We start from the raw sequence: 72,089 nt of genomic DNA, 5'->3' as shown, positions 1-72,089 counted from the left end.
CATTCTGTTTTTAAAATGGACACGTGTCGCACCAAATTTGGTCTAACATGGTACCACTCAAACGGGGTTTTATTATCTTCTTCCGTTCGTGCGATCTTGTCGTGATTCGTGACTCGTGAGTGCGTCAGGTGCTTTTCTGTAGAGTCGAGTCTCTCTGTTCACAGTAGACTCTTAGAAGATTATTATTATGGTCTCTCTTCCTCTCACAGGATACCCTCATTGTTGTTAGGGTTTCGGTTTTCACTCTGTAGTGACTTTGCGTGAATCTCTCCTCAGTCCTCACAAATGCCGGATTCAGCCGTAAGATTGCGGAGATTGGGGAAGCAATTCAACCGTAAGGTTGCGGAGATTGTATTTGTTCTGCTCAATCACAAGGTACAGATCTGTCTCTTTGTTTATGTAAAATTATTGTTCATAATTTACTATGAGGTACTAACTCACCTGTTTTTCTGTATTCTGAATTCAAAATTCTGAAATTTGAAGAGAATGATACTACCATCTTTCACTTTGGTCTTAATAATTCGTATGGTATGAATTAGTTCTGTAGAAGTACTTTTTGATACGATTCCACAGTGAGGACGTTTTTATCTTTTTTTTAATCTTGTCATTCTCATGGTGTATTTTTATAATTTGGCGAGGTTGTCTTGTTGGGAGTTGGGGTTTTGCATGTTGGAGTGTAACAATCCTAAGAGACATGACTAGAATTGTAGCTTGATAAAGCAAAATAGAAACGTTTTACTAATTTGCTAAAGCGTATCTGTAGAGGAGTATTCTCTTGTGCATTGTTGATGCCATATGAATTACAATATGGTATATAACAAAGCTCACTCCCAATCTCTATTGAAGAACTACATGGTTCTGTTTGTATATAAAAATTAGATAATTAATTGGCATGACGTTAGTAATAAAAATTGGAAACTTCTTGATTTGTGAGAATTGACAGTTCAACTCTTTGTTTTGTCAGTTTCAGAAAATATGGAGTTTGAGGTAATCTGAGTAGACCTGAGATGGTTTGCAAACAATGGAGGGTGAGTTGAAATGTTCAAACACATATTGCTTTTGGGTCATGCAAGGTCAATGGATGTCAAACACAAGTTCAAGTCTTAGGAATTTAGATGCACAATATTAGATAGGTCTGCCCCCCTGTGTTTGATACAAAATTTGAGTTAGATCTGCCCTATGTTTGAAATCCTGGTATGTTTCTGTTGTTTTAAGCAGACTCATTTGCATAGGCTCGTAATTGGATAAGATATTGAATACAATGAAGTAAAAGATATCAAGAAGAACAGTCATAATACTTAACTTGAGGCCTCTCTGTATGATGGGACACTTGTATTTTATATGCAGATGGAATATGTATATGTAATATCTCTCTTTGAAAGAGATTCTGCGTGATTTTGTAGTTGTCTTGCAGATGGCTCCTCCTTCATGTATCAGAAAAAATAAGGACAAAATACATTATAGGCTCTTTAAGAATCTTTTTCTTATAATTTTTTTGGGAAGTAGTTTTCTGTCCGGGAGTGTGGCCTACGCCAGCACTCCCATGAATCTACCTCTCTCTTCCCCCTATGAAAAGACACCTCAGCCCCCTTATTTTACGGAGGAGAGAGATAGACTCATGGGAGTGCTGGCGTAGGCCACACTCCTGGACAGAGTTTCTTTTCCCAATTTTTTTCTTCAGTTTTCTACTATGTTTAACCTAGTTTTATTTCCTTTCTAGCTTATGTTTTATGTTTACAAATTGTATTTTAATAGAGGTTCACTTTTGACTTATGAGATGTAACAGGATTAGACTTTCCTAATAAAAAATTGGATTTCTAATCTTCCCTCTAAAAAAGTTGTAAGTTCTCTTTGGATCCCAAAATTTTATTATTCAAGCAGTGAAGCTCCGTTTTCTGTTATCCATGCGGAGTGACTGCAAGCATGTACTCATGTGTATGCTTGGATGGATTTCCAGCAGCTAAGGTGGATTCCCAATCAATTCTTCTCTTCTTCTTTTCAATTCTCTCAGTTCTGGCCTTCTTATTTGAGTTTTTAGAAACAACTTATGCCTTCAAGAGCACTTTATGTATCAGATTAGAGGTTAGGTTTATTTCTAAATTCGAATATTTCAATATATATTATATTATCTATTATTCTAGCATACAGGGCATTCTGAATCTGCTGTTTCTTTTCAAATTCTGAGTTGTTTCTTCCATGGCTCAAAATTTGGACAGGATGGTATTCTGTTAAGTGGATCTGAATTAGAACTCTATGCTTGGATGATTAATTCATCCCAAGCACCTTCTTATTTATAAGAATAATAGAATAGTAAAATATGTACATGAGCAATGTGGGACTAAACCACATAATACAAAACTAATAAAATAACAAAGAAAAGGTCCAGAATACCCCCCACGGTATTCTGGCCATATATCTAACACTCCCCCTCAAGTTGGAGCATATATATCATGCATGCCCAACTTGACTAAGATAAGATGAAACAGCTTGCTACTCAGTCCCTTAGTGAACACATCAGCCAGTTGATCAGTAGACTTCACAAAAGGAACACAAATGAGGCCGGCCTCAAGCTTCTCCTTGATGAAATGTCGGTCAACCTCCACGTGTTTAGTACGATCATGCTGGACAGGGTTATGAGCAATGCTAATGGCTGCTTTATTGTCACTTGACAATAAAGCATCATGGGAAGATGGATAGCAACACCGATATCCTGTAATAATCCTCTAAGCCACAGAAATTCACAAATTCCTTGGGCCATCGCACGAAACTCGGCCAGACTGGACTGCCACAACATTACGCTTCTTGCTACGCCATGTGACAAGGTTCCCACCAACAAAGGAACAATAACCGAGATAGATTTCTGTCAGGAGAACCAGCCCAATCGGCATCGATAGGCTTCAATCTTAAGGTGACCCGTGGGAGATAGAAGGATTCCCTTTCCTGGAGCGGACTTCAAATACCTCAAAATACGACTGATTGCATCCATATGAGAGGAATAGGGATCATGCATGAACGCTCACCAAACTCACAAAGAATCGCAATGTCGGTCGTGTGTGAGAAAGGTAGATTAACTTGCCCACTAACGCGATAAATACCCTTGTCAACTGGCTCACCCTCTTTCTCCCTAAGTTTTGTAGTAGCTTCCATAGGAGTATCTGAAGGATGACAGCCTAGCAGCCCTATGTCAGTCAATAGATCCAGGACATATTTTCTTTGAGAAAGAAAGATGCCCTTTGAAGAGCGAGCAACTTCTATCCCTAGAAAATATTTCAGAGGACCAAGGTCTTTGACCTCAAACTCACGGCCAAGGAGGAGCTTCAAATCCCTAATAGCATCACCATCATTACCAGTGACCACAATATCATCCACATAGACTATGAGAAGAGTTACCTTGTCACCAACTCGTCTGATAAACAAAGTGTGATCAGCATTACTCTGCCTATAACCTGCTGAAATCATAGCCTTGTGAAATCTGTCAAACCATGCCCTAGGTGACTGTTTCAGCCCATAAAGTGCACGCTTCAGTCTACAGACCTTGCCCTTGGCCCTATCATCAGAGAAGCCTGGTGGAATGTCCATATATACCTCCTCCTCAAGCTCCCCATGGAGGAAGGCATTCTTGACATCTAACTGTTGAAGATCCCACCCAAGATTTATAGCACAAGATAATAGCACCCGGACAGTGTTGAGCTTCGCCACTAGTGCAAAGGTCTCCTGATAATCAACTCCATAAGTTTGAGTGAATCCCTTTGCAACCAAACGTGCCTTATATCGATCCACAGAACCATCAGCCTTTTGTTTGACCACGAAGACCCATCTACATCCATCTGGTTTCTTTCCCGGAGGAAGAGTCACAAGCTCCCATGTATTATTTTTATGTAGTGCTCTCATTTCTTCCAACATTGCTGCCTTCAACTTTCCATCTGTAGATGCTTCCTGCCAAGTTTTAGGAATCGAAACAGAAGAAAGAGAAGATACAAAAGCACAAAAAGATGGAGAAAGAGAGCTATAAGAAACAACACGAGATATGGGATGTAAAGTACAAGTCCTAGTACCTTTGCGGTGAGCAATAGGTAGGTCGGAAGAAGAGGGATTACCAGTAGATGGAGGATCTGGATCTGGAGCCGGCAATTGGATGGGTATTGGTGCCAAAGTGGATTGCAAATGCCCTCTGTTGGTTCTGCCCCTTGTGTAGGTGAGTATGTTGGAATTGTCAATTCTCTTCTGAAATTCACCAATAGTTCTCTGGACTGGAGTCAGCTCCCCCCTGAATAGGAACATTAACAACACTATTTTCTATGGTCTCCCCCTGTAAAGGATTCCCATTAGGTGAGGGAGGAACAGCCGGAGGAGGTTGGACATCATCAAAAGGAGGTTGGGCATCAGTCAAAGGAGGCTGGGCAGCAGCCGTGGGTGCCGTCAAAGGAGGCTGGACAGCAGCCAGAGGAACCTCTAGTGGAAGAATCTCAAAGGGCACATCTTCACTAGAACTCTCCCCTTGAAGAGGTGGTGAAGAATAATAAGAAAGGGTCTCATGGAAAACAACATCCATACTCACCAAGGTACGACGGGAAGGGGGATGGTAACACTTATAACCTTTATGGGTTGGAGAATAACCCAAGAAAATACAACGGAGCCCACGAGGCTCAAGCTTGCCTGGAGATCTGGTATCCCTAGCATAACACACACACCCAAATACTTTGGGAGGGACAATAAAGGAGGAATGACCCGAAAAATATCGAGGGGGTATGGGAATTAAGAACCCGAGAAGGGAGCCTATTGATGAGATAGGCGGCAGTGAGAACCGCATCCCCCCAATATTGAGAAGGAACATTCCTCCCAAACATCAAAGCCCGGGCCATTTCCAACAAATGGCGGTTTTTTCTTTCTCGCCACACCATTCCGGGCGGGGTATCAACACAACTAGTTTGGTGAATAATGCCATGATCACCAAATATTTTTGAAATTGTGATTCAGAACTTCGGTTCCATTATCACTTCTCAATATTTGGAGAGTAGCACTGGCTGAGTTTGAATCATCTTATGAAAATGCTGAAAACATGAGAAAACCTGATTTTTAGTGTGCAAAAGATATACCCAAGTGTTCGAGAATGACAATCAATAAAAGAGACAAACCGATGACCAGAAATAGAGGGCTTGCGACTAGGGCCCCAAACATCAGAATGTACCAAATTAAAACAAGAAGAACTCCTTTTATTTGAAATAGGATAATTTGAACGTGTCTGTTTGGCCAGAACACAAGCCTCACAAAAAAAGTCATCCTTAGTATGTAGGGTGACCAAACTAGGAAATAAATGAGCTAAAATTCCGAAAGGGGGGTGACCTAACCGAGAGTGCCACTGGTAAAGTTCAGAAGAGACCAAGGAGTTCTGATGTAGCGGAGAAGGCAATGGTGGTGGAGAGAAGCGACCGTCATCAAGCAGGTACAAGCCACCATGCACTTTACCCAATCCAATCGTCTTCCCAGAGGCCAGATCCTGAAACACACAATGAGATGGAAAAAAAGTGACTTTGCAGTTAAGATCACGAGTAATACTACTAATGGAAAGAAGGTTAGTAGTAAAATTAGGAATATGTAAAACAGAAGACAAGGGAAGAGAGGAAGTGCAGTTGATGAGTCCTTTTCCAGATATTGAAGAAAGGGACCCATCAGCTACTTTGACCTTATCTTTCCCAGAAGTGGGAGAATATCTGTGAAACAGACTGGAGGAACCGGTCATATGATCTGTAGCTCCAGAATCTATGATCCAAGGATGGGAAGCCACAGAAGCACAATGACCTACAAATGGACTACCTGACCGGGCAAAGTGTGAACCTGAAGGAGCTGAGGAATTGGCAGTAGCTAATGTAGTAGAGGCAGCAGCAGCGGAAGTCCTGAGCATACGTAGGAGGGCCTGTAGATCATCCTGGGATAGACCAGTGTCAGTAGCAGGAGTTGCAGTAACAGTCTCAGTCTGATGGGCCTTGGTCTTTGTCTTTATCTTTGTCTTGGCAGCCCTTTTAGCTTCAAAATCAGCCGGTTTCCCATGAAGTTTCCAGCACTTCTCCTTGGTGTGGTAAGGTTTGTGACAGTACTCACAAACAACAGACCCTGTAGTAGAATCACCAAGAGAAGCAATGCCACTAGGTGCAGGAGTGGCAGGGGCAGCAGCCTGGAGAGCTGATCTGTCAGTAATAGGAGGGTGCAACATGGCAGCCCTACGGTTTTCTTCAGAGGAGACTAGGGCATATGACTGTTCAAGTGTGGGAAAAGGCTTGTGACCCAACACTTGAACCCGAATCTGATCATACTCCACATTTAATCCTGCCAAGAAATCATAAACCCTGATCTTGTCCATGTGTTGCTTATAAGAAGTAATATCTGCAGCTGTACTTGGGTGAAAATCAGAAAAATGGTCCAATTGCTGCCAAAGGCTGCGCAAGGTAGCATAGTATTTGGAGACTGTCAATTCTCCCTGAGTAGTGTGAAGGACTTTCTTCTTGATTTCATATACCTGGGCATCATTGCCAAGCTGTCCATAAGTCTCCTTGCAAGCAGCCCAAATTTCTGAGGCTGTATCAAGGAGAAGAAAATTGTGTTGTAGATCTGTAACCATAGAACCAATCAAGTAGGACATAAGAACTCCATTGTTGGCAAGCCACTTGTCTTGAGCAGCCCCAACCTTAGTAGGCATAGCAGTGGATCCCCTAATATGACCAGTAAGGCCACGGCCAGCAATGGCAAAGGAGGCAGACCTAGACCAAAGTAGGTAATTGGTGCCATCCAACTTGATTGGATTTGGAGAGAAAGTATGATACTCTGGTTTGCTGTTTCCATCACCAACATAAGTAGCAGTCGAATCCACAGAGTCACCCATGGAGACAGTGAAGAATCCCAAATCGGAGAAGAGGGCTGTTGTGAAGAGAAAAACCAAGAACACCTCCAAGTTAAGGGCTGAAACAAGGATGAAAGCCCTCTAATAATGAAGGAATAAGTGTCTCCAAGAATCAGCAACAGCAGCCAGAGAAAACCTTGAGATCGATATTTTCAGGGTTTTGAAAAAAACCCTGAAATTGCTGAAATCGATAAGATGATGTGAGGCCTGAAAAGTGACTGTATGAGGCTGAAATTGCAGTCGAAGGACACTTGAACAGATGTGAAGCACTCCTCAAAAAATCAGAATTAACTGATAAGTGGAACCCCAAGATCGACAATTGTCAGGCTTTTGAAAAAAACCCTGACAGTGTGAAGAGATATCGATCTTGAGGGCTGGAACTTGATGTAGCTTGATGTAGGTGCTGGAATACTGATCTGCCGCAGGTTTGAAGCTCCAATATAGTGAACAAAATCCTTGTAATATAGTGTGAATCTGTCCAATGAAGGCTGAAGTCTTCAATATTCGCAGCAAAGGAGGGCAGCACCTTATCGATCAATTCTTCATATCATGAAGTGAGGTAACAAGGGAGGGCAGCAGCTGGATCAATAGATCACCTCATCAGTGCTGCCCTATGGGACAAAGAAGAACAATGCAAAACAGAGGAAAGAAGAGGAGAGAAGAGAACAGGAGAGAGATCGAGAATTAGAGAAGGGGAGGGAATCGTGGATGGTTCTAATTCATAACCAGCTCTGATACCATGTTAAGTGGATCTGAATTAGAACTCTATGCTTGGATGATTAATTCATCCCAAGCACCTTCTTATTTATAAGAATAATAGAATAGTAAAATATGTACATGAGCAATGTGGGACTAAACCACATAATACAAAACTAATAAAATAACAAAGAAAAGGTCCAGAATACCCCCCATGGTATTCTGGCCATATATCTAACATATTCACACTCTGTTGAAACAGGACTATCTCATTGAAAGAAATTGGGTTTTAGATTTGATAAAATTCATTGAAAGTGGGGAAATCATCTAAATTTGATATAAAACTTCAGGAGATTATTCTTTGAGGATAACTACACGTCCAGCAGTATAACACCCTTAATAACAGAATTAACAGTGGTCGCATCAGACCTAAAATTTGGTCAGCAGCAAGGGTATGGACCTGAGACTGAATGTGTTTAATGGATTTTTCCAGTAGCTGAAAAATGAATCGTTGTAGCATGCAAAGGAACAAACTCATTATCATTTCCTTATTGGGGATTTCTTTACAGTAGAAACAAAAATGAAATCTCACACAGTCATCATTTTCCCTTGGTAATCACTTAAACATTGAGAATTCATCTTTGCACTTGCTGCATGATAACTGTGTTTCTTATTTATTCATATTGCTCTGACAGAAAGCTGAGGAGAATGTGAAAGAGCAGTTTGTGAATGCAATTGTTCTCAAGAGAATGTAAAAAAGGTCAAAGTCATAGTTCTCATCCTCTGTTTCCATGTGATTTGCTTATCTTCACAAACTCCTTTCCTCTCTTGTAATCACATCTAATACTCTGATCAGGAATTGTTCGTTCAGTTTTCAGGAGATGACTAGATGAGGCATCAAGCTATCCTCCAAAAAGGTACTTACTTCATATGGAAGTCTGGAGGATTATTTTCCTTCCAAAATATTCATTGCATATGCAGAAGTGGCAGTCTAAAATGATTCTATTAGTCAATGTCTTTTCCATGGGCATTGCCCTTCCACCTGGGTAACTAAAAAATCTTCAATATTTTTTATTATTCTTATATAGAAATAGGGGGTTTTGGACTCTAAACACAAAAAAATATATTACTTTAATTTGAAATTTCCATATTGCTTGGGTAGTTGGTTCCAAGAGGAAAACTGGTTGGTTATCCTGTCCAATCACGATTTATGTCAATCCAATTCCTTAGCTAGCCAATAGATAAGGGAACAAATACTGACCTGCTAACACAAGTCCAGGGTCTTGGTTATCCTGTATCATTCCATTATTTATTCGTATTTACTCAGCAATTGCTTTGGTGTGCATGGAGGGTCTCTTGGCTTAATCCTACGCCAGCCATATGGAATCCACACTCCCTGCGCATGGAGGAGTGAATTCCATATGGGCGGCATCCAGCGTAAGAAAACACATTCTCGTACGAGAATGTGATCCATGCTCCAGATTGATGGAGGATTGACTTAATTGAAAAGCAATCAAATAAAAATAAGAAATTTAACAAGGACAAATAGAGTCGATGATGTAGGAAAGGTGGCAGTGCCTGCGTATGTTCATATGTTGGCCTTAGGAGTCTTGGTCGAGTTTATTAGAACTTCGATGCAGGACAACCAGGGTCCAAATTAGAGTTCACTATTCACCTCATTTCAACATGGGCCTCCTCATTCCCCTTGGAAACCTAATGCTAACAACACCTTTGCTTAAAATTTTTTAAACAAATAATTAGAACTCATTAAATCCACATGGCTTCACTCTCTTCCCCATCACCCCTAGTCTTTAGGAATGCCTTCATAAGCAAGGCACATTGCCTGTTAGATCATTCTTTAGAGGCCAATTGGAAGATTGGATGGAATATCTGGGGTCTTAATAAAGCCAAAGGCAAACGGCAATAGGGTTTTATCAAAGATCAGATACTTGGTAGTTTTGGTGCCAATGATACTCCTGGTTATTTAATCTTCTGTTTAGTTGTCAATTTATGCAGTTCAGTTTTCACCATGCTCTTTTGAATCTAATTGAAAAATTGCACTTATTTTTAACTAGATTGAAAAGGCTATGCCAGATTCCCGTTTGCATCCTAATTTGGTTCAGAATTGCAGATTTATCATTGGATGATTATTTTTCTATGTAACACAATGGTGTGAGCCTTGTGCACTGGGTATGCCTTTTTTATTGTTTTTCTATGTAACTATGTAATGCAAACTAATCCCAAACCTGAAAAATCCAGCCAATGACTAGTACAAACTTGATTGCAGAAAAAAGAATATTAAGATATGTAACTAACAGAACAGAAATATGAAACTGCTGAAAATGGAAGAAATAAAGTAGAAAATAGAAGAATTGATAGAGCAAGCCAAGAATGCACCAAACCCATGAAGTGAATCCTCTATTCCACTAAGGAATCTACCTTAGCCTTCACTTGAAATCCACTCACGAAACTACTGAATATAGCAAATACTGAATCCATAGTAGCAAAATTTCAGAAGAACTATATTGATGTATTACTTCAAATCAATGAAGAGGCCATAGACCCTTACATGCATTTATAGTGTTCGTTAACCCAAGTTGGATGGTATAAGGACTGTTTACAGACCCAAAAAAATATAAAAAACAACTACATATTTTACTAAAAGACTGCCACTAGAAATTTGAGATAAGCTAAGGATCTAATATCTCACATAATCCAGCTCGTGTATTGTAGCACCACATCATTATGTAGATGGTAAAAGAATCTGGTTACAAACAGACGAATATATATGTTGTCACCAAGGTGGTGAAGTTAGAAGTTGTAACCTTCTTTTTATTGACCCTTGTCTTATTCCCAAAAGTTATTTAAGTGGGTTAAAAAGTATTTTCAAAAAAAGTTGAAAGTGACTTATCATTATGTCATTTTCAGTAGTTGCCATTGTCCATGTGAAATGAAAAGATTTATCCTCATGGAAAAAAATAGTGTGTTATACTAAGGGCAAAAAAATTACGGTTACAACTTTTTCACCAACCCATGGCTTACTTCCCTAAACTAAACCCATTTTTGTGATTTGTCTGCATCACTACGTAAGTGTTCTATCAAACTGCTCTACTAGATTTTGGTTAGGCCTTGGCTTTTGAGCTTTTCAGGACTTGTATTGTGACACAGGATTCTCATCCCTTATTTCTTCTTTCCTTATAATAGAATTTGTTCTCAAAAAGATTATTATCTGACCCGTCGTGTTTGGGACAAGGCTTAACCAATGTGAAATAACTTTAGTTAATGGAAACACTTCCTCATTTGGCTATGCATGGCCACAAAAAATACACAGAATTTGCTGGTAACAAAATCCAAGCTTAGAATTGAGGGTGATGCAGTGTGTATCTTAAATAGTTTCCTTGTTGTTTGGGTTCTTTTTGCACTGTTTATTTGTCATAGATAATCTGTTTCCTTTTTCAGAGTAGCTCATCACTTAGCTCACTAAGACATATTTCAACTACTAGAAAGTGGCTAAGAGAGAGAGGGTCATCCCATTTGTAAATAATGTATCTCATTTCCTATAAAAGGATATACTTAAAAGGGGAAAGAAAAGATTAAGTGTGCTGATTGTGCTAGAGAGCACTTCAAAGAAATTCTTATGGAAGTCCCTTGAATCTAAATATTATCAACAGATCTAATTGGAGATTATAGCTTTTTAACGAATGATAATACTTAGAAGGAAAATGACTTTGCAGTCTTTATTCGGACCCACATACATCAGTTTGGACTGTTTGAAAGCAGCCAAATCAGTGTATTTTTATGGGGTTGATAGTAGTTTTGCTTATATTTACAGGAACTTTTAGATTTACTGGCTTACTGTATTAAGTTACATATGGAACTGGAGGGAATTTCAAGACAACAATTAATTATAGTTCCTCCATAAATTGAAGCTAGTTGTTCTTTTTTTTTGTTCCGTGTGTGTGTGTTTTTTTAATGAAAAGAAAATTTTAATTAAACTAAGAAAAGCAAAGATTAACAACATCGTCTTTCACAACGCCCTGGATATGATCTCGCTTAGCCTTATAAGCTAAATTACGAGCAATAGAAATGTATTGTTAATCCATCTTTTTAATACAAAACGAGCTAAAAGTATTCAAGAGAGACTGGACATTGTAAAGCAAGGAAAAGATCTCCTATGGCCACAGGTGGACTTCAGGTTCGAACATCCATTGCACCAATTCAGTCAAGTCTGTCCAAACTTCTACCTTTTTGCATCCCAATGATAGAGCTCCAAGGATGCCTTGGTTGACTCCTTGTGCTTCTGCCTCTTGTGCTGACCCTGAAATTCCAGAATTCTGGTTCTTTTTCGTTTGTGATTGTATTGATTATAGTGTATTTGAGCATGCTATTAGATGGCCTTGAAATGTCTTAGGAACATGCATATCCCTGTTTTCTCTCCTCTTAATCCTCCACAAAAAATTCAATTTCGAAAAGAAAAGAAAAGAAAAGAAAAGGGGGGGGGGGGGAGATGAGCATTTGGGTATATACATGGTAGAAACATTGCTAAAAAAACCAAAAAATCCCATTGACTCAAAAGCCCATGAGTTGAGTAGACTCAATGAGGTGGAACTGCTCAGAAAGAAGAAAATGACAGTTTCAATCCTTAATTCTGCCATCCAAACCCTTAGTCGTCACTCTTCAGATGGTTAGAATCTGATCAGTTAGGCCAGTAAATCTTCCCAAAGAAAATGTATCAATCATTTTCTAGAAATTTTAACTTGTTTGGGGATGCAGTAAGTAGTTATTTTGTAACACCATACTTCCGATACCAGCGAATCCCAACAGAGTGTGCCTGTCCTTGCAAATCCAAGTTATTCATATGTGACCCAAGCAAAAAAATTTACAAAAAGAATAGAGAAATTTAGTGTTTGCTCAGGTTCACAAATTTCTATTATCATCCTTTTATTATTTATACTTTTCTTGATCATCTTCCTCAACTTCACCAACCACTCATTATATATTGATGGTCGTTGTTATTCCCCCTGCATCAGGGTTAACTGAACATTACAGAATACAGAGTAATTACTCCCAAGTTATTTCCAACATAATATTATTCCATTATCTGTAGTGTCTTAGCAAGCCCCTTCCAAAATTAGCCTCAGCAAATGTGATTTTCTTATAGGAGAGAGTTTGAATTTTTTCTAAAATTTGAAGATGAGAAAAATTGGCATTGTTGATAAGGTCCATGACATTTTGGCAGGTTGGAGTTTATCCAAGGACAGTAAGAAAGCATGAGTTATTTTCTCAAAGGTGGCAATTCAAGGTTTTCCTATACTTGGTATGCAAGCATTCTCTTGACTACAATCTGTTGTTTCGGATCTGGAAAGACTCAGCATGAAATTTCGTGTAGACCCCAAAAAGAGGTTTTCATGTCATTGGGTAGGCCTTGTCAAGGTCAAATGGCACTTTATTACTAAACCAGACTAGTTTTTTGATTGTTACCCAAAAAAAAAAAAAGACTAGTTTTTTGTTTGCATCTTGAAAGCTATATCCTGCTGCTTCTTTTCTTCATCCACATTAAATTGTTTCTATGCTCCACTTACCATTCTTTTTGGTTAGAGAGCTAATGGGTCATTGATACTGGGATTACTGTGATCTTTTGCACAGACCAATGGGAGTCGGTGATTGAGAGCCTTTCCCTGTGAATTTCTGTGGCTCCATTGATATGTCAAGACAAGTCCCAAATTTCATCTTTTTAGAAATCAGTACAGGGATGTGCAGCCTCTTCTTAATTTTCTCAGAGCTTCAATTAAAGATATTGAGCTCAGCCAGTACCAATTGCTGATCAGAGAATATGTGTATGGCTTCCAAGTGTCAGGCAGATGTAATGCGGCTAAATCTCATCGGTTCCTCTGTGCAAAGAATTCTGTTGGCTTTCCAGCTGCCTTGGTGGTTGGGTGTGTTTTTTTCCCTCTTAACAGTTGCTTCTTGATAGCCTTCCTGTGAGCTAGCTACTGATGCATTAAGGTTTTAATGTAACAGGGGTCTGCCCTTTAAGTCAATATGCATTGGAAGATGTTAGCCATCTCTTTATATGATGTAGTAATGCTCAAGTTTTGTGGAAGCCCTTTAATTCTCTTTGTAGTTACTTGCATGCAACTCTTGTTCATGGGTTCTCTTAGCAGCTTCTTCAGTTAATATGTGATTCAACATTACCTTCTCTCTACCCTTTTTCCTCTTTGGGGAGAAGTTTATAGGAAAGCAATATTTACAGTTCTTTTCCTTCGACAAGGATACTCAGTGAACCATGTGTTCTCTCCCTTTGGTGATAATGGACTTATCAGTACCCCGAAGCTCATGAATCTAATGTGCAGCATTCCTTCTGTAGACTTCTTAAGATTAAATGGATTCCCATCTGATCAACTGTTTTGTTGACAGTTGTTTGCTTACTGCAATCTAGTGAATAATTTTATAATCGAATGGTTTTGGGTGGCTTTAGGGTTTCTTGATAACCAAGTCAGCTTTTTCACTTGGAGGGATATACATATTTGTTATGTGGGATGGCTGTATGTCTTGTGTGTATTGCGGTTTTGCAAGAGTGTGAGGGATTGCGGTTTTACTCACTTTATGATGTAGTTCAAAGAAAGAAGAAGAAAAGAGGGGCCAGCAAGCCTAGCCCAAGTTTGGCCCCCTGTGTTGGGTTTGGTCCACTTAATGGGCCTGGCTTAAGCCCATTATTTATCTTTAAAGTAGTCCAAGCGTGGGGGACAGTCCAACTTCCAAGTTTAATAGTTTTTTATTGGGCTCATGTTCTCTGTGCCGCAGCGCAGGCTGTGTCCAGACACATGGGCCTACCTCTCAGGGCGGCAGGTTGGTCATTGCGTCAACCCCCATGTGTCTGAGCGCAGCCTGTGCCCCCGGCACAGAGAACATTTGCCCTTTTTATTTTATTGTTTGCTACGTTATTACGTAGTGGTTAGTACCATATGTAGTTTTAGCGTCAAGTCTGCCTACCACCTCATTTGCAACCATGCAAATGCATCTACGCCTGCAGCACACAACATGGCTCTCAGAATCTGGTATTGCCCAACCTTTCCAAAGATTTGAAATTTTATGTGGAGATAATGTATTAATGGTGTAGTTACTGGGAAAAATTTACTTCACAGGCGAGTCCCAGTGGTCCCAATCTGCCAGAGGTGTGATAAGGAGGAGGAATCAATTGATCACATACTATTCTCATGTGATTTTGCATGGGCAGTTTGGTTTGGATGATTCCCACCACGGAGAACCCATTTGTGAAACAATGGCTTTTGAGTTGGGAGGTGTTAACAAAGCAAATCAAAACACAAGAGGATTACAATAGGACTCTTTGTAGCTTCCTTCTTTGGGGCATATGGCTGGCTCGAAATGAGATGACCTTTTCAGGTAACTCCAAAGAAGTCATTCAACAGGCGGTTAAAGCAGCGATAGAGTTCTCAAATATTATGTTCCCAGTTGGCCACGCTCACAAGGAAACCAACAATCAACAGAAGACCGCATCACAGTTGTCATGGACTCCTCTTACAGCCAGTTATAATATTAAACTCAATTGTGATGCCTCTCTGAGTCTAGACCAGACTAAAGGGGGTCTTGGTTATGCTATTCGAGATCACCAAAGGAAGCTTCTATCAGCAGTTCATGAGCCAGTCTCCTTTGCAAATACTCTGGTTGGAGAAGGACTAGCCATTCGAAGTGGAATTCTGCATGCAAGGAAAGGAGGTTTCGAGAAGGTAGAGGTGGAATTATATAATTTCAACTTGATCTCATATCTCTCTACAGCAAGACACCAAACTCCTTTCCTCCTTCAACCAATTGTGAAGGATATCCTCCATTTAGCAGAAATGTTTCAGTCCTGCACCTTTGTTTGTATTCCTAGAGTATGTAACAGCCTAGCAGACACTCTAGCACGGAAGGCCATATCTGAAACGTGTAGGATATCTTGTCCAGATTCATCTCTGTGGATTCAGGATGTTTTGTTACTCTGATTTCACTAGTTTTTCAGGTTTAAATGAATGAATCTCGGTTTACCAAAAAAAAAGTACTATATGTAGTTTGTTTCTATTTTTGTTAAGTTGTTACAATAAGATTTTATATTTTGGGAGAAACAACGCTACCTGGACGTGTGCGGTATGCTGCCCCTACACTCAAATACAGGGACGGGTGAAACTGCGCTCCCATAGAAAGGTGAAATTTTCTGGGGGTGTGGCAGTTATTTCGCCTTCCCACTCGATGGCTGAAGGAAAACTATTGCCTAAAAAGAAGGGTTGCATAACACCCTACAAGTTGAGATTGAAAAGAAAAACAGTCTGGTTTTGTTTGACTGTGTTGTGAAAGAAAAGTGGGGGTAGGGGACATGAGAGACTAACCATGGCCATAGGTAAGAGGTCTTGATCATATCCCTTCTTCTACTACTACTTGTTTTTCTTTTTCTTTTTTGCTTCAGTCCCACAGAATCGGAAGTGGTCAATATCGATTTCGATCCAAATCAGATTGGAATTGACTTGTATCGGTCTAAAAAAAACCCAAAATCGGTAGATCTGATCAGGATCTACTCATTATTTTTTTATCGGTTTCATTCGGTTATGTTTTCGGTTTGTTATCGGTCGATTTGATGAGGTCCGGTTTTCATTCGGTTATATCATACCCCAGTCCAAAACCAATCCAATAAGGATCGGTTCGGTTCGGTTCGGTCTCGGGTTTTTTCAGTCGGTCTTAATGGCTCGGTCTAAGATTTGACACCCTTAATCATACGTATATAATACGCGGATTTACTAACTATGGAAATAACTAGAGTCATCCATTTAACTCAAGATGTCAACTATGGTTGAAAAATAATGTACGGAGAATGCTAATCGCAAAGTGCTAATTAGGACGATCATATAAGCCTATTAATATTATATCACACATAACAAAAATAAATTAATTAATTAATCCAATTAATTATAATTCGGGTTTAATGAACATATGATTCCAATAGTTTAATTGTCTAACCCAAAAATTTAAGTTATTAAATAAGATCCTTAACTAATACATTAAGTCATCCAATGTCCCAAAGTTAATAGAAGTGGGAATATTATTCTCAACACCATTTGATAAATAAAAATTCCTCAATCGTTTACAACAAGCAATGTTGAAGCAACCTCCTCCACCCCTTCGGCCAAGCTATGGATTATAACATTTCCAAGCTCCCTTTGGACTCCCTTCCAAAACAACATTTTGTTGGGCATAAATGTTTTCAATCACATTCAAAAGAATGATTTTCCTTCAATTTTTTATCATTCACTCTTAAGCCTATCTCTTGAACTTAATATGCATGGTTTGTGTCTAATTGCTCTTTGTAGACACTGAATTTTATCACCCCCCAGGCGATGATGATAACAGGATACGGACAGACATCGGTATCTCTCTCAAGAAGAACTCTTGTCCCTACATCTAAGTCAAATCACCTTAACATCCCTAAAATGACTTATAAGGCCCTTTTACCAAATGTTGAAGGAGGTACTGCTCACCTTCCCCAACCACGACGGTCCCACTAGCCGGTTAGTGGGCCGTGGGGGTCTAGGGGGGCAGCCAGCCCCCTGCGGGGGGTGTAGGGGGGCGGAGCCCCCTGACAGAAAATTTTCTGAAGAGTCAAAAGGGAGAAAAAAAAAATCAAAAAGACCAAACCCATGAGCCCAGACATACTCCAAACACCAAAAAAACCCATTTTGGCCCAAAAAGTGAAAAAAGGAGGAACCTCACTGACCACGGCATTGTGGACAGTGCCCCACGGCCCTGTGGAGGCCCCCACGGCAACTAAGTACAAAATCACGCCGCCGAGGGGACTTTCGACGTCAGCTTGCTGATGTTAGCCACGACAAGTGGTGGACCCCTCCAGGCCCATGAAGGGGTCCCCCCCCCCCTATAAATAGGAGGGTCCCCCTCCCCTCATTTTAGGGAATTTCAGGGTAGGGAGACCCTTCTAGTGTGAGATCCACCTCCTTTCAGTCCTGGTTTTCTCTGTTGAGAGTGTCCGTTAAAGTGAGGTTCCTAAGTATGGGTAGATCCATCAATTACTCGCTTGAGTGAAGAGCGCTCACCTCCTAGTCAAGATGTTATTCCGTTCGCATACGGATAACAAAAGCCTCCTTTTATAGCCGTTATTCTGTCCGTATACAGATAACGAAAATCCCTTATACAACCGTTACTCTGCCCGAAGTCTGAGTAACGAAACCCATCTCATATAGTCCTTACTCTGTCCGGCAAGAGAGAGGCAAGCCAATTGTCCGTCTCCACGTGAGTTGTGGGCATCACATATTTCGTACTTGGTGCATTTTCATTATTTTCTTGTATTTCTTAGCAGATATCTGTTTCTTTCCTTCTTATTATTTTTAGCACAATGTAGACAATTAAAGTAACTCGCTTTAGTGTACATAGTAAAGGATTTTTCTTTCTTTTATCATGATTAATGCATCATAACTTAGCCTTGTATGTTAGTATATGATATATTATTAAGGGAGAATATTCAAAAACAAGCATCTAGTAGAAAGATCGATTTATTCGGGCGAGGTGGGTGCCTAACACCTTCCCACTCTCGTAACCTGACTATTTACCTTGAATCTCTGACCAGACCATATAGAATCATGTAGCCCTTTCCGCTAATCCCGGATGGGACTACACCTATTGGGTCCTAGGCCCTAATCCTAGGTGGCGACTCCATTTCTTTATGAAGTATGATCCCAATCCCCATGATGATATGTTGGAACGATATGCCGTTATTCATCGAAGCCAATCCTTGTCGCCATAAGACTGAGGAACCCTCGTCCCGAGGACCACGGTGCATACACTCTTGTATGCTTGTTTGTAAAGAAACCAAAGGGGAAAGATGTTCAAGGGGTGTATGTGTGTGAGGATCACAACCTCCCTCTCAATAACTACAGGTTTAGAGTGTACACATGTAGTGTTCCCATTGTTGCTCAGTTGCGGACTGTTGGAATATTACATATTGCTAATAATTTTTAGCAATCCTAACATTTTTATTGAGCTCTTTGGCTTTCTTTTTTGCATGGCTGCTACATTATATATTTTTGAGAATAAATATTCTATACATAAATGCGGGAACATATTTAGGTGTGTATCAGACTCAATCATTTGAAATTCTACATTGTTTATGGTAAGATATCTTATGCAACAATGTTCTCTTGATAGTTGTGTGATCCCAAACCTAAGAGATCTTTATTGTTGTAGACCAACACCGTGTACTTTATTGTATATATGATTGATGCCTACATATAACTGGTTATACATCACTACATTGGGTCCATTATGTTTTCCAATCAACGAAAGTGACGCTTAATAAGGAATCCGGCCACTTCTCATACAAGGAGAATATCTTAAGAGGGAAACTTAAATGTGATTGGACAAAATTCCAAGCTTGGTCATTTAATTTAAATGGTTTGTGAAGAATTTACAAAATTGTTTTTTATAATAATTATATTATATAAATATTTTATCATATTCTTTTGTTGTCCAATCAGTGGTCAGGATACTATATGCGTTCAGTGGATTAGGGTGGTAATAAAAATTTAATCCATACTCTGAGGTCCATTGTGAGATATGGTAAAACACTTCCGGGTTTTTTGAATCAAGCTCTCTCATAGACTAATGGACAAGGCTCTTATGTCTCAGAGTTGATAGATGATGAAATGCGGCTTTGGCTAGTGGAGCTAATTTGTGACTAACGTCATCCCTCGAAGCATAGGTATTTCTTGAGATTCTTCTAGCCCTGTTCCCCCCGGAGGATTGTTTGGTTTGGGAAGCGGCGAAGGATGAATGTTTTTCAGCAAAATCAGCCTATCATCTCCAATGTAATCTCCTTCAAGCAAGGGACGGTGCCCTCCTTGATTCATCTCGTGTTAGTGCTTGAAGGAGTACACCAGCCGACGTATGGAAGAGAGTTTGGAGATGCCCAATTTTGCCAAAAATTAAGAATTTTTTATGGCGGGCTTATACGGAGGTTTTAGTTACAGGGGTGGGCCTTAACAGAATGACAGGTGCCTATTGATGTTATGTGTCTCCATTGTGATGAGGAAGAAGAGACCTCATCACATATCCTTCTAAATTGTCCCTTTGCAAAAACGGTTTGTTTTGGATGTCCTTTATCACACAGAGTACAATCAAGGGGGAACGCGTCTATTCAGTTGTGGATCCAAAGTTGGGAGTATTTCAGCCGTCTAAGAAGGAAGTAGAGCAGAGAATGTCTAGGCTTGTGTGGTTTCCTTGTTTGGTACATATAGAGGGCGAGGAACGACCTTTTCTTTTCTAATAGGAATTGGATGTCATCTGAGGTAATTGTAGTTGCTCAAAGGCCCATGTCGAGTCTTAGAGGTACAAGGAGGTGTGTGGATGGTTCAATCTAACATTGCTCAACTCTCTGATGGGATGCGTGGAGTGTGTATAGCTTCTTTGATTCACTTTTTTAAGCTGAATACGGATGCGGCTTGAAAGAAAGATGATCATCATGATGGTATTGGGTTTGTTTTCAGAGATCATCAGGGCCTTATTTACGTAGCAATATCCAATTATGTGTCCCTTAACTCCAATCTATTGGGTGAAGCTTTGGCAATGCATAGTAGGATGCCTTAAGCCATCTCTAAATCTTTCGAGCGACTAGTAGTGGAAACGGATTGTAAAGAGCTTTTTGCTTACATCACGGGAGGGAACACCACTGTACCTTTGCTTGTTCAACCGGTGGTTGAAGATATAATCCATATTTCCACTTATTTTTTAGAATATAGTTTCCACTCTGTTCCTAGGGAGAGCAACTATTTAGTTGACTCCCTAGCTAAAAAAGCCTTGTTTGTTACGAATATTTATAATGGATTTTGCTACATGTAATGAATTGATGCTTGTTAAAGGTTTATTTTTCTTGGATAAGGTAGAGATGCTGGTGTATAATAAAATTTGCAACGTTCATCTTATGTTTAAATTTCTACGTACATTGACAGTTTAGATCTCCAATCCTACGTCCCCGCCCCTTGTTTTTGGTGACCTTTTTTCTTTGGTAAACCTTGTTTTGGTTACCTTGTGACGTGTGAAAGGGGAGTTGACTCTCTTCAAATTTTCTTTCCTTTCAAGTATAAACGTTATGTATTACCAAAAAAAGTATAAACGTTGTATTTTCTCTCTCCTACGATGTGCGGCGGGATTCTACGAAGCTTCCTCGTGAAATAGGGAAACGTCTTGGAATTTCATTGAAGACAATGCAAATGCCACGTGAAGGCTAAATATGAAAGAACCACGTGGACAACTAATATTAAAGATCCTACTTGTTTAGTTTCTTAACCAAATCTGTAAAAAAATTTTTTATTTTATTTTTTAGGGTTGAAAAACAAATTTATTGACAAATAGAGTCATTACCAGTTGTACCTTTTCAAACAAAGTTCAGAAGCCATTGAGAGTAATTGGCCAATCAATCGGGGACTCACCGACCGGGCCCTTCCCTTAGAATCTGGACCCCACCCACGTATTTTTTTTTTGGGTTGAAATTTCTTGCAATAGTGTCGGGGTCGTCTACTGATATATTTGCACATTTTTGCATGAATTGTGCTAATCGGATCTAGGAACTTGACGAGGATTGGCTCCCAGAAGGACGAGAGATAGAGAGAGAGAGGACACCGGCAACCCTTCCCTTCACATTTCCACACGATGGCAGCTACCAACCAGACCGCAAAAATTGTACCAGTAAGAAGGATCAACAGCAGCAGCAACACCACCACGACCACCACGGTAGTCGTCGGAGCTGGAGCGGCGCCGCCACGAGTAGTTCGTTTGCCTCCGAAGAGGGGTTGTGTTCTTAAGGGCATCCTGAAGATGACAATCTCAGCTCTTTGTTTCTCAATACGGAGTGTATGATTTGTTCGCTCTGCTCCCGTTCTTACCTGATCCCCTGATTCGATTGATTTCATTGGAGTTGAGTTGCAATGTTACATCCACCACGTATCTCTCTCCCTCTCTTATTCTCTTTCCCTTTGTATGTTGCTGTTTTGTTATTAGTGTTGTACTCTGTTTATGAAAGATTCAGAAATGTAGTTATTTACGGGAATATTAGAAGCAAAGAAACGATGTGTGTATTGGTTTTATGTCTTGTCTCTAACCCACTTCTTAAGAAAATCACTATTCTTGAAAAATGTTATCAAAGAGCCATGGATTATCAAAGACCCTGCAATTGATCTGAGGGACTGATCTATGGCTATGGAACTCTGTGCAGCACGCATGCCCAAGACCATTAAGCACAACCCATTGTTAGGGTTAGGGTTTAAGCACAAGGTTGCTTAAAGCATTACATCCTGAGTATCTAGTTTGGAATACCTGCATGCCCTCATCGAGATCCAAATTCAACCGCTCTCCTCCATCTTCGCCATTCTCTCGTAATTTATCAAATATGAATTTCATAAGATATTATGAATTCAATCATTTGCACAATAGTATCTAGTTCAACAATAAGAACTTAGTACATTTCATATATGGTGAAAGTAAATCAAAAACAATAAGCATCATCATCAAGTTTCTTTACAAGAACTCGATCCTATATAGTCTCTATCATAAGGACCATACCATGTTTCCATTTGGAATATCGTATTCGTCTTATCACCATAGATTTATGTTGTATCATCAAATTTGGAATGGTACACCATACTATGAAAGACATGTCATCAAATTTGGAATGACATAAAGACTAGCACAATATCATTGAAACATATCGACATTTTTCATATTCCTTTGTGGAATAACAAAGTAAGGAGACTTCACATGAAAATTTGCTACACCATCAAGTTTTGAATGGTTTCACAAACCCCCATACTTAGTAACCTAACTAAGTTATCTCAAACATGTAAATCATCCCCAATGCTTACCAAGGCTAGATGAGATTCAATAATTCAAAATAATATTGGGTTAGGTTAAGACTGACTAAATGGTCTTTAACCCCATCTCCCCGTAGTTTTGAATGTTCGATCTTTGTTCAATCCCTTTGTAAGGGCATCTCCGATTATCCTTCGATCTCACATCAATCAAAGTGATAATCCCTTGTTCTTCTATAATTCAGCATAGCCTGTTTCGCCTGATGTGTCTCCTCTTACCATTAAAGAGTGAGTTATTCACAATCGTCTTGGTTGCTTGATTATCACAGAATATAGATATAGAGTTTAACTTAAAACTCCTCAATAGAATATCCATGATCGATCCTTTATCCACTCGCTTCATCTCCCTCAGAAGCTAGAGCATAAAGTTCCGATTTCATAGATGACGTGAGCAATACTAGTATGTCTCTTGAATTTTCATGCTGCTCCTCCTCCTAGTGTAAATACATAATCACCGGTGGATCTGCTTGCCTCCCAAATCGAGCACCAAAATGCATCGTAATATCCTTCCAAAGTTGGAGGATGTCCAAGATAACATAAAACATAACCTTGAGTACCCTTAAGGTATCTCATCAAGATCGATAGGGCATCCCAATGCTCTTTTTCGTGATTACTAGTGAAACGACTCAAGATGCCTACCGTAAAGGCTATGTCCGCCTAGTACAACTCATTGCATACATGAGACTACCAATCAGTTTAGAATAATCTAATCGATTCACGGTGTCACCTGTGTTAGGTTTCAACCTTTTGTTATAGTCATAGGGTGTCTCAATCGGTTTATAATCACCGTATCCCCAACTAGAAAGTAGCTTCTCAATGTAATGAGTCCGACTAAGGATGATCCCTTGCTCACCGAAGCTTACTCTCATCCTAAGAATGGTGTCTACCACACCAAGATCTTTCATGTCGAATTCTTTGGACAAGGTTTCTTTAATGTCACTCACTACAGAGAGATCAAAACCTAGAATCAACATGTCGCTTACATACAAGCAAATAATCGCAACCTTGTTTGACTCGCACAAAAATTAAGGCACTTATCCGAGTTGCTGGTTTGAAAACCAAGGCTCTTTACTGCCTTGTCAAACTTCTCATGCCACAATTTAGGTGCTTGTTTAAGACCATAGAGAGATATATTTAATTTACAAACTCTTTTTTCGTAACCTTCCATGACAAACCCTTCGGTTGGTTCATGTAGATTTCTTCTTTAGGTCTCCATTAAGGAAAGCCATTTTTACATCCATTTGATGCACAACATAGTGCTCAATAGATGCTATGGCAAGAAGAATCCTTATTGTTGCCAAATGGCGATCGGGAGTAGATGTCAAAATAATCTATCCTCTCACCTGCTTATAGCCCTTATCTACTAATCGTGCTTTATACCTGGCTATAGATCCATCCGGATTAAGTTTCTTCTTCAGCACTCCACTTACACCCTATTATCTTGGCCCCTCTAGGCAGATCAACAAGGTGCCAGTCTCATTCTCGCATTAAAGAGCTCATTTTCTCATCAATGGCTTCTTTCCATAACAGGAGTCCCTAGATCTCATCGCTTCCTTATAGGTGGATGGATCACCTCTAAATGGTAGGTCACAAAATCCTCACCAAAATTCTTGGGTACTCGATCTCTAGTAGATACTCTTCTAGATTCGATTCAAGGAGCATTGTGGGACTAGTGTCGAAACAATTGGTTCGATTCCAAAAGTGATTCTCAGAACTTCACTGTAACCAGGCAAGGTCGCCTTTATCTCTAAGGAATTTATCCTCAAAGAATATAGCATCCCTAGATTCTATCACCACATTGGTTGATAGATCCAAAAATTGGTCTCAAAGATCTCTTCTCGCACAACCTAGATATACACAAGTGTTTGTTCTAGTTCCCACCTTAGGTCTCCTAGGGTCTTGTATCCTAACATAAGCTACACAGCCCAAACCTTAAGAGTGTCATATCTACAGGATGATTATGCCATAGTTCATAAGGTGTAGAAGTCGCTTTTGAATGTGGTAGTTTATTTAGAATGTGATTTGCAAATAACACCGCTTCTCCCCAATAGCAAGAGGGCATACCAACTATCAATAACATGGAGTTTAACATCTCTATTAACGCCCCGTGTTCTTTCTTTCATATGCCATTTGATTGAGGTGAGTAAGGAGCAAGAGGTTTCACTGATTATGCTCACAGAGGCACAGAATTCTTGAACTCGTCAATTTGTATTCTCCTCCCCTATCACTTCTAAATCTTTTAATTTTCAAGTTCAACTGATTTTCTACCCTATTCTTGAAAATTTTAAATTTTTCAAAAGTCGCATCTTTAGATTTTAACAGTATAAATGACAATATCTAGAAAAATCGTCTATAAATGTTATCAAATACTTCCGACCTCCTCTAGTTGTGTAGTTTTTAAAGTCACAAATGTCGAATGTATAAGTTCAAGAAGTTGAGTGCTCCTAGAAACCTGGTCTCGAACGATTTTCTAGTTATTTTGGTTTGAGCACACACTTCACATCGTTAAATCTAATTGAAGTGTCTAATGGTAAATTATGAGTTTTAGCTAGTTTGAGCATTTTCCTATAGTTCACATGTCCTAACCTACAATGTAGTATTTTGGGATCAAGTGAATTATGGTTAACCTGGTTTATTGTCTCATTAGCTAAACTCAACCTAAACATACCATTCAAATTATAAGCACATCCAAAATAAAAGGAGTTAGCAGACAATGTTACTCTACCACTACTATAAGTAATAGACATGCCAAAGATCAAGCAAAATTCCAATGGAAATTAAATTCTTTTCAAAATCGGAAAGATTTTAACATTTTTCAAAGTTAATATTTTACCCGATGATAGAACCAGGTTCGCTGTCCCTTGTTGAGCCACTTCCACGACGCTCCATTTGCAACAAGGATGCCGCTACTTGAACAACATCGCTGAGCGTGTCCTTGCTATTGCAAATATGACAAGTCGCCTCCGAGTCTAACCACCAATCAAGATGTACTCGCCAACCCTTACCCTTGCCAACCATGGCAACAAAGTTAGTAGGCTCGCCTCTTGTCCACCAAAGATGTGAACTTCCTCTCGTGGTGTGTCGTTGTTCCCTTTCTTAGGACCCCTACACTCGATGCATAGTGACCCCACTTTCCACAGATGTGCACTTGCCCCTCTTTTTAAAATTAGTCTTTTTGACCTCCAACTGTTGGGGTTCTTTCTTAGGTGGCTTGGACTGCCTAGGATATTTCTTGGGTTGTGAAACCAAATTGGCGATGTCCGTTGTTGTTTCATCATCTCCAAGTTATTCCCTGCTCTGCTCTCATCTTCGATTCTAATGAACCGCTTGAGATCATCCACCCCACTTGTGTTTTCTTTCTCAGGCATCTCGCTTTTAAGGAATGCCGTAGAGGGTAACTTAAAGATAATTGCACCCACTAAGAATGCATCAACAACGGGATGTTTTCTTGGTTCAATTTTATTCTCAAGTTCTCAAAATCATATTTGTGGAAGTATCTCCTTATCTTCTTGAAACTTGAAGTCCATAAACTTGTCAACCAAGTGAGTTTTTGATAGGTCCTCCTCCTTTTGAATTGAGCTTCTGTGTTTTTCCAAATCTCTTTTAGCCTCATATTTACTATAGTCTCTGCAAATTATCTCGACAGCGCTCAATAGGTAGTCTTTGCAAAAGTCCTCATCACTTATCCATTGGGCTTCAGCTTAGGTCCTGATAATCGTAAAAAGTATTTACTACAGTAGAAAATATTAAGGTACTTCTACCCAAACTGAGTCTTCCTTTTCCAAGAACTCGAACTCGTAGCCACTAAAACTTTCCAATTTGATCATCTCAATTGGAACAACGTGTTTCTCCATATTAAGTGATTTGTTTATATGCCCAAGCAAAAGTTCAAATAAAAAAAATAAATGCTCAAGGAACAATACACCGAGATGGAGAACCCTGAATTTAGATGACGGAGAAAAGATCGCGAGTTGCGTGATGTCCCTGCACCGTATAACGTTAGTATCTGGCCGGTAGATATTGGCTACCAATAAGATTTGATAAATCAAATCAAAAGTATCCTCTTTTTTTTTTTTCAAAACATCAAACCTTTAGTTCGCGTTCTCCAAAATCGCTTATCTGCCTCGAGTTTGATCAAGATGATGTACGAACAAGCTTGACAAAAGCCGTGAACGAGAATGACGAACGCCAAAACGATCTCTCAAAAACAAATTGTAAATCCAAAATCCAAAGCCGATCTTGATCGTAGGAAAACAAATATCCTAATGCTTTAAGATTGTTAGGGTTAGGGGTTTAAGACAAGGTTGCTTAAATTATTACATCCCCGAGTATCTAGTTTGGAATACCTGCATCGCACGCTCCAAATAAGATATAGAAAAATTAGGATTTAGGTCGATACTAATTAATTAGATTGCCTCACAAATGGGCATTAATACAAGTAGGATTATATTAAACATATAAAGAGATATTACATAAATACCCTTACAACCCACACACCCAACATAGACACTCACACAAGAGTATAGCCCAACCGCTTGCAGGTCTCCGTTTCTCAAGTACAGAGGCGCTCGCTCTGTTCATCCCCCAAAATATCTCTTCCTTCTTCTATTTCCCTTTACGGCGTCGTCTCGTCATAATCATCGTTGTTGCAAGTATTTCTCTCAAGTAGTCGGCGACCGCTTTCGATCAAACCCCCTGGGTCCTGCCCATTGCCGTTCTACTGCAACACATGCGTCATCTCGTGGTACAGCACACCGGTAATCTCCTCCTTCACGTCGCCGGAGTAGCTTCCGATGAAGTTGTCGATGGTGTGGATCTGGTCGTTGTCAGGTTAGGCTACTCCATCCATGGTCTCCATGATCAAGAACACGCTCTGCCTATCCCTGCTCACCTGCTGGAAGGTTCGCCGGGTGAATTGGGTGACCGATTTCAGGGTCTGTTTGCTGTATCGAATGTGTTCATCCGGCTGTTGCGGTGGCTTTGTTGATTACTTGGCATTCCACGGCATTGATGCTCTGCAGGTCTGGCATTGCCATTACCACTGTCAGTACTCCTTCACTACCAGAGGTGATATGAGGAAGAAGACGGACGAGGTAAGTCTTTCTTCTTTACATTTGTCTTTCCGAGAGAGAGAGAAAGATCAAAGGTAGTCAAAGGTACATTCTGTTTTTAAAATGGACACGTGTCGCACCAAATTTGGTTAATATTTTTTTTTTTTTTTTTTTGGTTGAAACTCAAACGGGGTTTTATTATCTTCTTCCGTTCCTGCGATTCGTGACTCGTGAGTTCGTGCGGTGCTTTTCTCTCGAGTCGAGTCTCTCTGTTCACAGTAGACTCTTAGAAGATTATTATGGTCTCTCTTTCTCTCACAGGATACCCTCATTGTTGTTAGGGTTTCGGTTTTCACTCTGTAGTGACTTTGCGTGAATCTCTCCTCAGTCCTCACATATGGCGGATTCAGCCGTAAGATTGCAGAGATTGGGGAAGCAATTCAACCGTAAGGTTGCGGAGATTGTATTTATTCTGCTCACTCACAGGGTACAGATCTGTCTCTTTGTTTATGTAAAATTATTATTCTTAATTTTCTATGAGATACTAACTCACCTGTTTTTCTGTATTCTGAATTCAAAATTCTGAAATTTGAAGAGAATGATACTACCATCTTTCACTTTGGTCTTAATAATTCGTATGGTATGAATTAGTTCTGTAGAAGTACTTTTTGATAAGATTCCACAGTGAGGACGTTTTTATCTTATTTTTAATCTTGTCATTCTCATGGTGTATTTTTATAATTGGCGAGGTTGTCTTGTTGGGAGTTGGGGTTTTGCATGTTGGAGTGTAACAATCCTAAGAGACATGACTAGAATTGTAGCTTGATAAAGCAAAATAGAAACATTTTACTAATTTGCTAAAGCGTATCTGTAGAGGAGTATTCTCTTGTGCATTGTTGATGCCATACGAATTACAATATGGTATATAACAAAGCTCACTCCCAATCTCTATTGAAGAGCTACATGGTTCTGTTGGTATATAAAAATTAGATAATTAATTGGCATGACTTTAGTAATAAAAATTGGAAACTTTTTTATTTGTGAGAATTGACAGTTCAACTCTATGTTTTGTCAGTTTCAGAAAATATGGAATTTGAGGTAATCTGAGTAGACCTGAGATGGTTTGCAAACAATGGAGGGAGTTGAAATGTTCAAACACATATTGCTTTTGGATCATGCAAGGTCAATGGATGTCAAACACAAGTTCACGTCTTAGGAATTTGGATGCACAATATTAGATAGGTCTGCCCCCCTGTGTTTGATACAAAATTTGAGTTAGATCTGCCCTATGTTTGAAATCCTGGTAGGTTTCTGTTGTTTTAAGCAGACTCATTTGCATAGGCTCATAATTGGATAAGATATTTAATACAATGAAGTAAAAGATATCAAAAAGAACAGTCATAATGCTTAACTTGGGGCCTCTGTGTATAATGGGACACTTGTATTTTATATGCAGATGGAATATGTATATGTAATATCTCTCTTTAAAAGAGATTCTGCGTGATTTTGTAACTGTCTTGCAGATGGCTCCTCCTTCATGTATCAGAAAAAATAAAGACAAAATACATTATAGGCTCTTTAAGAACCTTTTTCTTATAATTTTTTTGGGAAGTAGTTTTCTGTTCGGGAGTGTGGCCTATGCCAGCACTCCCATGAATCTGTCTCTCTCTTCTCCATATGAAAAGACACCTCTGCCCCCTTATTTTGAGGAGGAGAGAGATAGACAAGTAGGAGTGCTGTCGTAGGCCACACTCCTGGACAGAGTTCTTTTTCCCAATTTTTTTTCTTCCAGTTTTCTACTATTTTTAACCTAGTTTTATTTCCTTTCTAGCTTATGTTTTATGTTTAAAAATTGTAGTTCAATAGAGGTTCACTTTTGACTTATGAGATGTAACAGGATTAGACTTTCCTAATAAAAAATTGGATTTCTAATCTTTCCTCTAAAAAAGTTGTAAGTTCTCTTCGGATCCAAAATTTTTATTATTCAAGCAGTAAAGCTCCATTTTCTGTTATCCATGCGGAGTGACTGCAATCATGTACTCATGCGTATGCTTGGATGGATTTCCAGCAGCTACGGTGGTTTCCCAATCAATTCTTCTCTTCTTCTTTTCAATTCTCTCAGTTCTGGCCTTCTTATCTGAGTTAGAAACAACTTATGTCTTCAAGAGCACTTTATGTATCAGATTAGAGTTTAGGTTTATATCTAAATTCGAATATTTCAATTTATATTATATTATCTATTATTCTAGCATACGGGGCATTCTGAATCTGCTGTTTCTTTTCAAATTCTGAGTTGTTTCTTCCATGGCTCAAAATTTTGACAGGATGGTATTCACACAATGTTGAAGCAGGAATATTTCATTGAAACAAATGGGGTTTTAATTTGATAAAATTCATTGAAGTGGGGAAATCATCTAAATTTGATATAAAACTTCAGGAGATGATTCTTTAAGGATAACTGCACGTCCAGCAGTATAAGACCCTTAATAACAGAATTAACAGTGGTCGCATCAGACCTAAATTTAGGTCAGCAGCAAGGGTATGGACCTGAGACTGAATGTGTTTAATGGATTTTTCAGCCAGTAGCTGAAAAATGAATCATTGTATCATGCAAAGGAACAAACTCATTATCATTTCCTTATTGGGGATTTCTTTACAGTAGAAATAAAAATGAAATCTCACACAGTCATCATTTTCCTTGGTAATCACTTTAACATTGAGAATTCATCTTTACACTTGCTGCATGATAACTGTGTTTCTTATTTATTCATATTGCTCCAACAGAAAGCTGAGGAGAATGTGAAAGAGCAGTTTGTGAATGCAATTGTTCTCAAGAGAATGTAAAAAAGGTCAAAGTCATAGTTCTCATCCTCTGTTTCCATGTGATTTGCTTATCTTCACAAACTCCTTTTCTCTCTTGTAATCATTTCTAATACTCTGATCAGGAATTGTTCGTTCAATTTTCAGGAGATGAATAGATGAGGCATCAAGCTTCTGGAGGGTTATTTTCCTTCCAAACTATTCATTGCATATGCAGAAGTGGCAGTCTAAAATGGTTCTATTAGTCAATGTCTTTTCCTTGGGCATTGCCCTTCCACATGGGTAACTCAAAAATCTTCAATATTTTTGTATTATTCTTATATAGAAATAGGGGGTTTTGGACTCGAGACACAAAAAAACATATTATTTTAATTTGAAATTTCCATATTGCTTGGGTAGATGGATCCAAGAGGAAAATTGGTTTGGTTATCCTGTCCAATCACGATTTATGTCAATCCAATTCCTTAGCTAGCCAATAGATGGGGGAACAAATACCAACCTGATAACACAAGTCCAGGGTCTTGGTTATCCTGTGTCATTCCATTATTTATTCGTATTGACTCAGCAATTGCTTTGGTGTGCATGGAGGGTCTCTTGGCTTAATCCTACAAGATAGAATTGTGACTGATGTGAAATCTTTTTGTTTTTTAATCTGCAGAAAAGAATTGAAACATATCAAAATTCAGGAACATGAGTTATCAAATGGGCAAGCATAGTATGTTAGCATTCTCAAAACTCAGTGCCTGAAGGTCAAGGTTGAGCTCAGAGATCTTGTTTTCTGTCCCCAGGTAAGTTTTATTTATTTATTATTATTTTAATCACCATTTTTTTGGCAACTGATATCTTCCTCAAGTCTTTCATTCACCATTTTCCTTTGATGTTAGAGATCATATTCTCATGTTTGCGAAAGAATATTTTATTATTTTATCAAGGCTCCGACTAGTTGCAAGGGAAATAAAGGGAAGGGAAGTGAATCAGATCAATACTAAAGGAATATATTATTATTTTGTAATCATTACGTAACATGATAACTTTACCTTGCCACCAAATTCTTTTGATTTGAAAAGGAATATAAAGATTACATCTAAAGGAATAATTACCAAATATGGTAAGAGTTTTAAGGAGATAACATAATCATGATAACAAACTTTCCTTTTTCTTTTTAAATCTATTTCACTTTCCTTCCCTTCCTTTTACTTGCAACCAAGGTTGTAAATTTCGGTTTCGAGGCCGGTTTCGACCCTGGCCGAAACCGAGATTTCCCAGGTTTTGACCTACACCTGGTATTTTCTGGACGAACCTCAACATGTCATGGGCGGGCCAAAACTGGTCGAAACTTGGTATTTTTCGGTCGAAATTGGTCGAAACTTGGTACGAGTGAGTATTGGCTCAAGGTTTTGTCTCGGTTTCTGTCGAAACCGAGATTAAGAACTATGCTTGCAACCAGATGGAGGCTTGGTGCATACTGGTGGGATCTGCCAGGTTTAGTGCAGAGGACAGTTAGTAGGAGAATCTGAAAGATCAGCTTGCAAGTGCTCTTATCCTCTAGAACTCATAATGTAGAAGGTCAAGGTCACACTTATCATCCTCTGTTCCAGACCTAGTTCCATTTTTTTGACCTCTGGTCTTTTGAGCAAGATCTGCCGACAGTCATTCTAGTCCTCTTAGGGAGAGGACATTTTCTTCAAAAATATTCAATGTTAAGTTGGAAATTTAAAATGGATCTAAAAGTCTTATCTTTCCCATGACACTTCTCCTTCAACATTGATAAGTGTCAGCTCACTAGTTCTCTGCTATGTAGGTAGAAGTGTAATTTCCTCAACTTACTTCTGTTATGCTTGACTCTTTTCATTTTTTCTTCCATGGAAATACTGGGCTTTGCACTCAAGCCAGTATTTCTAATTTTCTCTGGAAGAGCTTTTTAATTGGATCCTACCCAAAAATTAGGCTATCCAATACCTTGCAATGCCCAATCAACCTATAGATATGGCTACTAGTCCTGCTAATACAGGTCTTGGACTTCCTCTGGGTCTCCATTTTCTATTGTCTTTACTCAGAAATTGCTTTGGAGCAAGGATATCTGGGCTTAAGCTTATAAAGATAGGATAGTGTTTGACTTTTTAAAGATATAGATAGATAGCCTAGGATGTGAAATAACAGACATGCAAGGAAGTCATCTCCCTATTGGTCCCTCATGGAATTCAAATGCTATGTGTGTTGGATCTTCATGCTTATGGGCTCAGGTCCTTGCCAATTTCTGTTGGTCAGCGATAAAACTCTGATTCTTTGCTTACTGAGTCCGACTGAGTTACGGCCGATTCCTGTCCCAACTAATTCTCAACAAATTCCAGGATGATTAGGATCGGAATTAATTGAGACAAATCATGCAGCTGATTCCATAATTTTAAATCTCAGGTGGCAAGAAAGGGTTTCAAAAGTTGAAGTACTTGCACTTCTGCCATATGTATAATTTGGAGTTGAGTGAAGCAGCAGAAGGCAAACTACCTTGCTCCAGTACTTTCCTTTGGATTGTTGCCTCAAGCTAACGAGACTACCTCGACTTCTCCGTAGTGCAGAAGAATTGAAAATTAGAAAAATAATAAAAAATGTTATTATGTTGTAGAAACCTTGCACTATGGATTAAATGCTAATCTTAAAGTGTTGAGTCTCAAAATGTGACATGGTATTAAATAATTATTTCTGGGTGATCGTGTTGCTCCAATGCTTAAGACTCTTTTCCTATTTAGACTTGAAAAGTTGAGTCCTTAGCAGGGGAGGTGCCTTGTCTCATGTGTGAAACTTTGGTAGTCAGGGCTTTTTATAAGCTTAGATCCTTGCCCAAGGCATGGGACAAGTGCACTTAACTGAAGAAAGTTTAGATTTCGAATTGTTCTCAGATTGTGTTGTTTCTGAATGGGGAGGAAGAAGAGGCCTGTCTACCCTCGATGCTTGAGACACTATCTATATATGAGCTCAAGTTTTTTATTCTTTGGATTTTTTTGGAGTATTCAGTAACATTATTGGACCCATATTGTTTCAAACTGCTGGCCATGCATGTTGAGGTATCAGGGTATCCCATCCCTCAGGAAGGCAATAACCCTAGGCTTTAAGTACGAGATTTGAAGCTGAATGCCTGTTTGGTTGTGCCATAAGATTATCCTATATCTTCTGAATTTGTTCATGTTAAACGTGGTCCCTCTTCCCCTAAGATGTAAATGTAAACTTCTAGACTTGGATGTAACTTCAGCTAAGGTATCCAACCTTAGCTGAAAGACTACAAGTGCATTCTCTTGACTATAATCTGTTGTTTCGGATCTGGAAAGACCCTGCATGAAATTTCTTATAGAGCCACAAAAGAGGTTTTCATGTCATTGGGTAGGCCTTCTCAAGGTCAGAAGGCACTTTATTACAAAACCAGACTATTTTTTTGATTGTTACCAAAAGACAAAAAAGACTAGTTTTTTGTTTGCATCTTGCAAGCTATATCCTGTTGCTTCTTTTCTTCATCCACATTAAATTGTTTCTATGCTCCACTTACCATTCTTTTTGGTTAGAGAGCTAATGGACTCGAGGACTTGTCTGGGTCATTGATACTGGGATTACTGTGTTCTTTGGACAGACCAATGGGAGTCTGTGATTGAGAGCCTTTCCCTGTGAATTTCTGTGGCTTCATTGGTATGTCTAGACAAGTCCCAAATTTCATCTATTGAGAAATCAGTACAGGGATGTGCAGCCTCTTCTTAATTTTCTCAGAGCTTCAGTTAAAGATATTGAGCTCAGCCAGTACCAATTGCTGATCAGAGAATATGTGTATGGCTTCCAAGTGTCAGGCAGATGTAATGTGGCTAAATCTCATCGGTTCCTCTGTGCAAAGAATTCTGTTGGCTTTCCAGCTGCCTTGGTGGTTAGGTGTGTTTTTTCCTCTCACAGTTGCTTCTTGATAGCCTTCCTGTGAGCTAGCTACTGATGCATTAAGGTTTTAATGTAACAGGGGTCTGCCCTTTAAGTCAATATGCAGTGGAAGATGTTAGCCATCTCTTTATATGATGTCGTAATGCTCAAGTTTTGTGGAAGCCCTTCAATTCTCTTTGTAGTTACTTGCATGCAACTCTTGTTCATGTGTTCTCTTAGCAGCTTCTTCAGTTAATATGTGATTCAACAGTACCTTCTCTCTACCCTTTTTCCTCTTTGGGGAGAAGTTTATATAGGAAAGCAATATTTACAGTTCTCTTCCTTCGACAAGAATACTCAGTGAAGCAAGTGTTCTCTCCCTTTGTTGATATTGGACTTATCACTACCTCGAAGCTCATGAATCTAATGGGCAGCATTCCTTCTGTAGACTTCTTAAGATTAAATGGATTCCCCATCTGATCAACTGTTTTGTTGACAGGTGTTTTCTTACTGCAATCTAGTGAATAATTTTATAATCGAATGGTTTTGGGTGGCTTTAGGGTTTCTTGGTAACCAAGTCAGCTTTTCACTTGGAGGGATGCACATATTTGTTATGTGGGATGGCTGTATGTCTTGTGTGTATTGCGGTTTTGCAAGAGTGTGAGGGAGTGGTGTGTATAAGGGGTGCAGGCTTCGGTTTAGTATCAAATCTTGAACGTTGCTTGTACAAATTTGCTCACTTTATGATATAGTTCAAAGAAAGAAGAAGAAAAGAGGGGCCAGCAAGCCTAGCCCATCGAGCAGCCCAAGTCCCTTGTGTTGGGTTTGGTCCACTTAATGGCCAGGCTTAAGGCCATTATTTGTCTTTAAAGTAGTCCATGCGTGGGGGACAGTCCCACTTCCAATTTCGATAGTTTTTATTTTATTGTTATTACGTAGTGGTTAGTACTATATATATAGTTGTTTGTTTCTATTTTTGTTAAGTATTTTCACTTTAGATTTATATGTTGGGAGAAAGAACGCTACCTGGGTGCGTGCGGTGTGCTGCCCCTGTGCCCAGACATAGGAGCGGGCAAAGCCGTGCCCCCATGGAAAGGCTGAATTTCCTGGGGGCGTGATGGTCATTTCATCTACCAGTGTCTGGGCGCAGGGGCAATGTATTGCATGCGTCCAAGTAGCGTTCTCTTTCCCTTATTTTTTTATTCAGTTTCTATTTTGAGATGTAAATTAGTTAGGGCTTATATTAAACTAGTTTCTATTATAATGAGTTGCTACATTGTAGGGGATTCCTCGTCTCCGCAAGGTGGGAACCCTATTTGTTATTAATAAAAGGGAAAAGGGTGGGCACTCGGCACTCCCCTCCCCATGGGAAAGGAACACCCTGCCCCTCCTATTGGGCAATGCCACCCGCTTACTTGGAGTGAGTGGCATGTCCAACCCTCTCCCTTAATAAAAAGGAGGGATCGAGTTTTCTTTCACCCATGGTGAAGGAAGAATCTATTGTTGATGGCCATCGATGCTGTCAACGAAGGGGGAGGGTGTTTTTGAAATCGTCAATGGGGGTTGGAAATTTGTTGACGAGATAAGAATCTCATACTTTGGTCACATCACCATTGGACAATGGATTTTTCCATCGCTCGATGGCTGAAGGTAAACTATTGCCTAAAAAGAAGGGCTGCTAAACACCCCACAACTTGAGATTGTAAAAAAAAAAAAAAAAAAAGTCTGGCTTTGTTTGCCTTTGTTGTGAAAGAAAAGTGGGGGTTGGGGTGATGCACTATCAGTTGGTGAGAGGCTAACCAAGGCCATGGGTAAGAGGTCTTGATCATATCCCTTCTACTACTATTTGTTTCTACTTTTTGCTTCAGTACCACACAGACCATTACTTGTGTGATTTTTTATTTGTTTTATTACTGATTGGGGGCTGCTGTAATGGTATTTCATTGTGGTACATGTTTTTGTTACATCTGAGTTTCTAGTTTCAAGAAAGCTTGCGGTTTCCTTATCCTGGCCTTTCTTAGCCTGCATCAAGGTACTGTAAGTATCACATCTGTTAAGTAGATCAAGGTAAGTTTTTGGGTTTTAACTGTTGGTACTAGACTCCCTTTCAACTGGGATTTTGGGATACTCCGCTTTGTGGTGGCATATTGTTAGCTTCTAAATTTGTACCTAGGTTGCTATTTTAGTGACTTGCTCTTTTAAAGTATCCAGCCATTGTAATGAATGAATTTTACATATGTTGATTAACTCATGGAGTAATGATTCTGTCTATATTTTGGTGCTATTCTGCCATTTGGATGAGGAGTTATATATAATAAGGCCCCATTTGTTGACAAGGACTATAGGTGGGATGCGAGAATTATGGTGGAAAGCGCTGATGTGGTCCTTCAAAACTCCACTCCAATCTTGTTTGTTTAACTTGGGGTGGTGGACTTACAAAAACTCAAGAAACAACATTAAATACTTTATCTACTGACACGGAACTTGAAAACCCCACCCCAATGCTATTCAAAGTCCCACAAAAAACCAAAAGACTTTGGTTATTGTTTCATGGGAAAAGTAAAAATTCCACTCTTATTCCCCAACCCATTACACTGTGGGACCCAATGCCACAAGATCCCCACCCCATTCTCCCTATCAAACAAACGGGGCCTAAGAGTTCTGAATCCGTGACCTCTTGAAAGTCTGCACTCTATTGTATTTCACCTATGAACTGTGCTGGTAGTTGTCTACACCAATCATGATTTACAGTGATGAACCCATGTATAAATAAAGAAGAATTCGTCACAATGCCCGGTTTGAAGCTGAGCATAGAGGTAAGCACGTCAGATTCATTAAGCCACCTAATCATAAACGGGCCTCTATTAAGGGTATTCATGTACAAAACCTATTGTAAAGCGATTTCTTCCCAGATTTTCCATTTCTCCATAGAAGATGAGCACCCACAGGAAATCTACCAACGGAGAAGAAGAAATCTCACTGGATATGATCTAGATGCATTGTGAAGAGAAAGATCACCACGATCCTGTTGTCACTGCGGAATCTATTGAGCTTGTTTTACTCGAGGATTTCTTGATGTAACACAATGTTGTAAAACAAACCAATATATAGTACATGGACATCATGAAGAGTACACATAGGGGCATCAACATAGATGCAATTTTTTATTTCATGGGGATTATGGTGGTACTTTCGTGCGTTCCTGTATTTGGGCGCAAAAGCCATGTGATTAGGTAGCTTTCTTTTTCCCAAAATAAAATATGGTCTGATTCTTACCAAGATATACTAAGTTTTGGGATATATTGTTATGTGAGCATTCTTGCAAAGTTGAGTTCTCTCTCACTCTCAATCTTGTTCACCAAGTTACTAATATGTTCTTTGTGGGATTCTATCTGGTCCCAAAGATTTACAGTGTGGAGTTCTCCGTGAAAAAGTCTTTCAAGATCTTTAAAGATTGAAGAAGATCGTTCGAGTTCGTAAAACTTGTAACCAAATCTCGTATGAAATCCTTCCGGTGCGTTACTATCTCCGTTCAAGTAACAACCTAACGGGTGGTGATTTATTTACAATCTATATAATAATGATCGAGTTCTTGAAACTGTTTTTTTTTTTTTTTTTTGGCCTCCTTACCCCTCTTTATATTAGTTCTATTTCTTTGTTGATGTCTTTCAACCTCAGTTCCCCATTGCATGGCTATATGCTATTGTACTTAACAGGATGAAGGATTTGGAAAGGTCTCAAGATCCTACGAAACAAGTTTTGTGGGCTGCAAATGAAATGGCTTCATTAATTAGAGATGGGGACTCGGTTGTTAAGCTTCGAATAGCATGGGCAGGGCTAGCCTTGGTTCACAAGGCTCAACATGAGATTGCAGCAGCATTTGAAACTGGACAAAAGGATTTGACTGACGTGGAAGAGCGAGCTCTTTACACTTTAAAGCAGGTGTGTTTCTGTACTGGGGAGAAAAAGAACGCGATAGACGGGAAAGAGGGAAGCGGGAATTGTAGGGTAACAGCAGGCAAAGAAATCCAGAGTGTTAGAAGTTTCTGAGATGGGAGCTGTCGGTCATGGGAAAATAGAATGGAAATTTTTTTAGGGAATTGCAGAAAAAGATTGGGGAAGATGAGTTGCATTCGGTGGGTAAGGATTTTATCCACTCTTGTAGCATTGCTGTACTCATCGTGCAGCACTGCAAGTGCCATGTGTGCACAACAGGCCCCACATGGTACACATGGCACAGTAATGATCCAGAGGTAGCGGTGTTGCAGGGAGGTTCAGATCAGTTTTTAGTTATTGTAGGCAAAGAAGATGAGTTGCAGGTGTCTAGTGGAGATATTCAAAGGTATAATGGTCATAAATTTTGTAAAACACTCTCACGTTTCGTAATTACCAGGAACCAACAAAAAAAAACCAAAAAAAAAAAAACTAACCCAGGAGTTTGCTTATTAATTATTTTGAGAAAAAGAGTGATATGTGTAAATATTCAAAACTCATAGGTAAATCTATAATTACCTGTTACTTTAGGGGAGGTACCTATAAATTAACTTTTTTTTTACTTTCAAGAAAAATAAACTGAACTTTAGATCAGGCATTTTAAATCTGAGTTCGGGTCCTTTATTATCGAGTCGATCGACAGGATCCTACTGCCAAGACACAATAAGAAGGTAATGACCATCCATTCTAGTTGGAGACTAGAATGATATCTGTGAAAAGGTTTGACACATATCATTGTCCTGCCAGGGAGCCCAACACCAAAGGAGCTGTCAAGGGGTATACAACAATCGAGCTGTGCTACATACATTTCGATGCATACCTAAAAATATGTGTGACATAGTCCAACGGCTGACAACACTTGGGCATATTGAACTCTCTAGAGACAAGCTAAATTCCTTTGAAGGTATGACACGATTGAATCCTAGTCGTGTCATATTTTGTAGACTCTATCAACTTTCAAGGTTCCATCATTAAAAACTAAAAGCAGATGGCATTATTGCTCCATTCCTGTCTTTTTCTCTTGGCTTTCCCTTTCTTCTTTTTCTCTTGGCGGCCTTTCTTTCTTTTTCTTATGAAAAGCGGATGGCATTGTTGCTCCATTCCTGTCTTTTCTCTTAGTCTTTTTGTAAAAAAAATTATTTTTTCATTAGAAAACGATATTTATTTGCAGGAACTGTATGACAATAGAGGAACGGAGACAAAGGGCTGATCTTTGAGTAGAAAAAATAATGAATCTACTGGGTCCCACATGAATTGACTTATTTGAAAAAAATCTTATCCTTTGGAAGATCTATTTCGTGTTTGGTACTATATGGTTCCATTATGCAAGAACTTCGAATCATTCTCTACATTGTAGCACGTATGTGGCCCAGGGCATGAGGGGCATGATGACTTGATGTCATTCTCACCTTCCTCCGGTTTATCATCGGCAGTCTATTTCTTTTTCTACTTCTTCCAAGTGTAGGATAACCCCAAGGGGTTATGGGTTTTTTTCGATCAGTTGGTGTCCTCCTTTCACCATCCTCGTGGGAATGGTCTACAGGGTTCATAACTACTCCTCTAACTACAAGACGCTTGCCTAGCCAACACTTACAAGACAGAAGCCTATATTTTTATTAAAAAAATAACCCATAAAAAAAAGAATTAAGTTTTCCTCAAGGCTCTATCGCTCTGTTTGGTTGCAAGGAATTTTTTTTTTTTTGAAAACACTAAATAAGTGTGACTTTTATTATATCAATATGGTAACACTACGTTCATGATAAGAACTAATAAATATACACCTCAATTGGTGGAAACTCTTTAGTGTTACCTTTTATTATATTTAATAGGCACTTTTATTTTGGGAGCAATTTTCTTACTCTTTTTTTTAATTAAAAAGTTATTGAAAATTAAAAAGGAGGCAAACAAACCTAAAGACAAACTAAAGGCAGCAAGCCACATGCTCACCCAAGAGAAATAATAAAATAAGGCTACAGGAGATCTGTGAGGCGTACCGAGAGGGTCCTTATCCTAATAGATTTTCGAGGGATCTCAGCATATACACCAGACCGATCAAGAGCCACACGGGCCAAAAGAGCCTCCTCCTCTGACGAAAAGGGAGAAGGAATTTTTTGCAACCCCATTCCTAAATCCTTTTCAACCTGATGTTTTTCTACCGCCATGTCCACTATCTTAACACCAAGATTTGCATTCCTTTAACTTCGAATTCTGCCAATAACTGGAGGTGCCATATTAGAACCCACACGACTACCTCGAAGAGTATTCCTACGACCTTCACGATTTTTCTGACCCAGCACCTGAGTCCACCTGCCTTGCACCTCCTCTTGATGAGATTGATCATACGCTAGCTCATGTTCTTGTGCTCCACTTGGTTTCCTATGTGAGGAGAAATCGTGCTGGCATTCCCTTTAACAAAGTCTTCCTCACTCATATATTCTTCACTCATATTTTGTTGCAAGTCCTCATCACTTTGAATTTCTTTATCATTTGTAACTTCTTGTATGCCATTTCCTTGCATATCATTTTCAATACCACAAACATTATCAACCTCTATCTCTCCCTCAACATTAAAAATAGTTTCTTCCATATCCTCCAACATGGAGAATCTATTACTCTGCTGAACTAATTCCTCAAGGAAAATTGAAGGGAAAAGAAATTTCAAACTTAATACATAATTTTTTGTAATTATTACCTTACATGGTTATGTTACTAACTGAATATCGTTTCATATTTTTGTATATCATTTCAATTTTACTTTATTTTGCAACTAAATCTCTTGAATTTGAAAAGTAAAATAAAAATTACATCTAAAAATTATTAGGGAAACAGTTCTCCGTCTGGGAGTGTAGCCTACGCCAGCACTCCCATGAGTCTATCTCTCTCCTCCCCATGTGAAAAGACACCTCTGCCCCCTTGTTTTAAGGAGGAGAGAGATAGACACATGGGAGTGCTGGCACAGGCCACACTCCCGAACAGAAAACTGCTTCCCAAAATATTATTACTAAAATTGATAAGAAATTTAAATAGCTTGTATAATCATGTTGAGTAATTCCCCTTCCCTTCAATTTCCCTTGCAACCAAATGGAGCCTAGGTGGTGGTGGAAGAGAAATCCCTTCACTAGTTGCATCATTGCACTTGAATGGATATAAGAAATACTGAAATAGTACGTAAATCTAAACAAAAAAGAAAAAGACAAGGAATAGTAAAGGGTATTTTACCTTCAATACATAGGAAGATTAATATTGACAATAGTTTTGGGGGCATTTCCTTCGTAAAAGAAACTTTTCTTTTGTTATAAGGAAACAAAGGCTAATCGGTCGCGTAGCACGACGTGTGTCTATGCTTAGACACTGCCGTGCACAAAATGATTGATGCGCCCCTGGTCCTTTTTGCCTTTCCAGGGGGTATGCTGATCATTTTGCATGCAGCTGTGTCTGGGCGCAGACACACACTGCGTTGCACGACTGGGTGACATTCTTTTTTCCTTATATAATATTCAATTCATCCAAGAGAAAGCTACCTGGTTGTGTGGCCCTTGCACCAACATAGGTCAATAGGAGCATGTGAGCAAGCATAAGGGAGGGGGGATTTCTACCATTTCATGGGGTGAGCCGGTCATTTCACTCCACCCTATGTCTATTGTCTAGGCGCAGGGGCCACGCCATAAGGTACCTCTCTTTTCCCACCCAATTCTCCATTTTTCTTGTATATAGTGGTACTAGGGGTCCTATATATACTCATGCTCTTTTTGTTTGATAAATCTATATATACTCATTTGCAATACACACATCACTGACATGTTTTTTATTTTAGCTGAGGTCATGGGTGCCCTTTTATATCCCTTGACAAGAGATCATTTGGTTAATTTCTACATCATTTACTCTTTGTGTCTTCGATTGCAGAGAGGTGACAGAATCCCAAGAATACATGGCAAGCAGACTCAGCGGAGAAGACATTATTGTCTCCCCCAGTATGCAGGCGATTCTTAACAAATTAGAGGACCCTTTGTTAAGTGACTTTGGATCAATGTGGGGCATTGAGAAAGAGCTATTGGAGCTCCACCGCACCGCAGAGAGAATCAAAGCAGTTCTGGAGGTGGTGGAGAACAAGCAAAGAAATGACGGGCTCTTAAAACTCAGCCTCAAGGACCTTAGAGGTGAAGCTTACTATACTGATGACATGCTGGATGAGTTTCTTTATGAAAGTCTCAAACTACAAGATGAGAGATTCCGTGGCAAGAAGAGGAAGCAGGTACCCTCCTTTCTCTCTTTTTCTTTGAATGAGAATCAATTGTTACGTCAATGTGATATCGCTCGTATCACAGCTGAAATTAGTGAGAAACTAGCTATAATTGAAAAGAAGCTCGAAAAGCACTACTTTCAAGGACCAGCTGAACAGAGGCAACATGAAATGCTAACTAGACTACAATCTTTTCCCCCAAGAGAGACAAAAGCAGTAGTTGGTTCAATAGTTGACGAGAATCATGTGTTTGGAAGACAAGAAGATGTGCAGATTGTAAAAAACATGTTAATATCTGATCAAAATTATGGGACAGATTGCGTTTCTGTGGTTGCCATTGTTGCCATGGCGGGAATAGGAAAGACCACGCTTGCTCAGCTTGTGTACAATGACCTAGACATAACAAATTGCTTTGAAGTAAGAGCATGGGTTTGTGTGTCTGACCCACTTGACATTGAAAGGGTAACCAGGGGAATTCTCAATTCAGCTACTAGGAAAAGGTCCTCCCATCTTGAAAACCTAGAGCCACTCCAGCGCGAACTTGAAAATACACTGAGAGGAAAGAAAACTCTAATTGTGATGGACGATTTATGGAATGAAAATTTCCGTGATTGGGACAAATTGCGTGTTCCCTTTAAAGTTGCAGGTGAGGGAAGTAAAGTATTAGTGACCACTCGAAGCGCTAAAGTTTCCTCTGTCATGAACGCGACTGCAACTCATTTTTTGAGAGGTTTGCGTGATGAAGATTGCTGGTCCTTGTTCAAAGATCATGCTTTTTCTGATTTGGACTCCATTGCATATCCCAACTTGGAAGCCATTGGTAGAAAAATTCTGAAGAAGTGTAATGGGTTGCCTTTGGCAATAAATACACTTGGAGGGCTTCTTCAAGGTAAATTAGATGAGAATGAATGGGTATTTATCTTGGAAAGTGAAATGTGGGATATAGAAGAAGATGATGTTTTGCCGGCTCTAAGTTTGAGTTATCATCATCTCCCACCTCATCTGAAGCAATGTTTTTCTTATTGCTCTTTGTTTCCTAAAGATTATATATTTGAAAAGCATTATCTAGTTCAACTTTGGATGGCCGAGGGATTTATTCAATCTAAGCAAGTCGAAAGAATGGAAGACATTGGAGAGAAATATTTTGAGGATTTGTTGCATAGGTCTTTTTTCCAGCCTCGCTTCAAGGATACGTTTGTGATGCATGATCTGATGCATGATTTAGCATGCTCGGTCTCAATGGGGATTTGTTTCAAATTTAACAACAAGAGAACATATGATATCCATGAAAAGGTTCGACACATATCATTGCCTCACTTTCGTATTGATCTATTAGAAACTAGATCCCATAAATTCAAGAGTTCATCCACATTTATATGTGGGAAGACAAGGATGCAAGGAAATGATTTTCCTGACAGTTTTTTCATAGAACTCAGTTGCTTACGTGTGTTGGTTCTTGATGTATCTGGGATCAAGTCTCTGCCCAATTCCATTGGAAATTTGAAGCATTTACGGTTCTTTTTGATTAGCAGTGGTACCATAGAAACATTGCCTGACTCAATATGTGTGCTCTACAATTTACAGGTGTTGGACATAGTGGGTTGTAAAAACCTTGTTGAGTTACCCAAAGATTTATCCAGCTTAATCAACCTCCAACATCTACTGATGAAAGAAAAGTGGTGGGGTGTTGGAAGTAGACCAGATAAAATAGGAAAATTAACCCATCTTAAAACGATAGCTTTTTTTAACGTTGGCCCAAATGCGGCTGATAGCATTAGAGAGCTAAGAGAATTGGTGAATCTCAAAGGGATCCTTAAAATTCAGAATCTAGAGTATGTAAGAGATATTAGAGAAGCAGAGGATGCCAATTTGAAGAATAAACAGAAAATTGATGGGTTGAGCTTGCATTGGGGTTATTCTAGTGATAATCCATATTATGGATCTTGGGAAGATATACTTTTGTGGTCTAAGCATTGGGATGATGTACTTGAGAACCTAAAACCTCACAAAGGGTTGAAGATTCTTGAAGTTGTGAACTTCCCTGGTTTACATTATCCAACTTGGATGACGACATATATATTGAGGTACAACAAACTAGTTTCAGTGTTACTTAATGGAGTTGAGAGCAAATCCCTTCCATCTTTGGGACAGCTGCCTTGTTTAGAAGTCCTCAAGATCCAGAGCTCACATAAAATTAGACAATTGAGTGTTGAGTTCTACGGTGGTATTGCTGGTAGTAAGGGATTTCAAAGGTTGAAGAACTTGGAATTTTTTGACATGGATGGTCTGGAGGAGTGGTGTGAAGCTGAGGATGGTGAATTCCCTTCTCTCCAATACTTTTGTCTCATTAAGTGTCCCAATGTAAAGAGACTACCTCGACTACACCCTACTGCTGAAGAATTGATACTTGAAATCCAATCCTGCTGTAGTTTAACATCATTGCACTGTGGACAACATACCTCTCTTACAGAGTTGAATGTCAGCTACTGTGATGGTATTGGATCGTTTACCAAGGAATTACGCAAATTCCCCTCATTGCAGATGATGAATATCCTATATTGTTCTACATTGGATGTGTTGTTTATGGACGAATTTCTACCCCCAAAGCTTAAGACTCTTTCTCTATGGGGAATCCAGCAGCTGAAATCCCTTGCAGAGGCTGAGGCGCCACCCATGCTTGAAGATTTAAAAATCTATTTTTGTGATAATCTTAAATCCTTGCCCAACGGATGGCAAAAATGTACCTCACTGAAGGCATTGAAGATTGAATATTGTTCTCAGCTGGAGTTTCTGTTTTCAGATGGAGTGGAAGAAGAGGAATGTTATCTCCCAGCACTTGAGGATATTGAACTATCAGGACTCCATCAATTGAGGTCCTTGCCTAAGGGATTGCACAGATGTACCTACTTAGAGATGCTTTCAATTCAAGACTGTCCTCAATTGGAGATGTTATTTTCTGATTGGGAGGAAGAAGAAGAAGAAGAATGTCTTCTCCCAGTGCTTGAGACCATTCACCTAAAAGAACTCAATGGACTGAGATCCTTGCCCAAAGGTCTGCATAAATTCTCTTCTCTCAAAGAATTATATATCGACGACTGTGAAAATCTCACCTCCTTACCAGAGGATGGGCTTCCTGCAAGCCTTGAGCATCTGAAAATTACAAGGTGCAATGCTGAACTGACTGAGCGATGCCAACAGGGAGGAGAAGATTGGCCCAAAATCTCACACATAACATTGGTGGAAATTAATGAAAATATATACAACAGTGGAAGTATGTATATATTTGACAATGATAGTATGTCCGACAGTGAGTAAAATAACACACTGCTCAGAAGTGTTTGGGTTGCTGGAATTCATATCTTATTTCTATGGGCAAGAACCTACAAGATGATCCCATTCCTCTCCTCCTACAACTCTCTAGGCAACAGAATTTGTCTGTCTAACGACCAATGAAGAAAATTGCCCGGTAATTCTGCTTGTTCTTCTTTATTGTTTTCTAGTCTTATCAGTCATACCTAACTTCTTTCATCTCCTTTGAGCCTCACCCCGCTGTTCTCATCTTCTTCAGCTGAGGAGGAAAATCGTTGATGGCCACCGCCAAATACAAATGACAAAAGTAGGTGGAGTTAGTAGTCATTTGTGTTTGCTTAGATTTCCTATTTTGTCCCTGCTATTTATTGTACTAATACCAATCATTCTATTGTCTCTGATTTTAAAATCACCAGACTGACTGAGGATCAGGTGCAAAGGAGCAAGTGTACGGACTTGCTTCAGCTCTTAAAAAAATAAAAATAAATGCATGGCCTTCATAGTTGATGCTTTGGATTCCTTACACAAGAAATTTCTGAGTCTTGATTACTCAATTCAAAATCATTGTCCAAGGTGAAATTCTTGATTCTAGTATCTTCCTTAACACCATGAACTTGCATATCTATCATCTGTTAATTGATGAACTGCTCTCTTTTGGCAGAGCTCAGACAATAAGAAGTTCAAAGTCATACTTCTCATACTCTATTCCCAGGTAATTTAGTTTTAACTGCTGTTCTCGTGAAGTACTCTCTTCTCATGTCTGGTTATCCAATCATGTCACCTGTCTTTTTCCTTCTTTTTTTTATTGGTGAATTTTAAGGTGAGGGGGCACATTAATCAATCTACGAGAGGACCCTTCTTATGTAGTAGGAAGGATGGCATCTGCTTCACAATATCCATATTCAAGTTGAGGCGTTCAAAAGTGTCTAGTGGTCTATATCTTTTCTATGATAGTGCCCTTCCACATATTGACTTTCATCCAGTATTTCACTGTCATGTGGCCACAAAGTGTAATTTCCTTACCTATTAGGATGAAGAAGTTTAAATTCCATAGTTTTTTTTTATTATTTTTTATTTCTTCTTTTCTGACATGAATTTATTTTCCTCACTCACTGGTCAGAATGTCCAAAGGTTCTGTTCTGCTGACAGGACAAAGCCACTCCATTCTATCACACAATCCCATTATTTTCATGGATGATTTTATACAAGAACAATTCCAAAATTCTAAAACTGAATTTCCTTTTATAGATTGTTTCAACCTAAAAACTGGGATTTGTGCAATTGTGCTAATTCTGTTCCTAAGGCAACGGATAGATATAAGAGGAAAAATATATAAAAGTTTATGTGAAAGGATTTGTTCTTCTTTCTTCTACCTGTGTATTTTTGTGTGGAAAAATAAAAATTTTATCAAAAAGAATGAAAGTAAAGGAGTGGGGATGTGGAAGAGTAGTACAGCGTAGTGGGAAAATTTTGGGTTGTGGGAGCACTTATAAGTCTTTTGTATTGGGTGATTGGGGTGCCATGAGTATATAGAATAGAAATAATAATGATGTGATTCTCTAACCTGGAAATCAGATCCAAGAGAACAAACCCACAGGACAGAATATCAGTGTAATAGGAGACCAGAAATTAGGAAGCTTAAACCAACTAATAGTTGAAAGAAAGAGAGAAAAGAGAGAATGATTTGGCTTGTCAAGAAGACAGAGGCCACCACTTTATTTATAATTAGAGATCATTACAATAAAGGAAAAAAAATCCAAGCCAAATCACATGTGCAACATGTGCATAATGAACCTGGACACTTTAATGTATCCTGGTCCGGGTCACGGGTCAACGGGACATCCTTCAACACTCCCCCTCAAGTTGGTGCATAGATATCCCGCATGCCCAACTTGGAGACAATCCGATGGAAGGATTTGACCGTTAGGCCTTCAGTGAAAACATCAGCCAGTTGGTTCTCAGTTGTAACAAACGGAGTAAAAATCAGACCTTCTTCAATCTTCTCTTTGATGAAGTGTCGATCAATTTCAATATGCTTTGTCCTATCATGCTGAACAGGGTTACGAGCTATACTGATTGCAGCTTTATTATCACAGTAGAGTTTCATAGGCCCTTTTGGTTAAACTCCCAAATCCTGGAGAAGTTTCTTCAACCAAATGAGCTCACAAAGCCCTTGTGAGGTAAGGTAGAAGAGAATAAACTCATCACAGGTTGCAGTTCCTGGACAGAATCGACAGAAGTTTTGATCAAGTATTGGGGGTCCTTAGCGTATTGGAAGAACTGAAGACCACTTTCTATCCTCAAACAGCAGTCCAAGTTGCAGCAGAAACTTCCCACACAAGCTATGGGTATGCAGGGAAATAGGAAGAGTAAATGAAGAAAGAAGAAGAAGGAAGAGAAGATATGACTAGGGTATCACCAACACTGGCCTGCAATTGGATTCACTACCAATCAATCCTTAGCTTCACCACCAAGGGAGCTGCTCTATCACCACAGTAGCAAACACTCTACAAAGAAGTCATAAGGGAACAGCCAAACGCGTGGGGCCTATGCTCTCTTGTTTTTATTAATAAAAATGAAAACTAGATTACAAAACAAGTAACTCTCCCTACTTAACTACTATGAATCTCAAGAAATAGCAACTCAATAAATAGCAATACACAAAAAGGGAAGAAACAAAAATAGAAACTAATAGATAACATAAACTTAATAACTAAGAAACAGTTTCAGAAATGAAACTAAAGTAAAAGCAGACAGTAAAGAATATTCCAACCGCATCCAACATCTTATATTCATAGCAGGGCCCACACACATCTTCTATAAACCAAACCAGGCCCAAACCAAGGCCCACACATGGTCTAGACCAGAAACAGAACTGTAGGACAAGTAGGCCTGGTTCTGGTCTGCTCTCTTCTTCTTGGACTGAACTGCATCAGATTATAAGTTCTCCTGTGAAATTGGTGAAGGCTTTATTGGCTCATCTGGTATTGGATCAAAAGTATGCTTTATTATGGAGCTCTTTGTAAGTTTTGAAGTGGAGATAAATCAAAGAAAAATAAATATAAGCCTCAAATTCTGTGATAATGATATATAAATAAAAATAGCATTTTGGCTTCATAAATCTTCAATCAGATTATTGGATGTAATTTGTTTCATTGACTTTTGCTTTTATCATTTAAGTGCCACTCCGTATTACTTTTGCCTTTGTTTCCCTAGAGACGCTATTGGACTGGTTCTCCCTGGATGTCATCAAGGTATCCAATTTTTTATTTTCTGTGAAGTTTGTCATAGTGTAGAAACCTAATTGGTCAATTTGTTAAGAGCATTTAGTTATTGGATGTTGAACTATACGGTGGTTCTTACTTGACCTGGCTTTCTACAATAAAATATTCAGCCTTCCATCCTTTAAGAGAGGTGGATCAGTGATGATATCAAAGGATATGTTACACTTAGCAAATTAGGTCTGAGCTGTTTATACTAGAACCAATATTGATGCTTGTGCTGGTTAATTTGAGGCTAGTTCTTGTGGTTTATTCTGCAGTACACCTGCTACCTTTGTGTTTATTGTATTATCAGTCTGTTTAAATGTCTGAATTATTATGAAGCATTGAGGTGTTCCCGCAGAATAAAGGTTCCCTCAAACTTTCTTGGAGTCAACATTTGTTTATTGATCAATTAACTTCAATGCCTCAAACTAGGTTTTATGGTATCTCGGTTGTAGCTGAAACAATGAATCAAAGTAACCTGCAAAGGAACACACTTTTATCATCTCATTTCTCCTTTTCTTTTTTCCCCCCTTTGTGCTGCTGGGTGGGAATTGAGGGGTTTTTGGAGAAATGATATGGAATGTGTGACGAGCCATTTTCCTTGGTAAACACAAACTTGGAGAGTTAACTATGTTAGTATCGCTGATCCATTATCTTTACTTCCATAGTTGTCAAGACGTCGCCTGGGCATCGAGGTGCCTTCTTGGGCCCAGGGTGACAACACACCTTGTTTGATGTAAGAAAGGCGACTGCCTTGGACATCACCTTGTGGCCTAGTGACAACACGTTTTATACTATATCAATTTTTTGACACTTCATGAGTTTGTTCCATAGGAGAGGGGGAGAAGCGAGCTTCAGCACTTCGATGACTTTGCTGCAGAATAGCAAGAACCGCTTCATTAACAAATCGAACATAGTTGTAGGGAAAGGGATTCACAAGGGCTCGATCAAAATCATCTAGGTAGAAATTAAATAGCACTAATGAAAAAAGGCCTACGGGTGGAATACCGGATTCAGTTGACCACTCTCTTTTTTAATCATCAAGATTACTTTGATTTATCTATATTACTTTTTTTAATGAATATATTTAGGGTTTTCTTCCCCGTCACCATGCCTAGTTAAGTATAACGCTTCACTATTTGCCACATGGTAGTACATAGGTTTGTCCAATAGATGACTAGGCAAACATCTTGTTAAGAGATATGTAACACGATAGGGGGAGTCCCCCTATCGTGGTTTCCTTTATTAGTTTATGTCTTTAATTGTTAGTTTCTTAGTCGAAGTAAGTTTCTTGTTTTAGGCTTTAGGCTTAATTAGTTAAGAGTTACATTCCTTTTGTAATTCTGTTTTGGCTTATTATAAATGTGTTGGCTGGTACGGTAGAAGAGATATTCTATCGCACAGCCCTTTTTTCCTCATGTTCTCTCTTCTTCTCTCTTAGTCATTTTCTATCTTCTCTCTTCTCTTTGCTAGGCACTAGTTACAGGTTTTGGGATTCCTTACATGGTATCAGAGCTGTTGTAATCAGTACCCTGATTCTCTCCGTAATAACCGTTTTGAGAGTCGTTTAGGGTTTTTGATTTGAAGTAAGAAACCCTAGTTCATAGGAGGAGGAGAACTAGGGTTTCATATACTGAGTTGCTGATTTGCTACATTCGGTTGATGAAGACAACTGCTACTGGTGCTTTGTTTCGTAAACTATTGCGGATCGAAGGAACTGTTGCAGGGTTTCAGGGCTTTCCTTGATCGTCTGCTGCCTCTGTTTGAGAGTCGTGCACAACTCTCTTTGTTCTCCATATTGGTTACCGATTGCGGCTTTGTCGTCTCGCTGCCTTTGATTTGCTTCCTGATTTTGCTGATGTTGAATCGATTTGCTAAAGGGTTTTTGTTGGGTCTAAGAAGAAGACCTGCCGCTCCACCATGCTTGCTAGTTTAATTTATTTTATTCTCATTTTCTAGCGGAGGCTACAGAACCACTATCATCTGCTCTTCCGCTGAGATGAGTTGCAGACTAAATACTGATTTGTTGATTGATTAGTGAAGAACCTGGTTCTGGGCTGTAGTTGCTTCTGAAGAACCTGTTTTCGTTGAAGGTGCAATCCCTTTTTCTCGATTTGGGCTGGAGTTCAGGACCTGCCCTATTTGTGCTCGGTTTCTCTTTGCTTGTCATGAGGAGGATCTCTGATTTTCTGGTTTTCGTGTTGTTGAGTGTTGCTTGGCTTAGTTGTTGGATGGGCTCTTGTTCTCTGTTGTTGGCTATTGATTTCTGGTGGTATCAATTCGTTGCTGGTATTTTGTTGCTGCTGGTTCGATTGAAGCTGTTCTTCCACCATCCATCAACTGAGTCAAATATTTAACGCTGTTGTTCCCCTTCCAATGTGTAATCCCCTTTTGTTGTGAGAAACCAGTTGGAACTCAGATCTGGTTCTGAGCCCTACCGCCAGATTGGAGTTGCAGGTTTTTTTGTTTAATCTTCGACCTTCTATTATGAGAGGTTGAAGATGCACTTTTCTGTTCCGTGAGTTATCCCCTCTTCAAATGTGTTTATAATTTCTTAGTTGCTGCCTTGCTGGGACAGTTGTCTTTATCCTTTTTCTTTCTCTAATTTCCTTCCCAACTTTGCTTTTACACTTTACTATTACCCAATTTGCTCGAGTTTATTACAAGTTACCCTTATCTTCTTCATCGTTCCAAGTTTGTCCTTTGGCTTGGATTGTGTTTTAAAGTGAATTTCACCAAATTACAGCTATGCCATCCTTTTACAACTTTCTGTTATTTACCATTCTGCCATTCCCCTATTTATCTACCCAGGAGCCACTTGAAAATTCTGGTTAATTACCAGATTGTCACTACTTCCTTGTACTTATCTTTTACCTCTCTTGGGTGGATCAATAATTTGGTTTAAGTCTGGGATTGCATTGGGATTGATGGATTAGTTACAAATTTACCTTTATCTTGCTTTGGTGGACCCCGGATCGCATTGGTTTGGGATTTTATTTGCTATCGTGAGTGGTGCTTCTTTAATTGGCGATTATATGTGGCTGCTCTTGATTGAAGACTATTGGGATGCTATTTGTTATGGGATGTTATTTATTTCTGCCATGTATTGGTGGAATATTCTCTGAATTATTTGTTCAAGTGTAGCATTTCAATCAAGTGTAGCATTTGTAATGCTACACGTGAGGGAGAGATTGAAGATGTCTACTGCAAGCAATTTTATCTGAGACTTTTTTACGTGTTCGGGACTCGAGTGAGTCTGATTGTTGTTGGAGTGCCTTCCTCGAGATGGACTTTTGTGTGGCCATTGGAGCTGCATTTTTGTGTAGCCATTGGAGTTGCACTTTTATGGGCTTTTGTGTAGTCATCGGAGCTGCACTTTTATGAGATATTGTGTAACCATTGGAGTTGCGCTTTTGTTTGTCATTGTTGGAGCAGATTACTACTTGCATTATGTTTCCTTCATTGGGAAGGATGTTTGATGTAGCCATTGGGTGCTGTATTTTGTTATCTTCCTTAGGAAGAGCTTTTGGTGTTGGCATGTTGCTGATTGGATTTGTTTGGGCTGCTATTGTTGATGGATTTATGATAATTGATTGGAGTGCTGGCTTGAGCTTGCTGGCGACTACTACATATGTTCAAGACTAGTGTTGCCTTTCATATTTGTTCTTGTTGGTCCAAGCTGGAGCTTTCTTTTGATATATGTATACTCCAGCTTGAGGGGGAGTGTTAAGAGATATGTAACACGATCGTGGTTTCCTTTATTAGTTTATGTCTTTAATTGTTAGTTTCTTAGTCTAAGTAAGTTTCTTGTTTTAGGCTTTAGGCTTAATTAGTTAAGAGTTACATTCCTTTTGTAATTCTATTTTGGCTTAATATAAATATGTGTTGGCTGGTACGGTAGAAGAGATATTTTATCGCACAGCCCTTTTCTCCCCATGTTCTCTCTTCTCTTTGCTAGGCACTGGTTATTGGTTTTGGGATTCTTTACACATCTCATTGGTACAATTTCAGCTTAAAATGAGTAGAGGAAGTAGCTAAAATTACAAAAAAAATACCATTTTGTATTTTATAATCATTTCCATTTGATGTCATTTTGGTAATTTTACTAAAACTTTGAATCAAAGTTTGAGCAACTTTCCTTGCTTACTTTGGACTAAAATTTGGCTATTAAGATGTATGTGGCGTCCTCTATCATATGCATGTACCGTCAAATGGAAAAATATTGAAGCACTATACTTCACGAAGACCCTATATCCTGTGTTTTGCTTATTATATGTTGGTTTCATATAAACATAATCATATAAAGTTAGGAAAAATGATGTACACACCAGCAAGGTGTAATGGAATCTCACACACTAGCACCTTATTGACCATTAGTCGTTAGATAGGATTAAAGGCAATCCCTAAATGCAAGGCCTAAAATATACACATTTCACTTTTGCTGATGATCTTATGATTTTTGCCAAAGCTTCATCCTCTTTTATTTCCTCAATTAAGGAAGCTTTGAATTCCTTCTCGGATATATCTGGCCTGTATATCAATCCCTTATATCCTTGGCCTTCTTTGTCAGGATTACTTTGTCAGGATTATTGATGATGTCAAAGCCCAATTTATTAACATCTTGGGTGTTCTTGAAGGACATTTCCCTATTAAATATTTGGGTCTGCCTTTGATCTGTTCGCAACTATCTGCTCATCATTGTTCCCCTATTTTGGATAGACTTTGAAAGAGATTACAATTATGGAGAGTAATATTCTTTTTTTTGTAGGTCATCTTGAGCCCATAGATCAGTTATGCAAAATTCATATATTTACTGGTTTGATGTTTTTGGGCTTCCACCCTCCATAATTTCTAAGATTGAATCTTTTATGTCCTCTTTCCTTTGGAAAGCACAGGAAAACCCTAATTTCCTTCATCCTATTAGTTAGACAAAAGTTTGGCTTCCGAAAAATGAAGATGGATTGGGACTTCATAGAGTAAAGGAAGCAAACATTGCAGGCATTATAAAATTTATTTGGAAAATAGTGTCTAAACAAAAAAGCATTTGGAATGATTGGGTAAACTCAAGATACTTAAAGTCAGATTCCATTTGGACTGTTACTTACCCAGCTGATGCATCTTGGGTTTGGAGAAAGATTATTAAATATAATTATATAAACACCTTGTTAGGGACCCCATTTGGTCAAGTATTGATGATGGATGTAATACTTATCTATGGCATGATAATTGACATCCAAATGGTATTCTCATTTCTAGATATGGGGATCGAATTAGATATGATGTGGGATCTGATATGATGGCCAAAGTTTACTCTATTATCCGAGATGGAATTTGGTGCCCAGGGCCTAATAATCTAATTGAAGTTTGGTCTAATTTAACTTCCACTTTGTCAAGGCCAAAATGGAGTGATGATTTGGTTCTTTGGCATACAAATTCTTCAAAGAAATTCACCTCTGCCTTTGCTTGAAATTTGATTAGATCAAAATGTGAAAAAATCCCTTGGCACAAGATTCTCTAGTTCAGTTCAAATATTCCTAGGCATAGTTTTACTGCTTGGCTTGCTTTGACCCAATCTCTTCCTACCCAGGAGTTTCTTCTCAAAAGAAATCTTTCCATACCTAATTGTTCTTTGTTGGAATTCTCAAGAGAATGTCGAACACAGTTCGGAATCAGAATTATGAGAGTGATTTGACTTGTCATTAATGAATAATGACAGAGGTCCACTTTATTTATAATGATTACAACCCCAAGGGTAAAATAGTAAAGAGGGAAAAAAAAATAAAACCCTAAACACAAAAGAGGCATATCCCTGTTTTTCTCTCCTCTTAATCCTCCACCAAAATTCAATTTCTCAAAAAAGAGAAAAAAAAAAAAAGATGAGCATTTGGGTATACATGGTAGAGACATTGATAAAATACCAAAAATTCCCATCGACTCAAAAGTCCATGGGTTGAATCGACTCAATGAGCTGTAACTACTCAGAAAGAAGTAAAAGACTTTAACAATCCTTTATTCTGCCATCCAAACCCTTAGTTTTCAGATGGTTAGAATCTGACCAATTAGGCAGTAAATCTTCCAAAAAAAAAAACTGTGTATTAATCATCTTCCAAAAATCTTATGGGATGCAGTAAGTAGTTATTTTGTAAGACCATACTTCTGATACCAGCTAATCCTAACAGAATGTGCCTATCCTTACAAATCCAAGGTATTCATATGTGACCCATGCAAGAGAATTTACAAAAAGAATAGGGAAAATTAGTGTTTGCTCAGGTTCACAAATTTCTATTATTGTACTTTACTTTGTATTACTTTTACTTTCCTTGATCATCCTCCTCAACTTCACGAAGCATTCAATTATATATTGATGGTCGTTGGCATTCCCCCTGCATCAGGGTTAACTGAACTTTACAGAATACAGAGTACTTACTCCAAGTTATTTCCAATGTAATATTATTCCATTATCTGTAGTGTCTTAGCAAGCCCCTTCCGAAATTAGCCTCAGCAAATGTGATTCTCTTATAGGAGAGAGTTTGTAAGCTGTTCTAAAATATGAAGATGAAAAGAAATTTGCATTGTTGATAAGGTCCATCACATTTTGACAGGTCGGAATCTATCTAAGAACAGTGAGGAAGCATGAGTTATTTTCTCAAAGGCAGTAATTCAAGGTTTTCCTATACTTTCTATGCAAGCATTCTCTTGACTACAATCTGTTGTGTTGGATCTGGAAAAGGTTCAGCATGAAACTTTTTATAGAGCTACAAAAGAGGTTCTCATGTCATTGGGTAGGCCTTCTCAAGCTCAGATGGTGCCTTATTACAGAACCAGACTAGCTTTTTGATTGCATCTTGAAAGCTATATTCTGCTGCTTCTTTTCTTCATGCACATTAAATTGTTTCTATGCTCCACTTACCATTCTTTCTGGTTAGAGAGCTAATGGACTCAGGACTTGTCTGGGTCATTGATACTGGGATTACTGTGATCTTTTGGACAGAGCAATGCTGCACAGAGGAGTCTATGATTGAGAGCCTTTCCTCTGAATTTGCTGTGGCTCCATTGATATGTCAAGCCATGTCCCGGATTTCATCTATTGAAGAAATCAGTACAGGGATGTGCAGCCTCTTCTTAATGTTCTCAGAGCTTCAATTAAATATGCAAATTGAGCTCATTCAGTACCAATTGCTGATCAGAGAATATGTGTATGGCTTCCAAGTGTGTCAGGAGATGAAATGCGGCTTCACCTCATCGGTTCCTCTGTTGGCTTTCCAGCTGCCTTGGTGGCTAGTTGTGTTTTCCCTCTGGCATTTGCTTCTTGATAGGCTTCCTGTGAGCTATCTACTGATGCATTAAGGTTTTAATGTAACAGGGGTCTGCCCTTAAGTCACTATGCATTGGAAGATGTTAGCCATCTCTTTATACAATGCCGTAATGCTCAAGATTTGTGGAAGCCCTTCAATTCTCCTTGTAGTTACTTGCATGCAACTCTTGTTCATGGGTTCTCTTAGCAGCTTCTTCAGTTAATATGTGATTCAACAGTACCTTCTCTCTACCCTTATTCCTCTTTGGGGAGAAGTTTATAGGAAAGCAAGACTTGCAGTTCTCTTCCTTCGACAAGAATTCTCAGTGATCCGAGTGTGCTCTCCCTTTGGTGATATATTGGACTCATTAGTACCTCCAAACTCATGAATCTAATAGACAACATTCCTTCTGTAAACTTTAGATTAAATGGATTTTCCATCTGACAAACCATTCTGTTGACAGGTGTTTTGTAATCCAATCTAGTGAATAATGTTATAATCGAATGTTTTGGGTGGATTTAGGGTTTTTTAATGACCAAGTCAGCTTTTCACTTGGAAGGATATAAATATTTGTTGTGTGGGATGGCTGTATGCCTTTTGTGTATTGTGGTTTTGCGAGGTTGTGAGGGAGTGGTGTGTACAAGGGGTGCAGACTTCGGTCTTAGTATCAAATCTTGAACATTGCTTGTACTAATTTTAGTCACTTTATGTTGTAGTTCAAAGAATGAAGAAGAACATTTCATCAAAAAAAAAAAAAGAATGAAGAAGAAAAGTGGAGCCACCCCATTGAGCAGCCCAAGTTGGGGCCCTTGACCCTTGTGTTGGGTTTGGTCCACTTAATGGGCCAGGCTTAAGCCCATTACTTGGTCTTTAAAGTAGTCCATGTGTGGGGGACAGTCCAACTTCTAATTTTGATAGTTTTTATTTTATTGTTTGCTACTTTATTACGTAGTGGTTAGTACTATTTATAGTTGTTCGTTTCTATTTTTGTTAAGTAGTTACAATTTAGATTATATATTTTGGGAGAAAGAATGCTACCTGGGTGTGTGCAGTGTGCTGCCTTTGTGCTCCCAGACAGAAAAGGTGGAATTTCCCAGGGGTGCGGTGGTCATTTTGTCTGCCCCTGTGTCTGGGCGCAGGGGCAGTGTATAGCACGTGCCCAAGTAGCGTTCTCTTTCCCTTATTTTTTATTCAGTTTCTATTTTGAGATGTATCTAGAAATTAGGGCTTATATTAAACTAGTTTCTATTTTAATGAGTTGCTACATTTTAGGGGATTCCTTGTCCACGCAAGGGAGGAACCCTATTTGTTATTAATAAAAGGGAAAAGGGAGGCACCCGGCAGTGCAGCACTCCCCTCTCCATGGGAAAAGATCACCCGGCGGCCCTGCCCCTCCCATCCCACTAGGCACTACCTCCCACTGGGCAAGGCCACCTGCTTACTTGGAGCGGGCGCGCCATGTCCAACCCTCTCTCTTAATAAAAAGAGGGATCGAGTTTTCTTTCACCCATGGTGAAGGAAGAATCCATTGCTCATGACCATCGGTATTATCAAATGACCAAGTGGAAGGATATTTTCAAAATCGTCAACGGAATAAAAATCTCATACTATGGTCACATCACCATTGGGCAATGGATTCTTCCCACTCGATGGCTGAAGGGAAACTATTGCCTAAAAAGAGTGGTTGCATAACATCCCACAAGTTGAGATTGAAAAGAAAAAAAAAAAGTCTGGCTTCGTTTGCCTTTGTTGTGAAAGAAAAGTGGGCTGGGCGGGGCGGGGGTGGGGGTGATGCACTAGCAGTTGGTGAGAGACTGACCAAGGCTATAGGTAGGAAGTCTTGATCACATTCTTTCTTCTACTACTGCTTGTTTCTAGTTTTTGCTTCAGTCCCACACAGACCATTACTTGGGTGATTTTTGAGTGAGGGCTGTTGTAATGGTATTTCACTGTGGTACATGTTTTTGTTACATCTGAGTTTCTAGTTTCAAGGAGAAAGCTTGTGGTTTCCTTATTCTGGCCTTTCTTAGCCTGCAACATCAAGGTACTGTAAGTATCACATCTGTTAAGTAGATCAAGGTAAGTTTTAGCTTCTAAATCTGTACCTAGGTTGCTATTTTAGTGACTTGCTGTTCTAAAGTATCCAGCCATTCTAATGAATGAATTTTACATATGTTGATTAACTCATGGAGTAATGATTCTGTCTATATTCTGATGCTATTCTGCCATATGTGGATGAGGAATTATATATAATAAGCCCCGTTTGTTTGATAGGGACTTAGGTGGGGGAGGGGGGGAGAATTGGGGTGGAAAAGTGCTGATGTAGCACTTCAAAATCCCACTCTAATCTTGTTTGTTTAACCTGGGGTGGTGAACTTACAAAAACTCAGGAAACGACATTAAATGCTTTGTCAGCTGACATGGAACTTGAAAACCTCACCCCTATGTTATCCAAAGTCCCATAAAAAACAAAGAACTTTGATCATTGTTCATGGGAAATCACTTACTACGCTCTAACAAAAGAGGAGTCCTGGTTAGAGCACCTCCGCTCCAACCCCCCCAACTTCTAAATGATAATTATGGGTGTCTCCCTATAGTACTTTCCATTTAATGAGGGATGTTGCTAATGGGAGGAAATATTATAGGATGTAATCCTCTATCTAATTCTCTTTATTAATACAAGCTCCCTTTTCCCAAAAAAAAAAAAAAAAAAATCGCACCCCTATTTCTCAACTCATTATATTGTGAGACCTAGTGCCACAACATCCCCACCCCATTCTCCCTGTCAAACAAACGTGGCCTAAGAGAATTGAATCCGTAATTTCTTGAAAGCCTGCACTTTATTGGTATTTCACCAATCAACTGTGCTAATAGTTGTCTACACCAATCATGATTTACAGTGATTAAAAGTGGCAATTAAGCTATCTAATCATAAACGGGCCTCTATTAAGGGTATTCATCTACAAAACCACTTGTAAAGCGATTTCTTCCCAGATTTTCCATCTCTTCATAGAAGATGAGCTCCCCCAGGAAATCTACCAACGAAGAAGAAGAAATCTAGCTGGAGATGATTTAGATGCGTTGTGAAGAGAAAGATGAGGTGTCCAATCGCATAAAAGAACTACAAGAGATCACTGCGATCTTGCTGTGATTGCCGAATCTATTGAGCTTGCATTGTTTTACTTGAGGATTTCTTGATGCAACACAATGTTGTAAAACCAACAGTATATAGTACATGAACATCAAGAAAAAAAATAGAGGACAAGAGATTGTTGTCTAGTTGTGTAGTGCCTACACTAGCATGGGGATCAATAGGAATGAGAGTGCACATCGGGGAATCAACATAGATGTAATTTTTTTATTTAATGGGGAGCAAGGTGGTACTTTTGCGCGTTCCTATACATGTTTTGGCTGATTCGGATCCCGATTTTGGGTTTTTGTATCTTCTCCCAAATCTACTTTAAGCTATGTCTAGAGGCTAAGAAAAGAAAAAAAAAAATTATAATAACACAATCATTGATTTATGTGTCTCTCACTCTCTCTCATCAAATTCATTTTTTTTATTTTTGTTTCTGGACATACCTATGTTTGGATTCCAAGAAAAGTAAAAGAAGAAAAAAAAAGGGCCAAGAGAACGCTAACCAGTCGTGTAGCCCTTGCACCAACATGGGGTCAATCAGTGTGCACTAAGGCATTGGTTTATGAAATTTTCGATTTCATTGGGAGGGGGGGTTGAACGGTTTTTTTGCACGCTCTTGTGTGATTATGCAATAATTGATTTATATATCTATAATCTTTCTTTTTGTTTTAGGTAAACTATCTATAATCTTTCTTAAGAATATTTTTTGTACTGGGTTTGAAGGAAAAATAAACGTCAATCAATCCATATGTTAGTCAGTATCATACTATAATATTACAAGAGCAAAAGCAAAATTTGATAAGATCCAACCAAAATTAATATTATGATTAGTCCCCACTGCAGGAACTAACGCGGTGTATCTGCGCCCAAATGACAAGATATACCAGGGTTTTTAAAAACCCAGAATCGGAAGTGGGCAGTACCGATTCCGATCCGAATCAGATTGGAATTGACTTGAATCGGTCTGGAAAAAACCCCCCAAAAACAGTAGATCTGATCAGGAATATTGCAACGATTCTAGTGTTTATCTAGCCGTTGTTAGTGAATGAACAATGGAAATGAATCTAATGAATTAGATCCTTGTAGGCATTCATTCACTCTGTGCTGAAAATATGCATGGGTGACCCAAGTGGATACTACCCCGATCCTGATCCGTGTGGGTCTAAGGGGATCCATATTGATCGACCCATGAGGCCATGACTGGGTAAAATTCAGTGGCAAATTAGATCCATGCACTCATGTCCATAGATATGAATAATTATGAAGAGCCACCTGGCCACTTGAGAGAGGTTTTCTACAATCTATGCTCTCTACCTCTCCCTCTTGTGAGTGAGATGCTTCACCCCCACATCATCTTCTTCTTCTTCCACTCTCTTTTCAAGATGTTGGGGTTGGATGTGTTTTGTATTTTGACAGATCTACATAATAAATAATTTATAGAATTATAATTGTGTTCGGAAATGAGGATTCGGGTTTTAGGGTTTACTATATATTGTCTCTATGTAAAAAATACTAAAAAGTAAAAAATACTAAAAACAAGCAAAGGAGATCACTTTGTGAGGTAGAGAGTAGTTTAGAGTTTTTCTAGATTAGTGAAAAATCTCTGGTTCCCTCAGGTGTAGCTCTATCTGAGCAACGTGAAGAGCGTGATCTAAAATCTCCTGTGATTGGGCTAATCAGATTCAGGCCATCACATTCCACAATGGTGAAGTGCATTCTAACAACCTGAAAGCTTATTTGGAGAGCATAGATTCTTTAGGCAGCGGCTCTAAACAAGTACTTCAATTTTCGTAGTGGAAATTTAACCTGAACTCAATGACTTTACAAATTCAAACACTTAATCGAAGCTTCATGCTTTACAATATATTAGGAATAGATGTTGGAACCATGTCATGTTGGATGAGCATTTGATGTTACCTAGGTGTTTGAGATTTTATATATAATTAATAGGAGAAATAACGCTAACCGGTGATGTGTATGAGTGTGTACCTGTACCTGGACGCAGCCCGATGCGAAAAGACTGCCGCACCCCTTGGAAAGGTGGAAAGGTCCAGAGATTCGGTGATCTTTTCATGCCGGGCTGTGTCTGGACCCAGGTACACACCCACACACAGCACCGGTTAACGTTTTTTTCTTCCCATAATTAACATTACAAAGAAGATACACAAAATTAATATGATTCTGTCCATAAGGGCCAAGGATGGAAGAGAATTAACAATGCTGCTCAACAATGATTGCAAAAGAAAAACGAAAGAGAATTTCATACAGAACATAATGATTTACATGGTTTATTTAAGATGGACTATGTCCATGATTGATCAATATCAATTAGCTCTTCGATCTAATGAAGGAATTACAAAACCCTAACCCCCCTCCTTGCGAGATCACCTCTATATATAGTGTTTTGATGCATTACAATGCAGAAAAAACCCTAATTCCCAAAAGTACTACATTATCCCCTAATACTAATGACTCCCAAAAATTCAGCTCGAGAGAGGGACTATCGGAATTGGGGAAAAGTCAACAATACTATCTAGATTAGATTGAGATTAGGCTTCACCAATAACAGAAAGTTGGAGAGATCTTTTGTTCTCTTTCTAGGGTAAGAAAATGTATTGTTTGGTTAAATGGAACAATATGAAGCTCTCACTGTGTGTGTGTGATTTTATGTGGTTTTGTTCTTTCTCTGTAATCAATATGAGAGAGGTATGAAGACGAGCAGTTATAATCCTATTCTTCTTTACTTGAGAATATATCTCATCTCACCGTGGACATAGATAATCTTGTCGAACCATATAAATCTTTGTGTGCATTGTGTGTTTGTTTTCTACAGCGTTTCAAGTTAACATTTTTCTATACTAATACCAAGAGAAAATATACCTTCACTCATCCTATAGATGGAAAATCTATTGTGCAGTTCGAGGGAACCAAATCTTTCGCACTATATAAAATCAAATAGAAGATCGAGCAGCTTGAACTTTTGACGAAAAACAAATTAAGGAACTTAGGTGTAACAGATATCTTTATTAATAGCAAAGAAAAATATAAGAGTGATTGCTAATTCTATTTCTTGGGCAACAAATACTCAGGCTTCGTCCGATTGCAAGGAGAATTAAAGGGAAGGGAAGTGAAATTTTCATACCTAAAAAGAAACTTTAGTAATCATTTATCCCATGTTATTGCATGAACTACTTAAATTTCTTTCCGTATTTAGTAATGATATATTTTACTTGTAATGTTTATTTTACTTTTTAAATCAAAGGGAATTGAATGCAAAATGAAGTGAAATTTAATAATCAGATATGAAATGATTTGGAGTTAGCGATACAGTCATATGGGATAATGATTACAAAAGTTTCCTTTTTAGGTTTGAAAATTTTCCTTTCCTTCAATTTAAATCCCCTTCCAACCAAACGAAGCCTTTGGTTTAAAAGTAAAATAAAATTTACATGTAAATTATATCATTACTAGATATGGAAAGAATAGTTCATACAATCGCATGTGGTAAATGATTGCAAAAGTTTCTTTTTTAGGTTTGAAAATTTTCACTTCCCTTCCCTTAAATTTCTCTTGCAACCAAACGTAGCCTCAATGAATTATTAAATCTGAAAATGTTTCGACAACAATGCTTTTAGTATTCCTACTCTGGAAGCTAATTCATTTTGGTCACAAAACAAAAAATGAAAATTAAGGACCTTCTAAGAAGCATACTTAAAAAACAAATATTTTTATTTTCCATTTCTTAGGTCCATATGTTACTTTGATTCAGTCTCACACAGTTTGTCTTCAATAAGAACTGTATGTGACATTTTCTCTCTGCAATTTACCTAACTAGTACATAAATGATTTCAAATTAATGACTTTATCAACTAACTAATTTGTACAGATCACAAGAATTCTAATGGCAAGAGTAGCAAAGTCTAGCTCAAACTGATGAAACAAACCTATGAAAAGATGATAAAAATCTTTCATGATAGTTTAGATCTTCAGTACATTTCCTTCTGGATTTTCACCAAGAAGCATGGTGTGTTAGAGGAGGTGACCTGGGCGAAATCTCGCCGTCCATGTCATTCACCTTTTGACATTCATCAATCCATTCACTGTAACTGTACAAATCCAAATCAATCACAAAAGAAAAATAAAAAATTAAGTTGATGGGTTTAAAGGTATGAATGTGAAGAAATGAAGTATAGGGTTTGGTGTCATTAACTCACATATCAATGGGTTCACTTAGATCTGCAAAGTTTAAGATCAATTGAGGTCAGTTTAACAAAAGAATGATATAACAACTCCACAAAGAAATTAAAATAGACAACCTTTACATCTATCAGTTCCACAGATGAACTTCTGTAGGATTTTGTTGGATCTTTCCCTGGCTAACAATCTTGGGCTAATGACCAATCCAAGATAGTAGCTCATTCAATCTTAGGCTACATTTGGTATGCATTCTGGAAATGCATTCTAGGTCGATTTTGCATTCGCGGATGACATAAATAATTGTTTTTATCGTCTGAGAATGCGAAATCGACCAAGAATGCATACTAAACACAGCCTTAATTTCTTAAAATAGGTTCATTTCCCAAGTTGGTTCTTTTTGGTACCCAAAAAACTGCCTATTAACAGACCAGATCAAAGCATTGAGAGTTCTTAAATATCCATGCCACTATTTTGAAAACCACCACAAAAAAAAAAAAAAAAGGCGTACCCTATGCACGAGGCTCAGGCCATTTTGGGGTTTAAGGAGAGTCATAATGTACACAACCTTACTTCGCAGCGAGGCTGTTTCCGACTCGAACCCGAGACCACTAGTTATAGACATCAAAAGAGTACGTTCCAGGTATCTCTAATGCTCTCATCATTCTCTTAGACAATCACCCCCACCACCAAAAAAAAAAAAAAAAAAGGAAAAATGAGAGAGAAAAATTGAATTTCATTAAAACTAAAAAGAGAAGCATACTATTAATGGTAGTGCTGTATCTCTCTTGGCAAATGCTACATGTTAGTTCTCCAATCAGTTCTTTCCTGTCACTGAAACAGAAAAAACAAAGAGGGGGTGATGGATATAAAAGTTTAGTATCTATTATAGGACAATAAAAATACTTCTAACATTGTCAAAGCTCATAGTGTGGCTTCTGCTATCCAGCTTAGATAGGCCTCCAACAAAAAAAAAAAGAGAGGCAAGAAAAGGGCATTGAAACTTACATGGTGCAGTTAACAGATTTTTCATGGTTGCAGAAGGGGCAGTTAAAGACAGACTCAAGCTTGTCCATCCTTTTCTTTGGAGCTGGCTTTGCCCTTGACTTCCTCTTCCCCATATTTGATCTACACACTTCCATATCAAGCTATTCTTCAGTAATTTATCATACTTCACATTAAAGAGATGCACAAAACGTGCCTGTTTGTCACTTTTCTGTCAAGTTATTTCAGAGAGAGAGAGAGAGAGAGAGAGAGATGATGGAATTGCCCCTGGCAAGTCCTTCCCTAATTAGAATTCACTGTTAAGAATCAACTTGATGCGCCATGTTTTCAACTACTTTACTGAAAAAGCTCGGCCTAAGGTTGATTGGCTGAAAATCTAATCTTCTCTAAGGGTGTACGCAGTGCATGAGGCTCCCGCCACTGTGGGGTCTGGGGAGGATCATAATGTATGTAGCAATGAGCAACCGAAAAGAGATATTCGTAAATCAGTGCTTCAAACCCTTCCTATGCAATGATATGTTTCAAACTTTTTGTTTCTATTTGTTGAAAGCTGGACTTGATCAGGAAGAAGGTTTGGTGGAAGAATGGATAAGGGATCGAGTTCTTGGTCAGAGCCTCAGATCCTTTGGACCTTTTAATGATGGAGTTTTTTTTTCATTAAATGTGTTAATTGTGTAATATTTGTTGGTGTTGGAGAAACAACTTTTCCAACTTTCTCTTTGTGATGTGAACAACGCACGAAAATGGTATGTGCAAAATCAACAATATTACAAAAGAAAACAAGTGCATACACAAAGAAGTCAAGAGATTTACGTGGTTCAGCAAAACCGCCTACGTCCACGGAGTGAGATCCAACTTCCACTATATGAATCAAGAGAAAAGAAAAGGGGAAATTGCCTAGATCTACTATATATAAAAAAGATTTACAAAAACGGTAGATGTTAATTATGTTTTACAATCATAACTTGTAATGTTGAAAAGATTTTCCAAATCCCCATATGAGTAAAAGAAGCTTGAGGAATAACCTAAAATACCCCTAGCATGTTTTTTTCTTCCCTCTATATTTTCATTTAAGTTTTCTATTTTTTGTTTTTTATTTTTGATTTTTTCTTCTCCTTCTTCTTTCTCCTCCGCCTCCGACGGAAGAACACCTCCGCCACTAGTTCCCCCCCCCCTTCTCCCTCCACCGTTCCCTGCAACCCCCACCCCACCCTCCTCCCTACAAATCGGTCCGCACTACCTCTACCACCGCCACGGCCACTTCCATCCACCCCTTCATCCCTCTCTTGCACTCAAAACCGTAATGTTCTTATGTTCTGCCTCGCCTGAGTGAACCCTTCGCCATCATCCATCAACGCATGCTTAGATTCATTGAAATTATTCTTCTAATCTAGACGTTTCCTATCGGCTTCACATCTAATCCCCAATCCGTTCTAAATTTTCCCAATTTGCTTGGAAATATCCAAAACCCTCTCTTTATGAGCTTTTGAGAAGGACTTTATTACTTCTCCAAAGTTTTTGTTTATCTTTTTTTTTTTTTTTTTTTTTTTTTCCAGGTAGGGTGATTCAGCATTGATCAGTTTATTCTATTGTTTTTCCATAGGGCATTGTGAAGGGCACATGTCAGGAAGAACTAAAGAAGGTTAAAAATGTAGTTTTTTCCCAAAAAAGCATGTAGTTCAATATGCAGTATTTGCAGCCTATCATCTTAGACAAACTTGCACCCTCATTAGCAAGGAAGGAGAAGCAGATCTCCACAGGCAGCAAGAAATGGTTTCACAGGGCTGAGCGGGGGTGGGGATGCAGGGAAGAGAAGGGTCAAGAATGAGAGGGAGGGAGGAGGTGGATGGCAGTGGTGGTGCGGAGTTGTAGCGGAGGAAGGAGGGAGTGGTTACAGAAATGTTCACCGGAGGAAGGAGAAAAAGAACGAAGGGTAGGATCAATAAAAAACTAAAAAGTTAACAGGTTAAATAAAGGAAAAAAAATTGAAAGAGAAGGATGCTAGGGGTAGTTTAGGATATTCATTTAGTTTTTTTCCTTATATGGGAATTTGGTAAATCTTTTCAACATTGTAACTTGTGACAGTAAAACATAATTTACATCTACCAATTTTGCAAATCTTTTTATTATCTAATAGATCTAGGCAATTTTCCCAAAAGAAAATAGTATAACCCTTGCGATTTGATACCCAAACCCAAGCACCCATCTACACCCTTCTCTCGTCTCCCATTCACTCTACATACCTTCCCCTTGGGTCCTCGCTTAGTCCTTGTACACACGTTGCATCCATGTTGTACCTCTTGGACTCTCACTTGGATCCTCACATCTTGACTCCTCACTTGGATCAACATTACTTTCTACTGTAAACGCCTCTATCCTTTTATAAGACTTCTCTACCTTGTTGTTTCCTCTCTCCTTAAAAAACCACTAATATTCTCTCCTCTACTTTGTTGGGTAAGATTTCACTCTCTCCCCTTAGAGAATACCCACTACACATTTCTTCCAAAGTGTTTATTAGAAGATTCCAACTTGCTTAATGTCTTCAACCACTAACCACGTCCATTTACTTGGAAGACCTAACCTTATTAAAGACTCGACCCTTCCACTTGCTTGTATTGGTTTCATTGTTTAGATATTACCGTATTAGATGGCATTCTTGTGTATGAATTCCAATCTCTATAATGAAATTCTAACACAGGTTTACCAGAGTTTTCATGGTAATAGTACTACCCATGACTGTCCTCAACCTTTTTGCCAACACTACACCCATCGCGCTCCATTGCTCTCCCCCTATTTTCACGAAACCACCCAATCAATACACCACCCATCATCAACACCTGCCCAGCTACAGGCTTACCCATCATCAACACCACCACCCATCACAACAGCCCCAACCACCCATTTTCACAACAAACATCCACCTTGCCACACACCCCCAAATCCTAGCCTAGCCTTTTGCCTTCCTTCTAACACTGTCAAGGGCACTCTTCTTCATGACTCACTATACTCTTTCATATCCTCTTTTGAGTTGAAGGCCTATTCTTATGCTGATTGGGCAGGTGATATTACTGATCGACATTCTACAATGGGCTACTGCTTCTTTCTTGGTGATTCTCTTGTCTCTTAGTATAGTAAAAAACCAAGTGTTGCTCGTTCTAGTACTAAGGCCGCATACGATGCTCTATCTTGTAGATGTAATTTTTTAACTTACCTAGTTATATTGGCTTCTTCAAGATATAGGTGTCACGTTCTCAACCCCGACTCTTAAATGCGTTGGTTTTCTTATTTAATACTGCGAATATCCTTTTCTTTCTTTTAAGCATATGTGAGATGGTTGGGCACGCTGCAAGCTTCTCTGGAGCTAGCAGCTGGGCCCAATGGAAAGGGTGAGATAGGGGGTCATTTCCATAGGGGGTGAGAGAGACAGACTCAGGCTGGCCACAACGCGGGCATCCCTAACCTTTACGCTAAACATATATATCCATCCACGTAGACATGAGAGAGAAAAAAAAATTCCTGTTCTAATCTTCTATCTCCTCCTCCCAGATCATGTAATCTTAGCATGATCGACATGAAAACAGGCAAAGACAACAAAATTGAAAAGGCAAGATAAAAACGGAGATCTGAGCATGTTTAGATTTCCATTTTTACAAACAAAATCATAATCAAATAGGTTCAAACATATCAGATTTAAACCAAAAACACAATAAGCAGACGAACTTAAGGGGATGATATGATCGAAGCAAGAAAAAAACTTTTAGATTATAATGAAAGCAGCAGCGATTCAAGCTCATGCGGCAAACTAACCTTAATTTCGAAATTAAGATAGAAATGGATCGAATAGCAGATTAACTGTAATGAGAAAACTAGTAAACAACAGATTTGACAGTATAAATAGAAGCTCGGAAGAAGGTTACCGAAGTTCCCTTGTTCGCCGGTACAGCTTCGCTTCTTGTAATGTCCAGAAAAGAGATTGAGAATGAAAAACGAGCTCGTAACGACGAAAAACCATAAAAGAGAGAGAAAGAGTGAGAGAGAGCCTAAAAATCTGGGAGCCAATTGCAGTTCACTGCATCCTAGCCGTTAAACCTTCAAATTTTGCAACTAATCATTTTCGTGAAATGACCATAATACCCTTAGGTATTTCCATGCATGTAACTTCTTCACACTTTTTTGTTTGTTTTTGGAGACAGGAGGGGTATCCTCCGACTTTAGGCCGACTAAATCCCCCCTGGGCTCGTACATGACCCCCGCGCCACGCACAAACCGGGTGCTTCTGGGCCCTAGTGAGCCTCAAGCGGGTGGCCCCAAGAAATTATGCATTGGCGAAGGTTAACTTCTTCACACTTTCATTGTGAGAGAGTGGGAAAAGGATGGGGCACCGTTAAGGGTGTCAAATGGGACGGTTCTCGGAATTCGGGATGGGTCTGTACCGGTACAGGTACCGGTACCAAAGGTGTCAGTCCCAGTATCGTCCCATTTAATTAACGGGACCAAACCTAGGTCCCAGTCCCGATTATCAATGGGACGGGACTGTACTGATTCTTAAACGGTTCTAAGCATGGTAGGAAAAGGGAGAAGAACTTTAATGGTTTCTAATGAGATGGTTTAATTAGTAGTGTTGTTGATCTTTTAACTATTATGAGATCTAAGGTATTCCATACTTTTGAAAGTAATTTAGAATACAAAACCATGATGAATTGAATTTCGTGGTTTTACTTCTTCAAATCACACATAAGCTTCTCAAAACGACGACTAAGAATTTATAAGGAAGAAATAAACAAGTCCATATACAGTTTTAGTGCTATCACAAAACAAATTTATAGAAATAGAAACTGAAGATCTATAAGTTAAAACCTCCATAAGAGAAAATGTCACCCAAATACATCAAACTTCAGTCATAAAACTTGATCGAAAGAACATGAAATATACCCTTTGAAAGGGTATTGATAATTCTAGTCCCATCCGATACCTAACCGGTATTTTGGTACTGGTCTCATTGGGAATCCCGTCCCATTTATTATTCGATACCAAAATCAGATCCCAGTACCATTCCGTTTATTATTGGGATGATCCGTTACCGGGTTTTAGCGGGATGGTTCCCAGTTCTGGTCCCAAATTGACACCCTTAGGAACCGCAGCACGCTGGGCGAATGCCCACCCTATGTGTATCCCTCTCCCCTCTCATGGAAAAGGACCACTCTGCCCCTTTCATCTCACCCTACTAGCCTACCCCTTCCATTGGGCAAGGGCACCTTACTTCGACAAAAACTGGCTGCTGCCCAGGTTGCAGTCATGTTTTTGCCCCAATTATATGTGCCGATTTGGAATTCGAAAGGGTATTTTAGAAAATACTATAATCTAAGTGGGTATTTGTGAACCCAAAAGGGAAAGGAAATATTTCAAATTTCCGCCAACAATTGGGGGCAGTAGGAACATGGGTTGCAACCAAATTTTTTTCATCGTACCTGGAGTGGGTGGCGTGCCAACCCTCTCCAGAGATAATTTAGTATTAAAATTTCTACAAAAAAAAAATTAGCATTGAAATATAAAGAGAAATTTCCTTCTCACTCACGGTGAATCATAAATCTTCCTCCTTTTATTGCCCTTAAAGAGTCCTGGCAAAACGCAATGAAGACAATAAATCTTCACTAGGGGTGCCATGGAACCAGGTTTTTTAATTATCCAGCCCCATCTTAGCTTAGGCCTAGCCTAGCTTGAAGTCAGGTTAACATATCTCAGCTCAGGTTCAACCCAACCTAATTCAGCCTTGATTGACCCATAGTTGTGGGTCGGGCTGGGATGAGCTTAGACTCAGGTCTCAGCCAAGGCATTGTCCAATTCAGGCCTGGAAATCTTTGCCTTGACCCAGCCCATGGGCTGAAAAGCACAGCCCAGGTCCTATTGGGCTTAGGGCAGGCTTGGGCTCATAGGGCAAACTTGCACCCCTAAGTCTATGTGAAAGCCAGTTGGTCTATATATGCTTGATATTTTATAATAATAACAATTATTTTCTTCAAAATTTATTAAAAAACGAATCTAAAAAAGACAGAGAGAAAACATCCAAACAAGAAGAAATCTATCATAAGCATGCATCAAATAATTTTTGAAAATTCTATCAGAAATAAATTTAAAAAATACTAAAATATTTTCAATGCAAATAATGATGACAAAATATCATGCTGGAGAATAACACACCCAATAGCAATTACTACTAAAATAGGGAATTTTAAAATTACTTGATGCCTAAAATTATAAGAATATAATTTTGCACTAATTCAAGTAATTTCTATCAAAATAAAATCTAATATCGATGAAATTATGAAGATAATTTTTGCTAAAATTTATGAATAAAATAATGATTAAATTTGGATGAAAATGACCTTAAACAACTAGACATTATGGGCTTAATGTATCTTATGATCAAAACTTGCATGATAAATAGTGCAAAAATAATTTAAGTTATGCAGAATTTTTTTTTTTTTTTTGTGTGTGTGGAAAAAAGAGCTTTATTATGAAAATGTGAAAGTTCATGGCTGAGGATTACATAGATCAACAAGCCATGAATCGGAAATGGGCCACACCATCATACACATCACCGATAGAACTTCTTTTTAGAAGAGAGAAAATCTAAAAAACATAGGGTTTTGGGGCGTGCATACCTTAGGAGAAGTTAAGAATAACCTCTAGCTTGTAGTAGAACTCTATGGGGAATGAGTATTATGTATAGCTGTATCTTCCAATGAATGTTTTGCAATTAGAATCACTCAAATCTATTGGATATTAAGTAAAATATGATCAATTGAATCCAATGATATCAACAATATGTGATGTAGCCAAAACCAATAAGAGAAGAGCTTAATCCTTGTTTTCCAAGATTTAGAATGTTTAATGATTGTAGATAAAATCATGGTCAAGGTGAGAAATTTGATGCAATTTGGAATAAAAAAGCCCCAAGAAAACTCCCTCTCGTGTTGTGCGCGAGCTTATTCTTTGTGTTTTGCTATTAATGTTCAATCTTTGGCGACAGCCCATCAGGTGTTCAATGAAATGCTTAAACATTCTAAAATAATGAACATATTTTAACCAAACATTTATTCGAAGAGTAAGGTTGCTCCATTGCAACCTAGTGGTCGCAGGTTCGAATTGAGAAACAACCTCTCCGTGAAAGCGGATACATTATGACCCTCTCCAGACCCCACAGTGGCGGGAACCTTGTGCACTGGGTACCCCCTTCTATGTATTCAAACAATGTTCACATTCTCAGTTAAGAATGCATTATGCATTTGCAGAATGACAATGAGAATGCAAATTCTTAGAATGGGAATGTATCCCAAACATCGCCTAAGTCTATTAGGGTGGCTAGTTTTTGTAACT

General features: G+C 38.8%; 2 protein-coding genes and 1 long non-coding RNA gene across 3 annotated transcripts; 2 read left to right on the top strand and 1 right to left on the bottom strand.

Annotated features, from left to right (window-relative positions):
* Positions 1–27,957: 27,957 nt before the first annotated feature.
* On the top strand, positions 27,958–45,819 carry LOC122645209 (putative disease resistance protein RGA3). Its single transcript, XM_043838541.1, has 6 exons — positions 27,958–28,047; positions 28,156–28,200; positions 30,345–30,400; positions 37,988–38,213; positions 38,378–38,613; positions 42,168–45,819. The coding sequence occupies exons 1-6, from the start codon at positions 27,958–27,960 to the stop codon at positions 45,817–45,819; spliced, it is 4,305 nt and encodes a 1,434-aa protein (XP_043694476.1).
* A 301-nt stretch (positions 45,820–46,120) lies between these two features.
* LOC122645460 lies at positions 46,121–46,866 on the top strand. The gene is made up of 3 exons (XR_006330456.1): positions 46,121–46,386; positions 46,475–46,525; positions 46,634–46,866. It is a non-coding gene; the product is annotated as an uncharacterized LOC122645460 (long non-coding RNA).
* A 16,511-nt stretch (positions 46,867–63,377) lies between these two features.
* LOC122646457 (transcription elongation factor 1 homolog) lies at positions 63,378–68,659 on the bottom strand. Its single transcript, XM_043840019.1, has 5 exons — positions 68,630–68,659; positions 64,716–64,835; positions 64,471–64,541; positions 63,728–63,749; positions 63,378–63,619 (listed from the first exon to the last, which is right to left on the bottom strand). The coding sequence occupies exons 2-5, from the start codon at positions 64,826–64,828 to the stop codon at positions 63,523–63,525; spliced, it is 303 nt and encodes a 100-aa protein (XP_043695954.1). The 5' UTR covers positions 64,829–64,835; positions 68,630–68,659; the 3' UTR covers positions 63,378–63,522.
* Between the last annotated feature and the right edge of the window lie 3,430 nt (positions 68,660–72,089).

The sequence above is a fragment of the Telopea speciosissima genome, chromosome 11 (assembly GCF_018873765.1).
Source record: "Telopea speciosissima isolate NSW1024214 ecotype Mountain lineage chromosome 11, Tspe_v1, whole genome shotgun sequence".
Classification (NCBI taxonomy): domain Eukaryota; kingdom Viridiplantae; phylum Streptophyta; class Magnoliopsida; order Proteales; family Proteaceae; genus Telopea; species Telopea speciosissima.
Note: the sequence above shows the minus strand (reverse complement) of the source record. Positions and strands in the feature narration are given on the sequence as shown.

Coding starts and splice junctions, on each gene's coding strand:
- LOC122646457 (XM_043840019.1), bottom strand. CDS start 64,828: ATGGGGAAGAGGAAGTCAAGGGCAAAGCCAGCTCCAAAGAAAAGGATG. Junction 64,542..64,715: donor AAATCTGTTAACTGCACCAT/GTAAGTTTCAAT, acceptor TTTCTGTTTCAG/TGACAGGAAAGAACTGATTG. Junction 63,620..63,727: donor CTAAGTGAACCCATTGATAT/GTGAGTTAATGA, acceptor GGATTTGTACAG/TTACAGTGAATGGATTGATG.
- LOC122645209 (XM_043838541.1), top strand. CDS start 27,958: ATGGCGGATTCAGCCGTAAGATTGCAGAGATTGGGGAAGCAATTCAAC. Junction 28,201..30,344: donor TGGTCTTAATAATTCGTATG/GTATGAATTAGT, acceptor TTGCTCCAACAG/AAAGCTGAGGAGAATGTGAA. Junction 30,401..37,987: donor GCAATTGTTCTCAAGAGAAT/GTAAAAAAGGTC, acceptor TGTACTTAACAG/GATGAAGGATTTGGAAAGGT.